Source organism: Sceloporus occidentalis, unplaced genomic scaffold, assembly GCF_023333645.1.
Source record: "Sceloporus occidentalis isolate IW3139 unplaced genomic scaffold, rSceOcc1.0.p SCAF_33, whole genome shotgun sequence".
NCBI lineage: Eukaryota > Metazoa > Chordata > Lepidosauria > Squamata > Phrynosomatidae > Sceloporus > Sceloporus occidentalis.
Genome location: NW_028317013.1, coordinates 7,383,256 through 7,455,344, shown reverse-complemented (window position 1 = coordinate 7,455,344; position 72,089 = coordinate 7,383,256). Strand labels below are relative to the sequence as shown.

General features: G+C 40.8%; 1 protein-coding gene across 1 annotated transcript; it reads left to right on the top strand.

Moving 5' to 3' along the window:
- Positions 1–17,591: 17,591 nt before the first annotated feature.
- LOC149298383 (complement component receptor 1-like protein) lies at positions 17,592–44,244 on the top strand. Its single transcript, XM_089487523.1, has 13 exons — positions 17,592–17,694; positions 23,096–23,188; positions 24,893–25,078; positions 27,616–27,687; positions 28,002–28,193; positions 28,417–28,513; positions 29,120–29,199; positions 32,415–32,594; positions 34,619–34,804; positions 35,082–35,261; positions 37,585–37,764; positions 39,873–39,942; positions 44,193–44,244. Exons 1-13 carry the CDS (start codon positions 17,592–17,594, stop codon positions 44,242–44,244), a joined length of 1,671 nt encoding a protein of 556 aa, XP_089343649.1.
- Positions 44,245–72,089: the final 27,845 nt, after the last annotated feature.

Sequence of the window (72,089 nt, the reverse complement as noted above, 5' to 3'; positions counted from 1 at the left end):
CTCAGCCATGGCATTCCAAGCAGACACGCCTCCTTCAAAGGTGTTCACGTACAGCTGAGCGCCTGTGGAGGAAGTCTCGTTCACTGAAGACTTCGTTCACTACAAATTCATGCTCCCCTCCTATACATCGGCCCTCCATCTCTCCAAACATATTTCATTTCATTAATCACCTCTCTTTCCCATAACCCTAAACGTCTATTCTCCACATTTAACACCCTTCTCAGACCCACAGCACCTCCTTTGCCCTCCAACTTCTCTGCCCAAGAGCTTGCCACCTACTTCAAAAACAAAACTGACATCAGGGATAACATCCCCCATAGTGTCAATCATATGGTACCTCAACCTCCCTCTTTACCTCAATCGATCCTCACCTGCTTCAGCCCAGTTACACCCCTCGACGTTTTTAAGGTCCTGTTGTCTTCCCACCTCACCACCTGTCCCCTCGACCCTGCACCTTAACATCTCTAGCGTCCTTACCCCAAGCCTAACCCACATCTTTAATCTCTCCTTGTCCTCTGGTGTATTCCCATCCTCATTCAAACATGCCATCATCTCCCCCATCCTAAAGAAACCTTCACTTGATCCCATCAAACTACCGTCCAGTTTCACTTCTCCCGCTAGCTTCCAAACTGCTGGAATGATTAACCTACAATCAACTGACAAACTTTCTCTCGTCAAACTCTCTACTTGACCCTCTGCAATCTGGTTTCCGTCCACAGCATTCAACAGAGACTGCGCTAAGATTACTAATGACCTCCTGACAGCTAAAACAAAAGGCCAATTCTCACTGGTTGTTCTCTTGGACCTCTGAGTCACCTTCGACACAGTCAACTACTCTCTTCTCCTACAAACCCTCCATGCTCATGGCATCCGTGACATGGCTCTTTCATGGCTTAAATCCTACCTTTCTAACCGTACTTTAAGTGTCTCATTTACTGGAACTTGCTCCTCTCCCTTACCACTATCTACTGGTGTTCCTCAAGGCTCAGTTCTTGGGCCTCTGCTATTCTCCATCTACACTTCTTCACTCGGAAAACTTATTTCTTCCTTTGGTTTCCAGTACCACCTATATGCAGATGACACCCTACTCTATATTTCTGCTCCTGACCTTTCCCCCTCTCTTCTAACTCACCTCACTGACTGTCTATCAGGAATTGCATCATGGATGGCGTCCCGTTACCTAAAGCTCAACATCTCTAAAACCGAACTCATTGTAATCCCGCCATCTGCTATGTCCACTTTTCCTGACATCTCTATTACTGTTGATAACTCCACTATCCATCCAACAGACCAGGTTCGCTGCCTTGGTGTCACCCTCGACTCTGCTCTCTCCTTCATCCCTCACATCCTGTCCCTCACCAAATCCTGCCGCCTCCACCTGAAAAACATCTCCCGAATCCGCCCTTTCCCCACACAAGATACCACCAAGTTACTAATCCACTTCCTTGTGATATCCTACCTGGATTATTGCAACTCCCTACTAACCGGTATCCCCCTCTCCCGCCTTTCACCGCTTCAATCTATCCTCAACACTGCAGCTAGATTAATCTTTCTCTGCCGCCACTCCTCATCTGCTGCTCCACTATGCCAATCACTTCACTGGCTCCCCATACCCTTCAGAATCAAAATCAAAGCACCCCCTTACATCTATACCCTCCTATCCAAATACATCCCTACCCGCCCTCTTCGCTCCTCTCACGGCCTGCGGCTTTCTTCTACTGTTGTTACCTCTTCCCACTCCCGTATTCAGGATTTCACCCGTGCTGCTCCCCTCCTGTGGAATCCCCTTCCCCGTTCAGTCAGACTTTCTGCCTCGTACGCGACTTTCAAAACCTCTCTGAAAACCCACTTGTTCAGGGAAGCGTACAACATTCCTTCCCAGTACTCCCAACCATCATCCTAATCACAGCCATCGGAACAAACGGCTTCAACACATCAGAAGCAGATCAACTCATCCTTATCCAAGCTGTCCTCTCCTATTGTCTCGCTCCCCTCAACCACCAACTAGATTGTAAGCTTGCAAGAGCAGGGCCCTCTTCTCCTTTGTACCAGTTTGTTATTGTATGTGTTATGTGTTTATAAAATGTTCTATGAATGTAACAGCGCTGCGGAATCGGCCAGCGCTTTATAAATAAATGTAATGTAATGTAATTTAATGTATGTTCTCGATATTTCATTGTATGTGGTTATGCTCTGACTTAGAGGTTATTCAGAGGACATGTCCCAATATACTTTACAACCCCCAACATTTGGCTCTGGTGATCCTTATCTTCTAAGTAAATTTTATGGCATAGGCCTGGTGTTACAAGCCACAGGTTTCCTGATCAAAGCCCACCATAATGACTATAACAACAAAACACATTATATTGCATACCAAATGCCAATTCATGAATTGACATTACAGGCTCTACAAGCCAGGAAACGCTCAATGCGTAAGTCTTGACTAGTGCTTGGAGAATATAAGTGTTAATCCCTTGAGCAATTAAGATTTCAGGGGGAAAGAAGGTCTCTACAGCTGAGCTACTCAGTCCGAGTATGGGTCTCCATCACAATGCCCAAGACCTACTTTGAGTCAGGAGGTTTGTCAGACCCCTGTTATTGATCCATCTGTGATATGTTATTTAACTTGGACCTTAAAAAGGATCTTAACTGCTCCCTTAGGAATTGCCAGGATAAACTTTCAGATTAGGACCACTGGCAAAGGTATTTGATTTAGTTGAACATGCTGAAATTACTAGTACCAGAGTTAATCTGGACACGTTAAATTGCCAGATTCAGAGGGCCATATGTATTTTGGGAAACGGAAATGTGTCCACCACAATGGAGAGACAAATATTCCATTTACATTTAACAGTAATTGCCCTTAATTGGCATAACTTTCTAAAAATGAACCTGGCCCTGATGCCTAAGGAAATCTTTTTGGGGATTCATTGGTGAATCAATAAGGCAAACACATTAATCAAAAATAGATTTTCTAGCAAGGTTTTCACCAAGGACAGAAAAGGAAGGAGATGCTTTTCTGTCCGCTCATACCCAACTAACCAACCTTTGGGAAGAGGTTCCATAAAACAGTACCATGGACAGCAGGCAGAATTACAGAACAACTGACCTTTCTTCCAATCAAGAGGAAGTTCCTGGAGAGACAGAGGAAACAGAAGATTTCCTAAGTCCAGATCAACATCAGTTAGAAAGATTGGGTGGGAGACTCACCCATTCTTTTCCATTAATGGATAAAAAAACCTCAGATTACTGGGTTGTTCTGACTGTTTAGGGATATATTCTGGAATTTTATGCCATTCCAATCCAGACTATGTTGCCCCAACGTCTACATTTTTATTCAACGGACATAAATCTCATAGAAATAGAAGTGACAGAATTATTAGTATAAGAGGACATAATTCCGGTTCCTCACGCTACTTCAGAATTTTTAAGCAATCTTTTCTTAGTAAAAAAGAAAAATAGACCTCAAAGTTCCCATATTTCAGCATCAACAATCATGTATATAGGAAAGATAGAAATACCAGTTGTTTACTTGTCTTCCTTAGGGGCTTAGGTCAGCCCTGTGGTGTTTCACAAAATTAATGAAACCAATAATTCCACTTCTAAGAAGCAGGGATATCAAATCAATAACATACTTAGATGACATCCTAATAATGTCCCAAAGCAAGAAGATAAACATATCACACACCAAATGGACGCTGGACCTTCTCAGAAGCCTACGTATCCTAATAAACTGGAAAAAGTCAGTGGTCACTCCCAGCAAGCTAATGGAATTTCTGGGTTTTACCATAAATTCTTTCGACGCCTCACACAGTTTTACCAGCTAATGCATGTTTTGTGTGTTTGTACGAATCAATTAAAATGAGGGTGATCTCTAACAAAACTAACGAAAACAATTGCAACAATGCCGAAAATTTCTTTGGGTTCTTTAGATTTGTTTTCATATGTAGCCACCATTACAAGCTGTTTTGGCGCTCCTTGATGAAGTCAACAATACATATCAATCACTGATAGACAGAAGTAGTAAAAAAAAATTCGGGATGATGTCATTGATTGTTTTGGCTGTGATTGGTGGGTCCAACAACCTGTGGGAGTTTTTCCTTACTTTTTTCCCTCTGGCCAATCAGCATTCTAAAGGGGGAGGTGCAAGCATTAGATATATAAGTGTGTTAATGCAATTTTAACTTGTCAGTAGCAGCAGTTACAGACTGATGGCAGTGTGAGACAGTGACATTTGGGTTAGCAGAGGCTGTGATTGATGATCATTGCTCACCTACCATACTGCAAGTTACTTAATAACTTATTTTAGAGCAGGAAATGTACTTTTGTGGGGTGGATTGGAGAAGCTATAGTGACTACTGTAGTGTATTATAGGAACTGCAGCAGACATTTGTTCCCTAGTTCTCGTAAGGACTTACCTGCCTCTCCGGTCCCGCGCCGCGGCCGGTCCCATGATGCTTCCTCCTCGGCCGGCTTCCCGGGCAGCGAGTACCACTGCTACCCGGTCAGCGTCTTCACCGCGTGGCCGACCACGCGGCAAACAGGTAGCACATCTGTAACGTGTTCTTATAACCTCGGGTGACCTCCTTAATGCAGGACACACCTCCACCTGTCCCTATTTAAACCTGGACTTCCTCTTCTGGGTCACCCTTGGTTGGTGTATTCTGTGGGTTTCCTGTGCGACTTGCTGTGACTATTTCTTCGTTTGACCCGGCTTGCTGACTTTGTTCCTGTTTTCTGATTTGGCTCCTGTTCTCTGATTGTTGGTATTTACTCGGCTTGTTTGACTACTCTTCTGGATTTGATTTGGCTTCCTGCTTTACCGGTTACCAGACCTGATTCTCGGTTCCAGCTGTCCTGGCTACTCCTGGTTCCTGTTTGCCTGGCTCACTCCGCCATCCGGGGTCCTCCTCATCCAATCATTACAGTTCTGAGCTACAAGCCAAACCTGTAATTTGTGGACAAGTTAATTTTTTTTATAACCTTTCTATTATATCCTCTATTATTATTCATTGATAAATTAATATTGGTGACAATATGTGTAATATATAATACTGGGTGTGGCGGGACGCCCTGTACCCCAACTGGGTACTTCCGCCAAACTACGCTTCCTCCGGCCGGTACACCAGCGGTTAACCCTTTGGGCAGACAGAACCAGCATTGTAGAGAGAAGGGGAATGCCGCTGCGTTGGTGCTGTGGCTAGCCATAGCTTAGCATATTCAGCGCGTGTACTATTACAGAAGCCCACCCCAAGCGTCAGACAGCACCAACCAGGGCTGGCCTTAGGGGCGTGCGACCTGTGCGGCCGCACAGGGCGCCATGGCAACAGGGGCGCCTGCCTGGGACTTTAATTAAAACATCGGTTTTTTGTTTTAACTTTAACATCCTCCAAGTTAAAGATTTTTTTCATTTAAGTCCCGGGCAGGGGTGCCGAGCGGTCTGAACTTTTCAGCGACCACTCGGCGCCCCTCACTCTCCGTGACAGACGCCTCCCGCTCCCACCGCAGGACTCCAGCAGCAAGGTAAGTAAGAATAGGGAGAGGGGGGAGGCAGTGAGAAGGGGCGGGGGGCAGTGAGAAGAGGCAGTGAGAAGGGGCAGGGGGAGGCAGTGAGAAGGGGATGTGGGGGCGCCAGAGGAGTAGTCCGCACAGGGCGCCAGAACACTTAAGGCCGGCTCTGGCACCAACGTTGAGGTGAAAACAAGACTTTGTATTCAAACAGTATTTAACCCCTTCAGTACCGGGACGTACCTGGTACTTCCTGGTTAACAGTCACCAGTAGACCGGGACGTACCAGGTACGTCTCCTCCAAAAAACGCCCCCACATCACCACAATCGCGGTGATCGTGGGGGCGCTGCTGCTGCTGTCTGCCCAGGAGTCCTGGGCAGACAGCACAGCCTGTCTAAGCCCGCCCCCAAGCCCACGATCACTTCCACGGAGTGATTCTCTAGGCAGAAATTGCGATTGCAGAAAAATCTGCAATCTCGGTTTCAGCTGCCACAGGCAGCTTCAGGGAAGGGTGGGGGGGTATTGAATGGGTCCCCACACAAGTGTGGGGACCTGATCCAACACCCCCCTGCTGCCTGATCGCTCCATGAGAGCGTCAGTGCAGCGTTAACCCCTTCAATGCGGCATTGAAGGGGTTAATTCCCGTTTTTTAGGGGGTTCTGCTGCTGGTGGTCTGCCTGGAAGCCCAGGCAGACCAGCAACAGCAAAAACGAGCCCCCAGAAGTCCTCTGATCAGTCCTGTAGGACTGATCAGAGAGACTCCTCCCCTACAATCTCCAGTCTATTGGAGATTGTGTCCCAGCTGCCAGAGGCAGCTTCAGGGACAGGGAGACAGGGTTCTTTGGTCTCCACATGAGTGTGGAGACCAGACCTCCCCCACCCCCACCCTTCCTCAGTTAACCCCTACCCCCCTCTTCCTCAATTAACCCCTTCAATGCTGCGATTGTGTATGACCCCCATCGCAGCATTGCAGGGGTTAATATTAGTCCCCACAAGCTTGTGGGGACTAAATATCAATCAATGCTGTGCTTCAATGGAGCATCAGCATTGAAAGAGTTAAAAAAAAATAATGTAAAAAATAATAATAATAATTAAAAAAAAAAATTAAAAAATAAATAAATTAAAAAAAAAATAAATAATAATAATAATAATAAAAAAAAAAAATAACAGCACTGACCTGAAAGTCCAGGGTGCTTCCAGGTCAAATGCTGGGCTGATCAGATCACTCCTGGCCAATAGGAGTGATCGGATCATTATGGCAGCCCTCGGATGACCCTGCTCTACAAAGAGAGAGGGGTCATCTAGGGTAATTATGAAAAAACACAAATTATTAATAAATGAAAAAATCATAATTATTACCTGATCACTTGTCGGTGACATTTTAAGTCGCTGATTATTGATCGGTCTCCCTGATTGATGTCAGCGGCCTAAACCTGTCACTTACAAGTAATCTGATGAAAAAAAATATTTAAAAAAATGTAAATGCACATGTTCCAGTTTTGCCCTCATAGCTTCCTCAAAAAATACATGAACCATGCATGTGAGGCCTTGTTGGAACCGGGGGGTGTTGGTGAACAAAATGTGGTGTTTTTTTTCCAGTGTTACACATATGCTGTGCAAGAAATAAATTGCAACATTGAAATGTATGCGTTAAAAACACAATAAAATAATTTCCCTGTGAAGTTTGGCAGACATCAGTGAAGAAATGGCTGGCTGAAAACTGTCAAAACTACCCTAGTTGAACACCTTGACTCGTCTACTGTTCATAAATATATACTTTTATGGGGTAATTTACAGTGGGGGCTTCCAAAATGTCCCAAATGGGATATGGGCCCAGGAAACCAATTTCTGAAAACTTGCGCATGTTCCAGTTATGGCCTCATGGCTTCCTCAAAAAATGCATGAACCATGCATGTGAGGCCGTGTTGGAACCGGGGGGTGTTGGTGAACAAAATGTGGTGCTTTCTTCCACTGTTGCACATATGCTGTGCAAGAAATAAATTTTAACATTGAAATGTATTTGTTAAAAACGCAATAAAATACATTTTCCGTGAACTTTGGCAGACATCAGTGAAGAAAAGGCTAGCTGAAAACTGTCAAAAGTACCCTAGTTGAACACCTTGACTTGTCTACTGTTCATAAATATATACTTTTATGGGGTAATTTACAGCAGGCGGCTTCCAAAATGTCCCATTGGGATATGGGCCCAGGAAACCAATTTCTGAAAATTCCAAATGTGAAAACGAAAATGCGCATGTTCCAGTTTTGCCCTCATAGCTTCCTCAAAAAATGCATGAACCATGCATGTGAGGCCTTGTTGGAACCGGGGGATGTTGGTGAACACAATTTGATGTTTTGTTCTGCAGCTGCACATATTCTATACAAAATATAATATAAAATCTAAAGCAACATTGCAACATATGCAAAAAAACCCCCAAAAATATAAAAATACCTCAAAATTTGGCAGCAATTGGCGATAAAATCCCTGTTTGAAAAGTGTCAAAATGACCCTAGTTGTACACCTTGACTTATCTACTTTTCATAAACATATAATTTTGGGGGGATAATCAGTATTTGTGACAACTATTGCAGTTATTAGACTACCATGCCAAATTTGAAAAAAATTTACATTTCAAAAACGTGATGCATGCCTTGCAATATTTGCCCTATACTGGTCAAAATAGATAAAAATCCTGGCCATGTTGGGTGGTTTCCAAATCAGGACAAGTTAATGAATATATTTGGGATAATTTTTTCCCATTGGTTTAATGTGTGTACAATTTGTATGTATACAAAACTGTAAAAAAATGCGTTTTTTTTTCATTTTTTCCCCACTTTTTCCAGTTTTTTTCAAACAAAACAATGTACTACCCAGCTTACTATGGTTTCAAATGAAAGCCCTACTTGTGCTGAAAAAAACAATATATGATTTGTGTGGGTGCACCAATTGATAAGAGAGAAATTACAGTTGAAGAAAGACATGGCAAAAACACAAAAACGGCTCCGGTCCTTTAGCGACACCCTATCTTAAAAATCCCGGTCCTGAAGGGGTTAAACAGTACAAGGGGGTAATTCACATACAATCATTTGCACAGGGTTCAGGATTTGCACTCAGCCCAGTAGGGGGTCACTATTGTTGTCTGTGGGGAAGATGGTAAACACAGGCAGTTCCTTGACTTCTGGCTGAACTGTTTAGATATCTTTCACTGTACTTATGGTAACTGGATTTTTATTAGAATAAAGTATCCTAGTTTTGCACTTGAGCGTCTGCCTTTCCCTTTATTTAAATAAAATAGCCCCATTATTTTATCTCCAGTTGCTCTGATAAAAAATGCAATTCAGAAGATATAGGTTGTTTGCATAATTATTTAATATATATATATATATATACTGTATATACCCACAAAAAAACCCAGTATATATAAATTAAATAATTCCTCTGGACTATCACACACACACACATATATATATATATATATATATATATATAATAGCTTTGCATAAGTCAAGTGCAATCTGAATTCTACTTGACATTTATACCTTTTGAAACATTCGTACAAAACCATTGGGCAGGGCCTTAACCTTCCCCATAACACTGGCATGTGTTTGTGTTGTCCCTTTATAACTGAGATAATACGAATCTCCACTTTACTCATATAAACCTGATATGATATTTCTTAGATTTAAATCTCCAAAGCTCCTTAAAAAAAAGAAATTTGACACCCAAGTTCCGAATTTAATTCTATGACGTTCGCATTGCACCACATAGTGAACAGAGGGGAGATATGCATGAAAAAGATAGCCACATTGGGTAATGTTATCTCTGCTTCCCTGGTTCTTCTCATAATCTTGCACGTGTGCCCAATCACTCTATCAGACAGTGTCATCTTGAAGACCACTTCACAATGATCAGCAATACCACACCACAGAGCTATGAATATATATATAATTTTACAAGAACTGATCAAATGTGGCACAGAACATATTAATGTTAAAAGTGGTTGACAGAGCATTGCGGGAGTTCTACAGCAATGACAGCGGAAGGAGCCCAGCCCTGTTTTTTTTTTAGTTACTCAGTAATTTTACGTCAAGCTATACCCACTTTAGTATGTATAGTGGCTTTCAGTGTTTACTGTAATGGTTCAGGGTGGAACACGTCCAGAAGAGTTATGTACTGCTGCCGCACTTCTAATTTCCTAACTCAGGAAAATAATATTTAACCCTTTTGTGACAATTATACTCCACTTGGTTAAATGATGGATTTACATTTTTTTTATTTATTGAGCTTGATGAAATATGAATCATCATTATCAAAATACAATATTAATTTACACTTTCTTGATGATATATTCATTTGACATTTAACATCTTAACCAATTATAAAAAAAAAAGGGAGAATTATCAAATTTTCTTTCCCAGCAGATTGATTCTATTTAGACTATTATTAGTATTCTAGTACTCTGCCCTGAACATGAGTTACTACGGTTGTCCTATGTTAATACTTAACTGAATCTCTTAGAATTGTAATAGATTTTTTTCTAGGTAGGCTTACCCCTCTGTTGTTTACCTCAATATTAGCGTAGGATTTAAGAATATCATACAAAAGCGCTCCAGGTGTGAATATTGAACTGCATATTTTGCTTTTATATATCCTAGCCTCAGTAAAATAAAAGTTTTGAGGACTTTGGGAATATTTATGATTAGGCACCATAACTGTCTATAGCTGTCACCATAGCCCTATGGTTTAGCAAATGAGTGACCCAAGCACAGTTACTCTGTGCCTTCATTTGGGAAGTCTTTGTGATGAGTTCTGTGCCTTTCTTTTCACGTCTTTTAGGTAATGCAATCGTACAGTAGGCTTTTCGATTTTCTCAGTTTTTATTTGGTATTATTTCCCCAGCCTTCTCTAGTTAGTTAACACTCATAAGCCCCCTTTTTCTTTTCACATTTTATTTTCCTTAAGACTAAATTATACTATATTTGGCTTTTTTCCATGTCTATTTCATACTTTCTTCTTTATCCCCTCAGCTTCCATTTCTTTCATGCCATTCTTTTTTCATTATCCTCTATTCTCCTTAACTACTTTACACCTTCTCCTCTCCATTTTTCTTCAACCATTGACTCTCATACTTTTCCAATAGTTAAATATATAAATAAAATGCTTAATATTATTGTATTTATACTGTTCCCTTTTCCCTGTCTTTATCTTTCTTCAATACGTTCTTTCTTCTATATCCCTTCCACTCGTACTAACCAATTAATTCAAGCTTTTTCCCTTTGTAAGCTCTCGTCTCGTGTTTAATCAAAGACGCGGATTTTTTTTAAAAACTTCAGATCCTGTCTGCCTACTTTATAGCTTCCTCTTTCCCGCGTCAGCCATTCTCAGGCATACTGTTACAGCTTTGAAACGCAGATAACAAAACGGTGACTCGCACACTGAGGAGACGTTGCGAGTACGACGTAAAGCCCCACCCACTCATGTGCGAAAAAAAAAAAACAGGAGGAGGCGGGGCGAAAAGGAAGACAGGCAGAGACAGGCGGAGGGGCCAGACATTAACAGTGGGAGGTCGGACGCTGTTGGGAAACGGAAGACTTCGGTATTAAACGCGGATAGCGGCAGGTGCACCTCAGGAAGGTAAATGGACTACTTTATTTTCTCCCGTTCTCTCTTATATCTCGCCCTCTCTTTCTCACTTCCTCATTATTTTTTCTGTTGTCTCTTCCGTTCTTACTGATTTTTCCCATTGCTTCTTTTCTTCCTTCTGTTATCACACAACACCCCCTAGTATTACACAATAACTCGCAGCGGTCACACCAAGCCGGCAGGGAAGACATAGAGCCTGATCTCGGGAGGTGCTCTCACCCTAACACACCCACCCACTAAGATTCACTAAGATGGCACTAAGATTCATTCACTCATAACAGCCACCCACCCAGACATTAATACTCGCCCTTCCATCCACCCACCTAGACACTGGCACTAGCACACTCATCAACTCATCTACTCAGACACTGGCACTGACCCAGATACTGGCACTAACACACCCACCCACTCAGACACTGGCACTAACACACACACTGACCCACCCAGACACTGGCACTAACCCACCCACTGACTAACCCACCCACTGGCACTAACATACACACACGCTGAAATCTGGCACTAACACACACACTGACCCACCCACCCAGGCACTGGCACTAACACAATCATTGACAAAGCCACCCACCCAGACACTGGCACTAACACAATCATCGGACCTAGACACTGGCACTGACACACTATTCAAACCCACCTAGACACTGGCACTGACACACTCATGGAACCCACCCATTTAGACGCTGGCACTGACACACTCATGGAACCCACCCATTTAGACACTGGCACTGACACACTAATGGAACCCACCCATTTAGACACTGGCACTGACACACTCATGTAACCCACCCACCTAGACACTGGCACTGACACACTCATGTAACCCACCCACCTAGACACTGGCACTGACACACTTATGGAATCCACCCACCTAGACACTGGCACTGGCACACTTATGGAATCCACCCACCTAGACACTGGCACTGGCACACTTATGGAATCCACCCACCTAGACACTGGCACTGACACACTTATGGAATCCACCCACCTAGACACTGTCACTGACACACTCATCGAACCCACCCACCTAGACACTGGCACACTCATCGAACCCATCCACCTAGGCACTGACGCACTCATCGACCCGTCCACCCACCCACCCAGACACTGGCACTAGCACACTCATCGAACCAGCCACCCGGACACTGGCACAAACACATTCATCGAACCACCCACCCAGACACTGGCACTAACACACACACACTGACCCAGACACTGGCATTAACACACATACACACTGACTAACCCACCCACTGGCACTAACATACACACACACTGAAATCTGGCACTAACACACACACTGACCCACCCACCCAGGCACTGGCACTAACACAATCATTGACAAAGCCACCCACCCAGACACTGGCACTAACACAATCATCGGACCTAGACACTGGCACTGACACACTATTCAAACCCACCTAGACACTGGCACTGACACACTCATGGAACCCACCCATTTAGACACGGACACACTCATGGAACCCACCCACCTAGACACTGGCACTGACACACTTATGGAATCCACCCACCTAGACACTGGCACTGACACACTTATGGAATCCACCCACCTAGACACTGTCACTGACACACTCGTCGAACCCACCCACCTAGACGCTGGCACACTCATGGAACCCATCCACCTAGACACTGGCACTGACGCACTCATCGACCCACCCAGACACTGGCACTAGTACACTCATCGAACCAGCCACCCGGACACTGGCACGAACACATTCATTGAACCACCCACCCAGACACTGGCACTAACACAGTCATCAAACCATCCATCCACCCACCCGGACACTGGCACTAACACACTTATCGAACAATCCTTCCATCCACCCACTCAGACACTGGCACTAACACCCTCATCGCACCAGTAAATAAATACTTTGAATAAACACAAGACTTGAGTGCATAAACACACCTGTCATGTCAAGTTACCCCATAAGAGGAATCCTAGCAGTGCTGCTCAGCTAAAATATTTATACTGTATTTTCTCGATTACAAGATGCCCCCAAAATCTGAATATTAATTTAGGAAAAAAAGGAAAAAGCCTGATTATAAGATGACCCAATAGGAAAAAAGTTTTACTAGTAAATATTCATGTAAACTATTTTTTTATATTTAAGAAAAGCTATGATTGAGAAAAATATTTTTTTTATTTCGTTTTTATTTGCCAACCTGCCCCCAGTTATGAACATCTGCCCCCAGGCTTGCCACTCTGGTCTCAGAAATGCCTTATACCCATACCTGGGAACTCTCCAGGTTTTACCAGGTGAGCGCCGCTTCTCCAGGTCAAGACCCGAATCCTCCATCTTCACACACCCCGCTCCCCGCCCATTCTTCCATTAAATGGGAGTGTTTCCCTCTGCCGTCAGCGGGAACGCCCGCCGCCGTCAGCAGGAACGCCCGCGACGTCGGCGTGCAGTTCTGGCCGTGTCCCGCAAGGGAAGGCTCTGGGTATGCTTATACACCCTATGTGCCACTGTGTCTCCCTGATATGCCTTTTACCCTCCTATATACCACTCTGCCCCATGATATGCCTTTTAACCCCCCATATGCCACTCTTCCTCCAGAAATGCCTTATATCCCCTATATGCCACTCTGGCATATAGGGGGTAAAAAGGCATATCATGGGACAGAGTGTAAAATAGGGTGTAGTGGACATGGATTGCGTTGTCCATTATTAGTGATTCACGTCACAGGCGCAGTATCTGTATCTCCCTTTGGATAAACCACTCCCCTAACTGTGACATACAATACCAATTAGTTATATTGTTTAAGAAGTGCATTACCTATACCACCAGGTAGCACTAGAGAGCGAGTGATGATGTGTACATCTCTTGTTTATTTAAGACCATTGATAATGGCTGCCTACATGAAAAGCTATGTGGGCTACACCAGGGAAATTAGAAAACAACTACTGAAAGAATCCTTTAACCCCTTAAGGACCGGGCTCGTTTTTTCTTTTTGTACCCTGTGGGACCGAGGCTGTTTTAATACTTTTGTGGTGCTTGTGTTCAGCTGTAATTTTCTCCTCACCCATTTAGTGTACCCACATAAGTTATATATTGTTTTTATATTATTTTGATCGTATCATCTTATTTACTATAAAAAAAACATGGTAAAAAATTGAAAAAAAAACATTTTATGACTTTTATTTGAAAAATCTTTTACTCACCTAAAAAAGCAAGTAAAAAAACTAGCTAAATAGATTCTACTACTTGTCCTGAGTTTAGAAATACCCAATGTTTTTATGTTTTTTTGCTGTTTTTTGTAAGTTATAGGGCAATAAGTACAAGCAGCGTTTTATGATTTCCAAATCTTTTTTAACAAATCTGGTCAGTCTGCCTCCATCTCCTCTTTGGAACATCTTTGAAGCCGGTTAACTCAATTTAACCCATTCAAACCATATATTTTTGAAAACTAGACACCCCAGGGTATTCCAAATGCTGTTATTTTAACCCTTTCCATGCACCAATTATACAACTACACTTTGTCAAACTTTGTAATAGTAATTTTTTTTTATTTTTTTTCGCACAAATTGTACTTTAGTTATAGATATACAGGTCCTGGTATATGCCACTGTCAAACAACACCCCAATGTGTGTTCAGGAACATCTCCTGAGTGCAGTGATACCCGACATGCATGGGTTTGTCGTGTTGTTTGAGATTTAAAATGCCACATTTGGGAAGTGCGCTTTTTTTCTCCATTTTGGTCAGTCTGTACCTATGCCCTATCTTTGAGCTCGGCCACTCCAATTTACCCCATCAGCCATTTTTTTTTTATATTAGACACCCCTTGGGTATTTGAAGTGCTTTTATTTTAACTCTTTGTTGATATTTTTGAGAAATCTTAGCACTTGCTCAAAATAATAAACTTTAAAAAATATTTTTTTACACATTTTGCTGGTACTGGATGGTTCATCTAGTGACATCACTGCATAATTATTTTTTAATGTTAGCACATTTTTTTTTTTATTTTTTTTTTTATTTTTTACTAATCACATTGTGATTAGAAAGCTGGGCTCCATTGACTTGCATGGTTGAGTGCAGTACCTGTATTCAACCTGCAAGTGGAGCCAGAGTTCTCTAGAGGGTCAGGAGACCGTCTAGCGAACTCTTTCATCTTTATTGTTTTTTTTTCCCGGGCCGCCGCCATCTTGCTGATGGCGAAGATCACCGCAGCTGCGGCTGTGACCGCTCTCCGGAGCGGTCACAGCCCCTCCAGAGGTAAGTGTTTGGTGTCGCTGGATGCCTCCTGATCGAGGCATTCCAGCGACACCATTTAAGTTTAGGAGGCGATCGTTGATCGCCTCCTAAACGCTTTTAAAACGGGCGTCCGCCGCCATACAATGTATGGCGGCTGTTGACGCCCCGGGGAGGGGCCAGACATGGCCCCCTATGCCGATCTCGGCCTTGCTGAATGCCTCGACATCGAGGCATTACAGTAACGCCGTTTAAGCGAAGAAAGTGATCAGGACCGTCAAAGGTCGTTAAGCGACCGTTTTTCCATGACGGTCCTGAACCGGCAAAGGTCGTTAAGGGGTTAAAGTCTTTTGTATAAACCTGGTATCTAGAGCCATTTTGGACATCAAAGTTCAAAGAGTCATTTGATATGCTGATACTCTCTGAAGTTAAGTACATATGTTATTACAACGTTATTAGAATATAATTGTTGACTGCCTGTAACTGTGTTATGGTAACCTTTTTCGATATATTGTTTTTACCGCTAGAGGTAATACCTCTAGCGGTAAAAGTTATCATAACATCTCTTGGTATTCGTCTTTACATAATTTAACTGTATTCTTGAATCAAATTTATTGTTGTATTGTTAGATGTGTTTTGTCTAAATTGTGTATTAAATATTGTATTAAATATTAGCATAATTTTTCATAAAACAGGCCATGACCACAACATAGGGGGACACTTACACACCCGGACACTAATATGGCCACATACCCACTCTGACACACTTCCAAACCAAGACACGCACTTAAGAAACTAAGGCACTTCACTCACTGCAGTGCCTCAGCAGTCACTTACTACAGCTCCCACGGCCAATGACGCAACGACGCTGTGTGACCCCGCTAGGCCCCGCCTCCTCCAGAAAATGAAAGCGCCAAGTCTACCGGATCTGCCAATGACTTTGGGACGGCACAGTGCCGCTGGGGTCCCATGGACGGGCCCGTCTTGCTTCACAGAGAGATCAATGATCTCCCCAACCGGCTCTGCTATCCCGGCGTGGAGGAGGCCCCCCCAAGTTTAGGGCACGCTAGGCCTGGAAAGGTACGCGCGTAGACAACTTCCGCTGCTGCCTGCACTTTCGCCGGTGCTCGGTGATAGATGCCCGGTGGAAGCGCCGGCAGCAGCTGAGGTTACCAGGCAGGTCCAGGATCCAGGTCCCCTGCAGCGCTGCGGGGATATGGATCTTAGTCTCATAGTCAGACCTCTATTTGAGGTCAGATTAGAAGACGACCTCGATTATAAGACGAGGGCTATTTTTCAGAGCATTTGCAAATACGGTATTTATATAGCGTCAGGGGATTCCGTAGTGCTGTTACGATAAGTGGAATTTTTTTTTTTTTTTAAAACACAGTAAAACAAACTGGTACAAAAGGAGAAGAGGGTCCTGCTGTTGCCACCTTACAATCTAGTCCGTGGTTGAGGGGGAAGGGAGACAATAGGAGAGGACTGCTTAGATGAGGATGAGTTAATAGGGTCTGGATGATCTGTGGAGGTTGCTGGTCACTCAGATGGCTTGATTAGGATAATGGCTGAGAGTGTTAGGAGGAAAGGTTGTATGATTTTTTGTATGGCGGGATGAGAAACTGAATTTCACAGAAGGGATGCAGCACGGGTAAAACCCTGAATACAGGATTTTAAAATCCTGAATACATTTGAACCACAATTATTTATTTTTTTATTATTATTATTTTTTTTATATATATAAATTGTGCAAAAATACTCAGGATTCCACCTTTTCAACCTTGATACTTTCCTGTTGTAAATTGCCTTTTAACCCTTTTATGAATGGGATTTTCACCATTTTAGAGGTGTATATGTATGTATATATATATGTATATTATACATACCGTATTTGCAAGATTATAAGACAAGGTTGTTTTCAGAGCAAATGCTTATAATCAAGGTCGTCTTCTAATCAGACCTCAAATGAGGTCTGACTATGAGACTAAGATCCAGATCCCCGCAGCACTGCAGGGGACCTGGATTCTCCTGTCTGGTAAGCTCAGATGCTGCCGGCACTTACACCAGGCCTCTTTTACCGAGCCCTGGTGAAAGTGCCGGTAGCAGCGGAGGTTGTCTACGTGCATACCTTCTGCGGCTGGCAGAGAGGAGAATTCTCCACAGCGTTGCGGGGAATTCTCTTCTCTGCCAGCCGCGAACGTCCGCTCGATGAACGCAGACAACCCCCATCATGTGATGCTGGTGCTGCGTCATAGAAGCTACGGCGGAAAACCCGCTGCCCCCATCAGACACCAGGGAGTCAGACGCACTGGTAAGTCGGGGTGGGGGGGTTGTTGTATTGGTGCCATAAGGCTTTTCTGGAGGCAGAGTGCCCCATTATATGCCTTTTAACCCCCTGTATGGGACTCTGCCTCCAGAAATGCCCTTTAACCCCCTATTATGCCACTCTGCCTCCAGAAATGCCATTTAAAATACATTTAAAATGTGGGTGTTGATATATGAATAGGAAGATGTGATCACCATTTAATATTAATAAGTATGCTACGTTTTATGTCTGTCAGAAGCAAAGTCCATTCCATTGTTTATATGTTCTTCCCTTTGCATTTCTCTATGATCTCACTTCGTCCCTCGTCACGTCTGTTCTCAGTGTATCTTACTATAATCCAAAAAAAAAAAAAAGGTGGTGACATCTCCTACAACACCGTTTTTTTCACGATTGGCCAAGTTAACCTAAGTGCAGTAGTGGCTGCGGACGGTACCAAGATCTACCTCTTTGGTTATTACATAGTTGCCAACTGTCCCAGGAAATCGTCAGTTGCTGTTGTCAGCGTAGTGAGGGGTCCGTTCTGGGCCAGATGTTGTTTCTAAAAACTTATAGAATAGCTAAATTAATGAATACGTATAGCCTGTGCTTTTCTTTTGCAGTCATTGCAGTTGGTTTGTAAATATTTAGCTTGAAAATCCACCAGGATGGAAGCAGAGATCTGCAGCAGCTTGATGGAAGCAGAGATCTGCAGCAGCTTGTGGCAGAGCTACCATTATCTAGTCAATTTTATGTATTTTAAGTTGGTTCTTTCACTTTTATACATTAAGGACAGGCTTTTTAACAGTCAACAATACGGTTGATTTATACAGGTATTGCACGTTTTGTATGTGAGTAAATCGAGCTTTTTTAACAAATCTGGTTTGGTTCTAGGAGCCGAATCTAGGTTTTTTCTTCACCATCCATGTTTTTATTTTCATATTTGTTCATTTCATATGTTTTGGTCATATACCCCCCTCTTTCTTCAAAGATTATGCTCCACCAAGGCCACAGACGGGGGTACAACTATTACTGTTGTAATGGGCCTGGCTGTCCTGGTAGGCAGATATGGTTTTTATGTGTTGTCTCACTCGCATAAAAACCACATCTGCCTACCAGGACAGCCAGGTCTTCTTTCTTATGTCTTCTTTCTTTGTCCACTTCTCCCAGCTATCTACTCTGTTAACCAGGCCTACCAGAGTACTTCCCCAAAGTGTGCCACTGATGCAACTTCACAATAGGGAAGAGATGACTTAATGGGAAGGAATGATGTTGTTGATCTGTAACATATTTAACATGTATATATTTTCATCTTTTTCACCAATATATCAATTTTAAAGTATAAATAACTAACATGTAGGATTTGGGAAACCTAAATTGTGCATTGGAGCTAAGCTACCAACCTATCCCATTGGGGTTTTTGAGTGGCATTTTGAAGTTGCCACTTTGTTGTAGAGATTGTATTATACAAGTTGCAACTTGTATAATATTAACCACCTATTCTAGTAAGTGTTCTTAGTACATATTTTATACAATAGCTTTTTGTTAGAACTCCAATAAGCATTAACAGGTAAGTATACAGGAAATCAAGCCCAAATGAATCCCCAAGAGATTGCTGGTATCTATTCAACTGGTTTATTTTTATTCTTGACGTTGCCAGTAAATGTGATGTCATTTTTCCTTTGTGACTAGCCACTTGACTGCTCCTTAATGCCTCGTTGCATCTTATAAATTAAAAAGCCAACCAAGCTTGGCAAGATAAGACACAAAGGCACAAAGAATAAGAGCATTCTGGGGTGTTTGATCCACATGTCGTGTTCACATTCTGTATAGCAAGTCACAGTGTACCTACATGGCGTGGGCTATGTGCCTTAAAAGAAAAATTGGAAGTAAAAGCCATTGACCCTAAATGTCAACATTGTGCGATGGGGATTGGGAAGAGCCAGTACATTGGACCTGTTGCCATGCAGTCTAGGAGTGATGTGTACCTTTGCCAACATATATTGTTTTACTCTCTTCTGTATCCATTTGTGTAAGTAAATCACAGGGATTATATGAGGAGAACGCAGAGGCAAGGATCAGGATATATGTGATGGGGACCAGAAACAAAAAGCAAGTTATATTCTGTGAGTGGCAAAGACATGGAGGAGAAAGTCATTGAGATGTGGGAGTTAAACGAAACAGACATAAGAATGCCTGCAATGGTTTATGGAACGTAAAATGGGCTCCAATGAAAAGAGTACAAATAATGTTGTAAGTGAAACAGCATTGTTAAGTGATCCAAACATTGCCAGGTCGATAAGCAAGTCATTTATAAATATTGTCTGATTTTTGTGGTAGATGAGAAATTTTAACATTATGGGATTTTTCCATCAGGTTTCACTCCTCATTACATATAATCCATACGCGAGTGTGAAATTGTGTAGTCCCCAAAACTGTATTTTGATTTTATTTATTTAAGTTTGTGTCTAGGTTGCACAATCCTTCAATCCAAATCGGTACATGTACTCTTTAGTTAGCAGTGAAATTTTTTTATCTATATAACTCCAACAATTTACGCAGCGCTTCTTACAATATACCGTGTTTGCCCAATTATAAGACAAGGTATAATCCCTTGTTTTATATTCAAGGTCGTCTTCTAATCCGACCTCAAATAGAGGTCTGACTACAAAGACTAAGATCCAGATCCGCCACAGCGCTGCAGGGGACCTGGATCTTTCTCTCTGGCAGCCGGTGGCCGTCTGTGCGGTGCGCGCAGACAACCTCTGCTGCTTACGGCACTTCTTCTGGGCCTTCTATGACGGAGCACCGGGATCACATGACCTTCCACATCATATATGCTCCACCATAGAAGCCCCAGCGGAAGTGCTGGCATTGGCAGAGGTTGTCTGTGCGCATTACGCAGCCGGTGAACGTTTGTGGGATGCGCACAGACAACCTCCGCTGCTGCCAACACTTCCGCCGGGGGTTCTATGATGGAGCACCGGAAGATCATGTGGTGCCGGTGCTCAGTCATAGAAGCCCCGGCGTAAGTACAGACCAGCAGCAGCGGAGGTCTGCATCACACAGACACCAGGGAGTCTGAAGCATGGGTCACAAGTAAAGGGATGCGCTGGTAATTCGGGGGGGGGGGGGGTTAAATGGTTTTCTGGAGTCAGTGGCATATAGGGGGTTAAAAGGCATATCAGGGAGGCAAAGTGGCATATATGGGCGTATAAGGCATATCTAGGGGGGCAGAGTGGCAAATAGGCGGTTAAAAGGCATATAGGGGGCAGGTTGGCAAATAAAAGGAAATAAAAACAAAAAAATCTAGTTTTTATTAAATATGAAAAAAATTGTTTATATGTGAATTAATATTTACTAGTAAAACTTTTTTCGTATACGATATTCTTGTGTTCAGGCTTTTTCTATTTTTCCTAAATTAATATTCAGATTTGGGAGGGTCGTCTTATAATTGAGCAAATAAGGTATATTCAAGAGATATGACAAGACTAGAATTTACAGACTAAAACACACCGATGCATTAGGTGGAGAGAGCCCTGCCCGCAAGCTTACAGACATGACTCATATTTTCCTCACAAATATGGATTCAAAATGAAAATAGGACTGAATTGGTATTCTTAATATGCTGCAGCTCACTGTTTGTATTATGCAAGGGGATAAACACTAAAAACAATTACATTTTTGAACGTAATATAAGTGTGTATCTTATAGCAAATTGTGTTTTATTCACTCTGCAGTATGTCATTAGATTCGTCAAGCTCTTTGCTAGGATCTAAACTTTGTGATGCACTTTCAGAACCAATAAGTGATCCTGCTTTTTATTGTTTATGAATGTACACTCCTGTATTGATCCTGCTCCTTAGGGTTATGGTCCTCTAATTTAGCCTAAAGGCGCCCACGCTTATCATACCCAATAAAAAAAAAAAAATATGACAACAGTGAAAGGTGTTTTCATTTATTGCACAGCATGTTCTTTGTAACTGTGGCTTTCTTTAGATTTCCTCGTTATGGGAGAAGTGATTAGTCTGTTATTAGGTAAGGTAATATCTTAGCCAATCTACTAGACAAACACTCTTGACTCTTTTATCCCACTACCTTGCTGTAAAGAACAAAATGGTTCAGGCAATCAAGCACCCAGGCACTACAACTAATGAAAGTCTATACAGGAACCGCCTTCCTTAGCATTGCCATAAAGTGTGATTGCCTATAGGATGTTGTCACGGTCAGGACTACTTGCCAAGCCGTGACTGTGTGGAGGGCGTGGGCATGAAGGGGTTAATAGCACCAGGCCTCTGGATTTACTAACTTGACCCCTTAACATGGCATAAGCTATACCAAATTAACCCCCAAATCCTGCCTGTATCCCCCCCAGGTAGTCTGCCACCACTCACGATTTTGATACCGGATTCGTGAGAAATCCGAATTAGAACCTTTATCTCTATATATATATCAACCCACCCCGGGCAACTAACATATATATATATATCCTGTAAAACTTAATAACAATATGGTAACGTGTTATCCTCTCTTAGGGTTTGTGGATATCGATACTAGAGCCCAAAGACAGACTTGGATTATGAATATTTTAATAACAAAAAGACAAAGATTACACAGTGCCAGAATTACAAAAAACAAGACATACAAAATAAAAATAAAACAGCAAACAGTTCTTAAAAACAATGGGACTTAAACACAGGACCCTCACTCACGAGTTTCTCCAATAAGTAGGCCTGTGGGAACTCCTTAAGTCCAGATGGTTTCTTACGATGTTGTTCCGATCAGAGTATATCATGGAGTTCTGCTTTGAGGTTGCTGCATTGTCCCTAAATCAGACTTTTGCAAGCAAACGCCCCTCTGACCACATGACTGATTATATGACACCAACCCCAAGAATCGGGTCCCATCTTTGATGTGCCAATAAGTTATGGTGGGGTAAAGGTGATGGAAACCCCTCCACTTAAGATAGGAATGGAATTCCTATAACTCAGGGTCCTTATCTGTAAGGCCATGAATCACCACAGGGGTCCTTTGGGAAGATGACACCTCTAGCCAGAACAGATACAGAGGGCATGCACAAAAACACATTTAAATCAACCTCAGATTAACTCATTGAATGCTTAAACAAAGAAACAAACCACCTCTCCTGGGTTACCCTTCCATGCATCCACTACGTTATATGAGTTAATCATGACAGATGTAACCCACATTATCACACGATTGACAATAATGGCTGCACATAAAGGAAATTTTTATTTTTAGTCAATGCTGGCCTACACTACTGTACACAGCATTGGATTTTACACTTAATGTGAAGGATTATTTTTTTTCCATTTGAAACACAATTCAGATTTTGAATGCAGATTTTATTGTTTTAAAGCTAACAATATACATTTTCCTTATTCTCTAGGCTCCATAATGGTTCCTCCTTTCTCGTATAGTATTGGTAGTCACAGTTTACTTCTTTTCTTGGTCTTCTGTATGCCCATCACTGGTACCCAAGGTAAGAGCTCCTTCTTAATACCTAAAAACACAGTATTGATTGTTGTAAGGCAAACATTAACATGCATTGACGTACTTTAATGTATACATTTTAAGGAACATTATAGCCAATATGAACCTATTCAGTAAGTAAAACTGGTGCAGTGAACACATTTGAACTGTAAACATCTATAAATTACATTACCGTCTACTGTAAGCATCAGCCAGGTGAGAACAAAAGGGGCAGCCGGCCAGTAGCTATATGATGTTTCTTTTAGAAATGCTATATATATATGTACTTTATAAATCATATATAGTATTCTGGAAATGATGAAAATGAGATTAAAGAGACGCTTCATCATATGTAATTTGATGCATATGATTGTTTTAGGGGCCCTTAAAATCCAACAGAATCCCCCGTTAAATATGCCACCTCCCAGGTTCCTTGGATTGCACGAGACATGTTTGGCCAAATAAATATATTGCTTGCCACTCCTCTGGCTTCCACAAGAGTCCGAGGGTGCCTAATGACACTCTCCATGCACGTGTTCTTAATTTAAAGTGAAGGATATCAATATTAAAACAATACCCCTTTATTCAATTGATAAAATCCTTCCCTTCCAGCAGGAAAGACACAAGTTTTATTTATTGAAACGGCACATCTTCGGTGCAGGATTGTTGAAAATCGTTTGCTGAGACAACTTGCTCCACCCATTTGTTTTTTTGTAAATGTTCATTAGTGTGCACAGCAATATCGAGCAAGTTGAAGAGAAAAATAAATAAAAAGACGGCAGCTTCGTCTACAAGGTCAGTTAGGGAAGAGAAGGTGGCTTATATTAAATGTTGAGCATATGGAGTGAAGATACACTATCCAAGTTCAGGAATATACGCGGTACCTGTAATTCCGCATGAAATGGTATATCATGTGACTAAAGAGACACTCTAGCCATCGTATGCATATGATGTTTAAAAGTGCATGGGGAGGATCTGCAGAATCTTCCTATAAACATTTACCTCTTTCCACACCCCAGCTAAATGTCTTGTAGGAGATGTGTTCAGCCGGACACACCTCCCTGGACATGATATATTTACCTCCATTGAGCTCCACCGAAGGTGGGGGTCTATTCAGAATACCTTCTATACATGTGTGGAATATTGTTATTGGTTTCATCCAACCAATTAGTGACAAGAATAATCTGGCCATAGAGGAGGTCTGTGTCAGGTAATTTTATTTTCATTTTGGAAGAATGCGTGTTAGAATGGTTACAGAGTAAGTTTCTATGGAGTGTTAGAGACATTTATACTGTCCCTTTTAAGTTTGTGAGTGCTCAAAACACGGAACACAGCTACAATGTGGTGAACTCAATCAATAGACACTTCCGACACATGTGCATTGATGTAACACTGTTTTATGTTATTATTTATTAGCTCCGTCATATGCTTCCTTACTATATAGTGAACAAAGTATTGCATTACATCCAACGGTGAAGAAGACCCTGCTAAACTAGTTACCAAATATATCTGCTTCTCTGCTTTTAATAAGGAGCATCAGGTGCAGGACTTTCTCCATTTTGCTTATGTCTTATCATTTGTGGTATTTGTAGTATGTGTGGAATGTGTAAAAGGAAAGGATTTAGGAGATAAAGAAATTTGGGAAGTACATTTCTTTTTTTTATTCTTTTTTACAGATGTAACTGAATGTCTGTTTCTTGTAATGTTTCTGTAGGTGAATGTGGCCCTCCTCCAGAGATGAATCACACGGAACCGATTACAGGCGATTCCTTTGCTATAGGACACACTGTGGTATATTCCTGCGATAGGACTAGTGGTTACTATGAGATCCCTGAAAACAGCAAAACTATAACCTGTCTGGATGATTCCACATGGTCACAAATTTCTGAACTCTGCATACGTAAGAATTAATTACAGTATGACGCAATCCTTCATATTTAAACAAGAATGCAGTACCAAATATACTTTTGACTTTCAAATTTATGTTAAAATAGTAAAAAAACAAAAAATAGTAGATCATGTGCCCAGTTGAAAGGTCTTGTTAGACCCGCTTTTGACTTTAGGTAGATGGTGATACACAAGTGCAACAGCTCCCCAAAAGCAGTGTTCGAGGCAAAAACTTTGGACTTTAAACATACACAGGATCAGTGGCAACTCTAGGAACAATATATAGGGGGGGGGGCACATAAAAAACCTGGTGGGCACTAATAAGTTCCACCAATAAATCATGCCACTGCCCCCCTCCCTATTATTATTATTTTTTTTTTTTTACAGAGGTTATTTTAGTGACACTGCCTTTACACATACCTGCCCACAAACACACATATACACATACACTGCCCTTACACACACCTGCCCATAAACACACACGTATAGACATACACTGCCCTCACACCCCTTCCTTTACACACACCAGCTTACAAACACACGCTTACCTACACTGCTCTTACACACACCTGCCCATACACACACACACACCTCTCGGCTGATTTTATCTTCATCCATTCGTATCATCACTTACCAGAGAATTCCTCGTGGACTGCCTTTGTTTTTATGCTGTTGTAGCTCACTTTGTGAGCGATCACCTCTTGTAAGTTGCTCCAATAAATAGGGGCTACACTTTTTTACTTGCTATACTGTGCCATGGTATCATTTCTTTTATACAGATCATTGGAGAGGACTGCATTTTAGATTGTCCTGGATAAGATTTTTTCACATCGTTTAACCCTGCGCTTCCCTACCTGTATACATTACTATCCTACGCCTGTCCATACATACACATTTATACACTGCCCTCACACACCCCTGCCTTACACACTTACACACACCAGCTTACAAACACACAAATACCTACACTGCCCATACACATACACCTGCCCATACACGCCAGCTTACAAACACATGCATATATACATACATACATACATACACAGCCCTTACACCCCTTTCTCCTCTTCTCTTACTTTTCTCATCTTCTATTTTTTTTATTCAGTTGTGGGAGCTCGAGGTCTGTCACTTCAGACCTCTTCTTTAGTTCTCCATGATCACTATGCGCCGGCTATTGATACAGAGCATGGAGATGATGTCATATCCCGGCGCTTGGCATCAGTTGCTGCCGCGTAGTGATTAGGGAGCACAGAAGCCCAGGTCAGAAGTGACAGACCCTGCACTCCCTAATGTGCAGGGGCAGGGAGGCAGGCTGCCCTAAATCTAATTAAAATGGCCGGCCACATTACCGCCAGGGTCATCTTAAATGCGGGAAAAGAGCCTGCAGCAACCGTGACCGCAGGGGTCACAGCAACCGCGATCACTTCTTCAGGGGCCTGCAACTTACCTATGCGTAGTAGCACACGTTGCGTGAGCAACATCTCTTGTTCTGCCCAGGACAAGCAGAAACCCAGTGGAGTCACGTGACTTTACGTCACATCACATGACTCCACTCCTTTCCTGTTTCCCTGGGCTGTACAAGAGAAGAGGGAAGCGGCACCGAGATCTGCAGTTCAGGTAAGGGGGAGGGTGAATGAATGAGTATGCAAGATTGATGGAATGAATGCTTATCTGTGAATGAGTAACTGAAGGAATGAATATTTTTGTGATTGCATGGATGTGTAAGTGGGTGGAGGCTTTTTGAGGCTAGGATGCCACAGGCATGTTGTTTGGGAGCAAAGGTGGCAAGTCCTATGCTTCCAATCTGGGTGTTGGGCAGATCCTGTAAATGTAATCAGGGTGCCAGGGCTGACATGATACTAAAGGGGTTGTACTAATTCACAAGGGGGTGCTGGCTGGGGGCACTAATTCACCAGGGGGTGCTGGTTGGGGGCATTACATAAATCAATACTAAAGGGGTTAGGGTGGTGGGATAAATATACAATGTGGGGCTAGCTGGGGGCAATACACAAGGGTGTGGGGGCATTCGGGTGACCACATCGACCATGTTTTCCAGGACACGCATAACTTTTACATATTGCTGACTAGCCCAGATAAAATGCTGCCCTGCAGTATGGGGGATATATAGACTCATGGAAGGAACAAACTAGTCGGATATACATTCCTCATACAGCAAGGCAGCATTTTATCTATGCTGGGGGCATAAATACACATAGTGCTGGCTTAGTACGGTCTGTGTGGCAGAGCTTGTCCTGGTGTGTATCGGTGTGGCAGAGCCTGTCCTGGTGTGTGTACTCGGTTATCTGATTCCTGGCACTTTACTTACTGTAGGAATAAATAGAACAGTTTAAAATGCCCTCCTGAATTTGTAGTTGCTTAGAAGGACAAAACTTTCTAGGCCCAGAAATCAGTGAGAGGAAAAGTAAAGGTTTTGTGTTATTTACTCTTTCAATCTGCATATTTTTATTGGAAAGGATTAGTGGCACTAAATTGTGGCTTCAGTCGTCTCTTGTGTGATGGGTTTTTTTTTTTTGTTTTTTTTCACCACAGGGTCCCCAGAACACAGGGCGTTTGGGCAACTGCCTAGTGTTCCCATACGTTTAGATGAGGGTTCCAAATTTGGTGGGGCAAAAGGAGGGGCAAGGAATGATCTAGTGGGGGATAAATTCTATATTTCTGTTAATGCTGTTAATTTGTATATTATTAAATGATATGCATACCTGATTTAAACTGAATGTCATAGGAGAACATCAGGGTACCTGTCATGGTTTTTGGAATTGTAACCCACATCTTCAAAGAACCCTTCTCCTTTGCTAAAATGTATTGCTGCACCCTTTAAACAGTGTATGTTTCCTGTTTTCATAATTAGGAGATTATTTAACTAATCGCTTCAAACTAACAAGCCTTTCAATGAATGTTGTCTTTTTTTTCTATAGGTGCTTGTGAGCCCCCACCTAGACTTCAATATGGGGAGCTACAACAGAAATATGTCCTTATGAACATCTTTCGTAGTGGTCTTAAAGTGTCTTATAATTGTAGACCTGGTTACACTCGTGTTCCTGGCACCTCAAGTTCTGTTACTTGCATGGACGACTTTACATGGTCTACTCCTGCAGAGTTCTGCAAGCGTAAGAACTTTATTATTTTGTTGTTGTATTAATAAAATACCTACTTGGGAAGGTGTCTCTTCCATTTTTTTTCATGTGTTGATCAATGTGGGCAGATATCAATGCTAAGAATCTTGGCATCCCTTTGGATGACTATTGTCTTTTATGATTCCTTATACAAGAATCACTCACACCAACTCTCTACAAATGGTGATGTATAACAGACTTCTTTTTTCTTTTGCAGTAAGGAGTTGTGGTAATCCTGGAGACATTGATAATGGAGAACTGGAGGCCACAGATTTTTTGTTTGGCTCTAGAGTAACTTATAGATGTAATGAAGGGTGAGTTTTACACACGTGCTTACTTGTGGTAAATGGTCATTATAAAACATCAATATCATCTCTTTTTTTATATATATTTTCCTCTCAAAATTAGGTAAAGTGATGGAAAATCCCCTACAAGTTTATCCATTCAGGTGTCCTGATTTCAGAAATACCTAATTTATATAGAATTTCCCAGCACTTATAGGGAACATACTACAAGGTGTACATTATTCTTTACAAAGCCGTAACATTTTTACATTAGGTGTGAAGGGATTGCAACACGGTTTCTCACTCTCCTCCCTGGGATCCGCCTGCACCGATCACACTGTGATCTACATGCAAGTGCCCATAGATCTCACTATGTTCCTCATCTTCATTGGCGTCTACTTTTTCTTCATATATCGCATCATCCTCTGTTCCATCCATCGCATTGGTGATGCCACACTCTAAAAACAAAGGACATACCCAGCCACACTTGCATACTTACTCGCTTTGGAACCTAAAGTACTTGGATATGGACTAGCCACTTGGTGTATATAGAGTGTATGATTTTTTAACATGCCAGGTAGTAAGTACGGTTAGGCCATTTGCTAAGCCAATGTTTGCTGTTCCTTATGTCATTAGGTATAGGATGATCTCAAGAAAGAACTATAGAGATTGTGAAGCAGATGGATCATGGAGTAATATTGCTCCCCAATGTGAAGGTAAGACATTTATTTGTAGACCACCAGCAGATTCTGAAGTGTTATTATAGTAGGGGGCAGTAAAAAAAAACCAAAACATTTAATATTGACAATATAAAATTACTACTCTCAAACTTATTGGCCTTGCAAATTTACAACCTATTAGAAAGATCACTTTTCCAGTGAGCATTAATTTTGCAGAATACAACACCAACTCAATGTGGTTGTCATTGCTTTTTTGCTTTCCCTTCTACACAGATCAGCCATAACATTATGTCCACTAGCAGGTGAAGGGAATAGCACTGATAATCCTGTTTATGTTGGCCTCTGTCAGTGGGTGGGATATATTAAGCAGCAAGTGAACATCAAAGTTGATGTGTGACTTTGACAAGGGCCAAATTGTGATGGCTCGATGACTAGGTCAAAGCATCTCCAAAACTGCAGCTCTTGTGTCTCCACTGGTCAGTATCAAAAGTGGTCCAAGGAAGGAATAGCAGTGAACCAGCGAGAGGGTTATGGGCAGCCAAGGCTTATTGATGCATGTAGGGGGTGAAGGGTGGCCTGTGTGGTCAAATCTAACAGACGAGCTAGTGTAGCTCAAATTACTGAATCCGTTAATACTGGTTCTGACAGAAAAGTTTCAAAACTCACAATGCATCACATGTTGCATATGGGGCCGCGTAGCCGCAGACCAGTTAAGGTGCCCATGCTGACCCCTGTCCACTGCCGAAAGTGCCTACAATGGGCATGTGAGCATAAGAACTGGTTCACAAGCAGTGGAAGAAGGTGGCCTGGTCTGATGAATCGGATTTTCTTTTACATGACGTGGATGGCCGGGTGTGTATGCATTGCTTACCTGGAGAACATGTGGCACCAGGATGCATCCTTGGTGGCCCCACCTCGCAACTTACAGGGCATAAAGCAGGGCTCGACAAATCCCAGGTCGCCATGGCGCCTAGGTGTTTGTCAGCCTGTTAAATCCCCCCAAAATGCCCCCACGTCGCCACAATCGTGGTAATCGCGGGGGCGCTGCTGCTGTGTGCCCAGGTGTCTGGGCAGACCAGCACAGCCGCCCCCAAGCCAGTGATCACTCCCACGGAGTGATTCTGTAGGCTGAAATGCGATTGCCGGCAAACCAGCAATTGCGTTTTCAGCTGCCACAGACAGCTTCAGGGAAGGGGGTTGTGTGTTGATTGGGTCCCCACACTTGTGACACAACACCCCCCTGCTGCCTGATCGCTCCATGAGAGCAAAAGTGCAGCGTTAACCCCTTCAATGCCACATTTTAGGGGTTCATTCCTGTTTTGTACGGGGCTCTGCTGCTGGTGGTCTGCAGACCAGCAACAGCAAAAACGAGCCTCCATAAGCCCTTTGATGACTCCTGTAGGCATGGAAGCCTACAGCAGTCATGAGAGACTTCTCCCTGCAATGGCTGCTCTATAGACCAGCAATTGCGTCCCAGCTGCCAGAGGCAGCTTCAGGGACAGGGGAGAGGGTTCTTCTGGAGACCAGCCCCAACCCTCCCCTGCTGCCTGATCGCTCCATGAGAGCGACAGTGCAGCGTTAACCCCTTCAATGCCACAATTGTGTATGACACATTCGTGGCATTGCAGGGGTTAACTTTTGTCCCTGCAAGCTTGTGGGGACTAAATATCAGTCAATGATGTGCTCCAATGGAACACCAGAATTGAAAGAGTTAAAAAAAAAACAAAAAAAAAAACAGCACTGACCTGAAAGTCCAGGGTGCTTCCAGGTCAAATGCTGTTAGTTTAGTAAGTGAGCTGATGATGATCCGATCACTCCTGACCAACTGTTAGTTTAAAAGAAATCCTGGCTCCTAACTTTTTTGGCTGGCGCCTAGATTCACAACAAATTTGTCAAGCCCTGACTTAAAGGATCTGCTGCTAAAGTCTTGGTGCCAGATACCACAGCACTCCTTCAGAGGTCTTGTGGTGTCCATGCCTTGACGGGTCAGGGCTGTTTTGGTGGCAAAAGGGGGACCTACACAGTATTAGGCAGGTGGTCATGTTATGGCTTATCCCTTACGAAAAATTACTGCAGTTTTTTGGACATGAAAAAACTGCAATACAGCACTTTTACTGCAATATTACTGCACATTTACTGCAGTTATTTCTGTAAGGAAGTACAAATGCAATAGAGCTGGAGTACATTGAAGTACAACTGTAGGTTTGCAATATAATGACGTAAATGTGCAGTATTGCAGTGTTTTCATGTCCAAAAAACTGCAGTATTACTTCAGAAAAAACTGCAGTAATTTTTTGTAAGGGATCTGTGTATATAAACACTGATAAATCCATATCCCAGCCCTCCCAAGTCTCACAGACCTCCAGGGACTCAGAGGAAGAAGCAGATCTGTGCAGACAGAAGCAGCACTGGTGGCAGGCAATGTCATGGGGTATTGGTAAGTTTAAAAAAGCAGTTGATAGATTTCTGTAGTACGTATGACTTTAAAATGGCTTGTGTTTTGATACCATGTACACACCTGACAGCACCGATTTAAAAAATAAATAAATAAAAAATTAATAATAATAATAATAATAAAAAAATATATATTACTCTTAAGTGTGTGTGTGTATATGCGTGTATGTATATATGTATAAATATGTCTGTTATATTTGACCATTTTCTGTGCCAATCACATACATGGCACTTCGCTGGCAAAAAAGGCCTAGGATGATAACCACATGCCATTGCTCTTTAGGTCTCCTGCAAAAACCTCTGTGTGTGTGTATACTTGTATGGATACATACAAGGGACATTTGAAAACTTTCCTCGTGTGTGTGTGTGTGTGTATGTATGTATATGTATGTGTGTGTGTATATATATATAATATAATATAGATTCGTATGTGTGTTAAATAAATATTGTGTTGTGTATGACTATGGATAGTAGAAACTAATAATAGTAGGAAAAATATATCCTTACTTTGGGTGCACTCAGAGGCAATTTAGCGTTGAAGAAAAACACAGCACAAATACAAAACCTTCTTTGGCCATAAAGTGTAAATAGCAATGGTCCAGAAGAAGTTAAGGCACTCGCTTTCGTAGTATGATTAAATAATGTTACAAGAAGTGTGACCAGTGGTGCTGATCAGACACGCATCATATATTTGTTCTATAACCCCAGAATAGTATGGATTTTTTTTAAAAATTAGTTACACATTTATTTGGCTTGATTTACAAATTTTTATATATCTTCTTTTTTTATCCCACTAGCACAAATTTGTACGCCCCCTGAACAACTTATCAATGGAAGCTTTAATCCATACAAAGATGAGTACAGGTACCAGGAAGCTGTGACATTTTCATGCAACAAAGGTTTAACTCTTTTTGGTGAATCTTCTATATTCTGTAGTGCTAACGGGACCTGGAGTTCTCCTACGCCTACCTGCAAAGGTTAGAGCAACAATATTTTGTTTGTTTGGTTTCTGGTTATGAAAATTATGTTTTTGTTCAGTTTATTATTTTATTGGGTTTGATTTATAAAGGCCGGTGATTTTGTTGGCCAATCTTTGCTGTGCAGTCTGAATCAGGGGTATAGACCCCTAAGAATGAAACCCTAAGCATGGCTACATTGGCAAAATTTTTGGGCTGTGCTTATTGCAATGGATTCTTGTGTTGTAAGTGATTGTACTATGAATACATATTAGGAAGCAGATTTGTACTGTTGATGACCGCAATTAAAAAGAGAGACCTGCATATACTACAGTTTAAATCTTTGGGGTCACTTAGACATGTTCTTGTTTTTGAAAGGACAGTACTTTTTGTCCATTAAAATAACATCAAATGGTTGAGAAATACAGTGTAGACATTGTTAATGTTGTAAATGACTATTGTAGCTGAAAACTGCCATGGCTTTTCATGGAATATTTTTATGGTGTACAGAGGCCTTTTATCAGCAACCATGACTCCTGTGTTCCAATGGCACGTTGTGTTTGCTAATCTAAGTTTACATTTAAAAGGCTAGTTGAGCTAAGTGACCCATATAGCCCTGGCCTTGGTTTGTTTCTTATAGCTTTCCAGCTGTAGGTCTTCATTTGTGTTTAAACAGGGCAAAGAATCTCACAGGTTTTAGTTGAGCAATCATTTGTGATCGATACATATAATAGCTTAGCGGTTACCTAATTGAGAAGTCGGCACACACGTTCTTCAGTCAGGGTCCACGGTCTAAAACATGGGACAGCGAGTTGCGAAAGTGCCATAGCATACTAACATATAAATTATGATATAGGAGTTCTACAGTAGTGAACTGCACACTTGAGTATAAGGGAGAAGCAACAGTTCCACTCCGACTACTTCTGTATTTTCTCTCCTACGGTATACATGTTGCAGTTGTAAATGGTATTTGACATTTTAGAGGGTTTTCATCTTTCTTTTTAAGAATGTATTTTTTTGTGAGCAGTTTTGTATATTCTGTTTTTCCCGTAGTGGTAAGTTGCCAGGATCCTTTGGTCCCTAGCTCGATAAGGTTGTCCGGATTCGTAGGACCATACACACTGAATTCTGCTGTGAGATTTCAGTGTGTTGAGAAGTTGCTTATGAATGGATCTGACTCTGTCGTATGCAATATTCACAGTCAATGGGAGCCTCCATTACCCGAGTGTCTGAGTAAGTATTTATATGCTCAAATGTACGATCTTTCATTTTTCTTGCTTTGTTTTATGGGGCCTTGCAAAACCGTGACCTGTAAAGCCAGCCACCAGATAAACTGTTACCAATAAGCTAGCATTGAGATACGTTTGTTTAAAATACAGGAATCCTATATTATCATTTGTATTAACTGAATCTTGTCTGCGTCTTACCTTCAATGGTTCGGGTTATTTAATGTATGCCTCCACAGACGGGGCATAACATAAAATGATCTAAAAAAATGTATTGGTGATAAAAAAAAAAATGGTCAGCGTATGTTGGTCATTCAAAGAAGTTGGCAGATTACTTCCATCTGGCCTATACGTGTCAATAATGAAACCGCACAGCTTTATTCTTCCAACTGTTGGTATCCAATGTGTTCCAAATTACCTAACAAAGTGGCCCCTTACATATCTGGAGGGCTATTTCCTAGAGCCAACACCATTTCAGTGAAAGTCATTCATTCACACACACACACCTATAATTCACAGGATCTCATCGAAAATGTTTGTGTAAAGTGCCCTTTACTCTCTTCCCTGGCATACCTTTTCAAAGAGAGGAGAAAAGGGCTTGGTGTTCTGTAGGGCTGTCCTCGGAACTCATCACCCGTGCATACGATTCCAAGGTAGAAAGACAGTGCAGGTTTTGTATTGTATTGTTTACAGCCTCATGTAATTTTGAATATTGGGAATATTTCCTAACGTTGCATATACTGGCACAGACACTTCCGGCTTCTTGATTATCACCTTTTATACAGCAGTAAGCAAGTACTCCATGCTATTCTTCCTCAGATGGCTGCAGTTCACCTCCTGATGTTAAGAGTGCGTCGCTTAAACCAGATTATGCGGCTCAGAACATCTTCCGTAAAGATGCAACAATAGAATACTCATGCCTGCCTGGATTTACTGCTCAGTCTGGAATTACTAGGATCTGTTTGGGTCAACGCTCTTGGTCTGAACCTAGCTCATCATGTTCAGGTAAGCCTGAATTATTTTTACATGCCCCCCCAAAAAACAATCGTTGGGACTATATCACCCTATAGAAGTGTTTGTATGTACATACTGTATGTGCGTGTATGTATGTATACATCTACCTGGTTGTGTATATATTTATTTATTTTTTATTCAAATATCATCCGTTCATCAAGCAATGTTAGCACAGGTAGCTTGGGTTTTGCTTGAAATCATCGTATCTTGTCTTTTTTTTTTTTCTTCTTCATGTACTGCATCTATAAATATACATATCTTTATCTAGCAATTACCTGCCCAAACATTGGTGTAATTGCTGGTGGATCATACATGCCACAAAAGGACAAATACGAGTATCAGGACACTGTGACGTTCAGGTGCAACCATGGCTTCAAACGTTATGGAGTGGAGTCTGCCCAGTGCACAATTAATGGAGTGTGGACATCTAGCTTTCCTGAGTGCAGAGGTTTGTACCAAAATCAATTATTAAATATGTAATTTATGAATAATTGAAATGAGAGAGATACATACATATATATATATATATACACAATCCGTAATAGATCAGCGCACTCATATCAAATAGGTTATAAACTCTCAGAACTATAGTTTTATAAGGCTACTTAAAACACCTTTCTAAGATAACAAAATTGGAGGAGATTTAGTCACATCATGCCCACCACTCTGCTTTTCTCTGATTGTTTTCTTGGCTTGTTTAACCCCATGTCATGTCAGGCATGTCAATTGTCGTTAAACGGATGGATTTTCATGACGTTGTTGTCAAAGGGGTTAAACATTTTATGAAAACATTCTACCGGTATTTTTCCTATATATTTTTCACATATATTTTTCACATAACCTTGTTGTTTCAGATTTGCACTGGGTATGGTCGTCAATGACTTTGAAACCGTGTTCTGCTAAATTCCGTAAATTACATTCTGCTGTGCATGTATTCGGAAAATATAGAAACACAGATAGGAATATTTCAGCCCATCTACTCTCGCTTTCTTTCCTGATGTAAAGAGTAAGACCTTAATCAGTCCTTGGTCTCTTCTGAGAGCCAGGCTTTTTCCAAGCTTGAGATATTTTAATCTTTTCTTATAATTTTTAACCCTGCAAATCATTCACCATTTTAGAATGTGACAAGTTATAGAAAGATAATTGCCTATGTGAGGAACAGAGATACCCTTTCATAGGACCATGGTGGGATATACTTTTTTTTTTAATCCCTAAATCCCCCAGATAATCTTTTCCTTGAAACAAGCAAAACAAAAAAACATTTACAACACTAAATCTAGTAGTTGAGCAAAATCAAACTGTATTGGGACAGGCCCTCACAAGTAGCACAAGAGAATAATCCTAATAATCTCAACGTTTTTGTGTAAAACACCAGTTAGCCAATAAATCTTGGCGAAATGATTGTTTTCTTTCAACAGCTAACACCGATGAGTTGCTAGTAACATTTTCTGTAAATTGTTGTCACAAGGTCCGTATTTTTTTTTCCCCTCCAGCAATAACTTGTACATCACCTCCTAATATCACCAATGGATCGTATGTACCACAAAAACATACATATGAATACCATAACACAGTGGAGTACGCATGCAACCCCGGATACATACTGTTTGGAGAAAAGACTGTGCAGTGCGTAAATGATGGAACCTGGAGTCGTAATCCCCCAAAGTGTAAAGGTTTGTATCATAATTATTTATTGTTCGTATAAGAAAGGGCAATACATACAGCATAATTAATTTTAAAAAATGCTTATTAAATAACTTTGTTAAGTACATTATATGTATTCTTTACCTTTTTAATACATTTGTTAGATAAAAAGTGAGGTCAGTGGGAGCACTTTCTGAACATACATACGGGGATGGAACTGGTTGGGTGGGTTGGGGGTGACTTCTTAGACCCCCCCTTGAACTCATGCATCTCTTAGTGCACCTCCCGCAATGCAAATGGCTGGAAGGAGAGGAAATAGGGCAAGTCTGTAAAATAAATTTTTGATCAATGCAGGTAAAACAAAAACAGTAATTGGATATTTTGATGTTGACTAAAATATTAATTTACAATGCTGTGTTGCACAAGAAACAGATTTGTATCAGAATATCAGAAGATGGGAACATATAATGTGACTAAGAAAAACAGCTATTGAAAGCCATATTTCCTATCCAAAGGAATCTTTTTAAGATGTGGTTGCATTTCCCTAGTTATATCTGTACTACTTTAAAAATTGAAGAAAAAAAAAAATGCAGCACCCGTCTTTCCTTGTGCCGATTTATCAGAATTGATTGGTTGCTCGAGGCAGCCAACCAGTCGCAGGAAATAGCAATACTCCTATTGATATTAAGGAGGGGCACAAGTGGGTCCTTTTTAGACCCCATTCTGCAATTCTTACTGAGCCAGTATTAGAGCTGGTTGGTGGCAAGTATATGACGGCAGGGATCTGTTCAGCCAACTGCTGTGAAAAAATCTGGGGTGTGGGGCAAGAGTCAAATGTGTTTGGGGGGGGTTCTGAAGAATCCCCGATGCAATACATAACCTGGGGCTTTATATATTATTGTTTTATGCATAGTGTGGTTTTTCTTTGTTTTGTTTTTTTGAAGATTGAGAAACTTTCCCCTGTTCTCACCATTCCCTCCTTGCCAGTTTATCACACAGTAGTTAATCTGGGATGTAAAAATGTATGCACGCTCCTGCAGCAAAGTGTTAAATATGGCAGTCACTGTTTTTCAGACTGTGGTTATATTTAATATTAACTGTTTATTTTTTGTTTTTTTTCCCTGCAGCTTTTACATGCCCCCTCCCAGATGATCCAAATTTATTAATGCCCCCTGTAGTTCTTGGTGATCCATCATACAAGTTTCACGTGATGTTTCAGTGTGCCGACAACTATGTCTTGAATTTACCAAATCTTTTTAAATGTAGTATTGATGGCCAGTGGGAATCTCAGCTCCCCACTTGTGAGAGTAAGTATTCCTGACCTGTGAAAGAAAACACCTGTGAAAAAGTATTTGCCCCTTCCCATTTCTATTTTTGTTTATCACAATTATATGTTTCAGATCATCCAATTAATTTTAGTATAAGACAATGTGAGTAGACAGAAAATGCAAATCCTGCATCACCCATTTGAAAAAGTAACCTTTATTGTGGAATGCTATGTTACTTTTACACCACATGTAATGGGACCCATGTCTTCCAAACGTTCCACTTATGTTTCACCAGTCCACAGAACCTTATCCCAAAAGTCTCGGAGGTCATCAAGATGCTTTTTTGACAAATGTAAGAGGGGCCTTTGTGTTCTTTTTGGTCAGAGGTTTTCATCTTGCAACTCGCCCAATTGTGAACACTGACCTTAACTGAAGCAAGCGTGAAGCCTGCAGTTCTTAACATGTTAGCCTGGGTTCTTTTGTTAACTCCCGGATAAGTCGTCTACAGGCTCTTAGAGGAATTCTGGTGGGAAGGTTCACACTGTTCCAGGTTTTCTCTGGTATTAGATAATTGCTCTCTCCGTGGTTCATTGGAGTGACAGAGCCTTAGAAATGGCTTTGTACCACTTTCCAGACTGATAGATGTCAATGACTTTGTTTCTCATATATTCTTGAGTTCCTTTAGATTGCAGTTTTTTGCTTTTTGAGATTTATTTTACTACTTCACTTTGTAAGACAGGTTCTGTTTAACTAATGCTTTGATTCAAGAGGACTGGCAGTAATCTAACTGCTGCCTCTTGTAAAATTGGGCCAAATTAGTTAAATCCGGTTAATTAGTTGATTTAGTAAGGAGACAATGTTTCCCTTAGGGTCAGGTAGGGTTGGATAGCTTTTTTCCCCCCTTCTATACATGAACCTCATTTTGTGTTTACTCTGGTTAATTTTGTCTAATATTCAAATTAGTTTGATCTGAAACATATATATGATAAATAAACAAAAAAAGAAATCGGAGAGGGGCAAACATTATTTTACAGCACTAAATGTATTGATATTATTATTGGTTTCCACTACATTAGACATTGTAAAGCTGGGGGAGTAAGCTTTTTACCATAATTTTTTTTGGCTTGTATAAAATATATACACACACATTCAAAAAGCTAGTGCAAAGGTTGCTTTGGCTTTTTTATTTTTATATACTTGCAGACACAAACTGTCACATTTCCACTACTTTTGACTGATACTTAATAGTAATCCCTATTGTCACCTTTCTAAGTGCAGAAATAGTATTGAGGTGCCAGGAAAAAAAAAATCTTTTGGCTTTTATTTGAGAAGATACAAGCTACTTTCTCAGTTGCAGGCAATGATTTGGTTGCCGACAATTTTTTACCTAGGTCGGTAGAAGGTATCTTAACTATATGTCTTCTACTTTATCACCTGGTATCAGCTAATTGGTTGACATATACCCTGACATCATCAGCACGCATCTGCAGTGCATCTCAGTAGATTTTTTTTAAAAAAAAAATTCAACAGCAGATGGAAAACTACATTTTTTACAAAATATACTGCCCATAAAAAACCAAACACATTAAACTGATTAATAAAAAGGATGGGTAATTCTGATGAATGCAATGTTAAAAATTATGAAAGCAACCTCCCTTTTAAATGCTGCTTTTTTATTTTTAGAAATATCGTCTAACAATGTCTGGATCATTATATGTAAGTAAACATTATGTAAATTGTATTGACCACCTGACCAGAAGAATTCAATCAAATCTTGTGGGGTTGATCTTATTCTAGTCTGATATGCACCAATTAACCACTTTTGTCGTCATTGTTAGTAATATCTGTGCTTGCAGTGGGTGAATAGCAGACATAAACATGTCTGGTGGGATTGGCATTTGGAGCTAATGGAGTTAATCAGAGGTTTTTCGTTTTTTTTGAGACTTTTGTATGTTACTGCCCCATAAGCCCATCACTATTTTTCAAAACGGCTGTGGAAAAAGGCTTCTCCATAATAAGACTTTTTGACTATGAATATATTCTAAGTCAAATGAAATAAGCAAGTCATCAATTTTGATATTTTGTCTACATGAAGCAAAATAATTTCTGAAACTAAAAATACTTGTGATTCTCGTTTCTCTTTTAAGTAACAACAGTTTCTGTGATTATTGTGGTTGTTGGCATCGGAGTATTTGTGTGGTATAAGAAACGCAGCGGGTGAGTCTACTTTACATTCAGAATTTATACTTTTCTACCTATTTATTGTTTTTAGAGTCCTCACAGTGCATTCTGTTTAACCTTTTCCTGCGCTGCTATGCTATATTAATTATTAAAATAATTTTGTTTATGCCTAATTTCTACAAGATCTCTCCAGGGCCTGACAAATTGCCTGCATATGAAGGAGCCAGTCACAAAACGCAGGAGGTGCTTCTCTACGTCTGTGGAGTCACTTGATATTGAATCATGTGACCTTGCTGGGCGCCTATCTCCTGTCAGCACGTAGAATGGAAAAGTAGCTCTGTACTAAGTTTCCAGGAGGTGGCACCCAGGGGCCAATCCTAGTCACCATGGTGACCTGACTTGCGCACTGCCCTATAGAGGCCCTGTGTTTTGTTTTTGAACGTTATATGTTCATGAAACGGACACATGTAAAGGTTAGCTCTATATATCTTCCATTATTGTTCTGTTCAACATTTTCAATGAAATGAAAAGTTTATATAATATTCCTAAATCGCCATTTGTTGGCAGAACAATTTGGCTTGGGCTCTGGCAGTAAATTTGAGTTAGTTTTTGGAGAAAAATGATCATGCCTTCTAACATATGTCACAGCTTACTGCCACAGGCATCTTATTGCATTGTGATCCGCTGCATGGCTTAATTCTATTTCACATTGAACTGACTTTATCAATGGTTTAGTTTTGCCAACAGTGCAGGCTTTCAGTTTTCTCTCGCAGAAACACAAGTCCCAGTGAGCGCTCCATGTGTGCTCTCACAGGGGCTTTGCTTGACCTATATATGTACCAGAATACAGCAACATTCAGACCAGATGCAAGGAGTGGGGGTGTAAATTGCCCCTTGGGCTTTTAGGCCAGTGGAAGATAAATGAAGCCTATGTGGCTGCCTGCTGCCCTCTTACACTTTTGCAGCATACTAAATGACAGGATCTGTAGCACAAGCAGCGACGAAGGTACGTGGAAGGCGACCATCGTGCAGCGGCCCATCTGACTGCCAGTGATGGGCAATGCAAACCGTTCTACCGTCTGTACATTCACATTGCTCTCCCCATATACCCTTTAAACCTATGCCATTTCTTGGTGTGGTATTCCATATTGCTGATTCTTGACTCGGAGGGGCCTCAGCAGATCTGAAGAACTTAACTCCACAATGCACATTTGAAGATATCCTGAAAGCATGCACTGTTGGCCAATTCTTAATGACCTTTTTTAATTTGTCTGGAGACAATGCCATATTCCCTGCCTTAGAAACATAAATAAAACAGTTTCTCACTTTTTTACATAATAAACCGTTTCTGAAACGTATATTCTGTGTAAAGCAGTCACACAAAGTCTGTGGGACACTGTGGTCCCTAAGAAAACAATGTTAATTTACTATTCAGATCATGAATAGTGCTTTCCCATTGGACCTTATTTTGAAATTGATTGATTGCAAATGGTCCATTCCCAGAATCTTTAGCTTTAGTCTTTTCCCAGTCTGTGATATTAAGTATTCTAGGATGAACAAATGCTTTTAGCATGAAGTATGGCCTGGTTTCCATAATCTACTAAACTACAACTAATTCTTTTTTTCTTGCGCATCCACTATGGTGTTTCTTAATTATGCAGGTTGCTCACCTTTTTTAAACTATATTGATTGCCTTTTATATTTAAGGAGATAATTAAGTTTAATAATTTGACACCATGTACTATTTTTATATGTTATAAATATATATATGTATATATATATATATAATATAATTATAATTTATATAGGCCAACGTACAAGCATATCATATATATTAAACTGTCCAGCCATTGAAATTATGTCCCTAAAATACTTCCTTACATCCATCTGGCTGATGAAACAAATAGTAATTTCATTATTAGGACTCCTGGCTTGATATTTGAATATTCAATCACCACATTGTGATATAAATATTAGAATTAAACCTATAAAAAAATAAGTTGTAGATGGCATCTCCTTAAACATAAATGTGAATTAAGTCTGTGTATATTGTATTCCCAGCCATTATACACACACACGCACAAATCTAATTTTTTATAGTGGTGGTGTTTTCTTCTGCAATGGTAGTTCTGTTTCCTCTTTTATCTAGTGTATATTATGCTCATCACCAAGATTGCAAATCACCAGAGTATGAGAATACTCTAGAACAAACACTATGAATGAAGGTATATCCATTCCGGTTACTGTGCCAGTTAATCCTTTTCTCAGCGTTGTGTCCCTCTTAGGTCCCTCTAAGTCATCTGTTTGTTTCTGACAGTAACACTGTGCGTGTTTTTTTGTTTTTTTTTCTGTGTTGCATACTAACTTCCGTGTGCAAAAGGGTTTTGTATTTAAATATTAGTTGTTTATAGTTTTATAGTCATATTTAAAAATTGGTTCTAATTCTAAATTCAATTTACAGTTTTTTGCCTTTGGGAAACATTTACCAGTAAAATGGTAAATCAGATACGTAAAGTTATGTAGCGTTTTTAATAATTACTAAACCAAGTTTAAAAATATTATCAGGGAAATAATCTAGAACGGAAACCGAAAGTAAAAATATACGTAGAAAGCCTACTAAAGCAACATTCAGGAAGGGAAATTACTTTTTTTTTCAACTGTTCTCTAAACATACGGTATATATAGTGATATAAGCTATAACATACAAGCATTTATCCTCCTAAACATTAAATAATCGTATTTAAGATCCCAAAATAAAATTTCTTTAAATGGTGTAAAGCATATGACACTGTTAACAGAAGAATACTTGCTTTTAGATATTCTGATGCTTTTTATTTTGTTTCCATGAGTCTGAAAATGCACTATTTCTCCAATCTCACTTGGTGCTTGTTTATATAATTATATATGTAAAGAAGATCATAGGACAGCAAGTTATCGCCATAATGGACTTACAGAAAGATCCATGCTTGTATCTGTGCAAGTAAGTGGTTGCTATATAGTTAAGCACATGTTGTTGAGTGTTTCTAGTCGGCTGGTTTGGCAACGATGAGACACAAATCGCAGCTTCCTTCAGGTAAACCAAATATCTAGAGGTCGTTGATGCTGAAACAGATGTTCAAGCTTTAGAAAGTTTCAATAAATTAGTTATTATTAGCTGTACCTGACATGCATGGACCGTGGATTACCAATGTTGTGCTATATCTCTGCCTCTCAGAGCCCGAACTCTTTGCGGCCAAGTGGCATGAATAATTCAGCGCAGCATTTATTCTTTTGGCTCTCTAAGGTTTTATGATGGACAGCGTAACATCAGACTAAGGATACACTTGCCCTTTATCAATGTAAAATAATGCTGCTTTTTTATGTTCTTTTTTGCTTTAACAAAGTTTTGTACAATACTGTGAAACTAAGGCATGTTACCAGCGTCTAATATGTGCTCGGCTTTATGTATGTGTATTTGTGTGAAACGATTCCTGTCTCAAAATATTTCTGTATCCTTCTGTGTATTGTAATTTGAAACTTATATGATTGTTGCATGCTTATCTATCATAGGAGAAAAAGTAATAGACATTAACTTGTTTTCAATTATATTTTTATATGATTTTAATATGTAAATAATATTTCCAGAGTAAAGGGCATTATGTCCAAAATACAGATGACCAACCTAATTACATTTATTTTAGCAGATAAAAACTATTCAGTGATGGTAGTCCCTGTCTGGCCCAATCCTGGCATTAATTATGAAAGTGCATATGATGGCTGGAGTAGTGCTACTGTGAAACGCTATGATAGCTGCGGGGCCTTTTTAAATTTTGGCAAATGCATGGGGGAATTCTGCATTCTTCCTCCAGCCCCCAGCTATTTGCAGTGCAGGAGATGTGTTTGGTCAAACACACCTCCCTGCGTGTGATGTAGTTTACTGCCAATCAGCTTTAGCAGTGGCTCGGCAAACTCGTAAATAAAAAATAAACATTGATTTTAATTGCAGTGATTCCCCCCCCCCCCCATGCTAATCGGTGGTGGCAGCTGCTGTTGCTGCAACTTGTAGGTCAGTTATATGCATATTTAAGTACTTAGAGCACTTTAATATGCATTCTTTTTTAGAATTTTTTTTCAAGCAAAAGTGATGTGGATGCGTGGAGTCCACTTTGCATTTCTACTACTAAAGATTATGTTCAGGACTAATTTTTTGACATGTTACACTTTTTTCTAGCTTTTAGTACCTTAGGTCGATAACCTCATATGTGTTTATTAATATGCTCTACTTTGATCTTCTACCTTTCTTTTAGGAAAACAAGGCCTGACCCCTTCAATGCTCATTATAAGTCATGCGAAGCTTAGTTGCAACAGAACTGAAGATATTTATTCATTTGATTTATATATATTTTTTTGTCCCTCTCTACACTTAAAAGCTTTCTAAAATCTACCAAGATACTGCAAGCTTTCAACATTCCTTTAGTACTTTGGGAAAAGCCAGAGAGACCCAGTAGGAGGTTATAGGGTCTTGTGTGGCTCTCATGTGCATTTTGGTACCTCTCCTCACCTGTGAATCTCAACTTTATCACATGACAATATTGACATAAAAAAAAAAATCCTTCCGCGCACGAATCTCCAAGGTCTGCCTTCTAATGGAGCAGCGTACTAAATGAAGATAAGTGTCCAGCTAACTGCTTAAGACAAGTCTTCATAAAGTCTTCACAACAAGCTTGGTTGTGAATACTGGCTGACTGGATTGACATTAAACCACAAAAACACCGCTCTGGAGCTTGCTTTAGTTATTGCTTGTTACTGAAGTTAATCACAATTATTTTAAACATTTTATTTAAAAAAAAAAAAAAAAATTACTGTAAGCCATCTTGAAACCGGCATTTTTTGATCATCTCGGAAGGATTCCTCTGAAATTGCGTTCACGCAGTTGCTGCTCTAGTTACTTGCATTTTGTGTACTCGGACATTACGTGTTAAAGGCTTCAGGACAAAATGAACAAGGTGCTTGACATTACCCTCTCCTTGTCTATGTAAAGGATGGACGTGGTCAGTACACATGTATATTTCCCCTTGTGGCTGGCTTGTGGAAGTCTCTATCAAACAATATTATGCGTGCTGTAGGGAAGGAAAACTCATGACACCACCTACAGTGATATTAGCGAAAGGAAGGCCTTAGCACCTACAGGTCAGGGATTCCCTTTTTTCAGGTAGAGATGTAAATAGCATCCACTCAGAAGACCACTAGGCACTGCTGCCGGAGCAGTGGCACGTAGCACTATCGTATGAACTGAGCATGCACAGACATTGGGAATGATGGCTAACCTTAAAGGGCCATGCAGAGTGCAAGGAGGCTGGGATTGGCTTAATTTGATTGTATTAAAACATATTGGAAATAATTGTTCTTTTAAATAATTGTAGGATTAGCTTGTCTTTTTATTACATCACCTGTAGGTTCAAAGTGCCTTGTTTTAGTGTTTTGAAGTACTTACAAGAAGCTCTAACAATGTTTGGAATAGTGTCCAGCTACTGATTATCTCTCCTCACCAAGCTATTTATATTGTGGTATTATAGTCATGCCAATCTTATTTTTTACATTTGTTGCACAACCAACAGTCTAGATTAAGTGCCGCAGGTTAGGAGAAAAATCCTTTCCTCTTGCTGCTAAAGCCTAGAATCCTTTATTATTATCACTAGCAAATTTAGCTTGAATAGTTTTATATTTTTTTTGTGTGGAATTAACTACCCAACAGTTACCTTTTTGCCTTGTTAACAAGTATAGAGAGGTGTACACACCATAATGTGTTAGGGTACAGTGCCCCTTGATTGGTGTACATACCCCTGAAACATTTACTCTTTAAGGAACTTGGACCCAGAGTAGTAATTGTTTAATCATCCTACTAGGTTTGCACCTTAAGGGCCCTTCAGAATATTTAAATTTAAGAAATCAGAAGTGTAGACTCTGGTGGTGAAAATGAAGGAACTAGGACATTTTCCTGAAAATGATTGTATCCATAACTTAAGAGAGAAAAACCGAATTGTCTCCTGAACGTAGATTGTCCTGCTATTACATACACATTTGGTATATATTCTCTTGTGTAGTGTACTTCAATTGGAGATGTTTGCTTTATGGTTTTGTCTTATGTTCAGTGATGTAACTACAGGGGTTGCAGCAGTCGCAACTGCGAAGGGGCCCAGGTGACCACTTGTTTTTTAAAAACTTTTTTTTTTTTTTGAAAAGCCCCTTTCTAAACAGAAATGCAGCGGGGTCATGTTCCATTTTGACACCTAGGCTGCTTGTACAGTGTGCGAGCAAAAGACTGAAAGTTGCAGCTCTCACATTGCCACTTAGCAATGTATTTAAGCAGAGAGATGCAATATGGTGTCATATCCCGGTATTGTGCTACAATATGCCTTAAGATGGCTTGATATGTAAGGTAGGTAGATGGTCCAGCACTGCTTTCACCGCAGTCCCTGCGTCTAATTTCTCACAAGAAAAGTGTCCTGCTTTGGGCACCTGAAACACTGGAAGGCATGGATGTGTGCCAAAAGTAAATGTATGTTTGACAAAAAATATTTGTTTTCCATCTTCTGCATAAGGTTATCTTGTAAATGCCCACGATTCCCAAGAACAGGAGTTCACAATTGTAAATTGGTATCTCCCTACCATGAAGGAGGGGTTTAAAACCCACCACAAATATTGGGCACTCTGTTTTAGTTTGTGATATGATGTATTATTTAACAAAATCAACTATACCCAAAAATGCACATTAATGTTTTTAAGCTTACTTGTTGAACATGATGTGACGCAACCTTTTTAAATGTTAATGCCATACTGACACACTAAATAAAAAATGTTTAAAATGCATTATACTTTCTACTGCTTGTCAAAGGGGATGACATCTATGGGCAACGGTACATTTGAAAGATGTTTGACAGAGAAACAACCTCTGTGTTGCCGACATTGGACAAATCTGGAACTTTAGTTTTCTGTTTTGCTTATTCAAAACATTAACTTACTACTTCTTGATAATAGAACAAGATGTCATAATCTAAAACTAGAGGGTCAGAGGTTTAGATGTGAGGACAAATTTACGTCATCCTAAGAGAATGGTGGTAGCCGAGACCAGCCTCCAAGTGAAGTAAATGAGTTCCAACAAATTCAACTAAGCTATTCATATGTCCAAGTGCTATGGCATTGTGTGTTCTGGGAGCTGATGGGTTTTTGGTTATGTGGTCACAAGCAGGTGTGAGCTGGTGGGTAGCAGTGGTATGAGAAGGTTCAGCTGTTAGTTTAATGTGGGAGAGGACAGTATAGGTTGCAGCAGGGCTGGTGCAAGGATTTTTGCCACCCCATGCTCCACCCCCACAAGCACCTCCCCTTTTTGTCACACCCAGTTATACTCCACCTCTTTTAATGCTTGTTAAGTCGCTCCCACTCCTCCCCACAGTAACCGCGCTTACTAAATGACCACAGCCAGCGGCTGCCTCCCTCCCATCAACTGACCGCGGCCGGCGGTTCGTGGCTGCCAGGGCCGGACTGGGACTAAAAAGCAGCCCTGGAAACATTTGGAGACCAGTCCCATATAGTTTATCTTGCGGTCGAGCTCTTATACCCACACGCACCCCTTATGCATACCCGAGTCACACTATTTGCCATACAAATAACTATAAAACATTATTTTTATCACATTATTTGTATTAACATGCCAGAAAGCAAAAGTGTTAAAATGCCCTAATAAATGAAATACATTAGACATAATGGAATCAAAACATTTGCTACTGCAAACATTTTTAGATGAAAAGGTGCCATTTTATTCAGTGGGACAAAATAGTGATCGCATTATTCTTCACGATATGCTTGTAAGAAACATGTTTATTTTTTAATTCATGTAAACTATTTTTTCATATTTAAGAAAAGCTATGACTGAGAAAAATATTTTTTTGTTTTTATTTGCCAACCTCCCCCCCCCCCCTGTTATGAACATCTGCCCCCAGGCTTGCCACTCTTCCCCATGATATGCCTTATACCCTCCTATATGCCACTCTGCCCCATGATATGCATTATACCCCTATATGTCAGGGGCATATCATGGGACATAGTGGCATATAGGGGGGTAAAAGGCATATCATGGGGCACCGTGGCATATAGAGGCGCCTACTTTGCCTATAGGTGGCGCCGGCCCTGGGTTGCAGACACTAGAGAAGAAGGATGTACTGGGGAGCAGCTGCAGTTCTGAACAACATGGAGAAGTGCCTGTGTGTTTCTGGAATTGCTGGGGAATGGCCTTACAATCACGCAGGTGTGGAGAGTATTTTGTACCAGATTATGTCTCCAAATGAGAAAAACCCACAGAGAGAGACACAAAAAAAAACTAAACAAAACTTGTGCCTATAGTCTGATAATGTACCATTGTGAGCAAGCTGTCAGATCTATGCTAAACATTAACCACCATGTCAAATGCAAGCTAATGTAGCAATGGACCACTTGGTGGCAACATTTCAAACTACTGCATATACACAGTATATACCGTATTTGCTCGATTATATTATCTACACGCTGCCCGGACTACGCACCAGAGACTCAGAAGCTCCGGTAAATTTGGAGGCGGGAGGGAGTGTTAAATGGGGGGCATAAGGCATTTCTGGAGGCAGAGTGTTCTGTGAAATGCCTTTTAACCCCCTTAATGCCACTCTGCCTCCAGAAATGCCTTTTAACCCTCTATATGCCACTCTGCCTCCTGAAATGCCTTACACCTCCCTATATGCCACTCTGCCCCATAGTATGCCTTTTAACCCCCTAAATGCCAGAGTGGCATATAGGGGTATAAGGCAATTCTGGAGGCAGAGTGGCACATAGGGGTCAAAAGGCATATCATGGGGCACAGTGGCATTTAGAGGGTTAAAAGGCATATCATGGGGCACCGTGGCATATAGGGGGTAGGGGGTATAAGGCATTTCTGGGGCAGAGTCGCAAGCCAGGGGGCAGATGTGCATAACTCGGGGGAGGGGGGGCAGGCAGGTTGAAAAAAAGGAAATAAAAACAAAATATTTTTCTCAATCATAGCTTTTATTAAAAAAAAAATTGATCACATAGTTTACATGAATTAACATTTACTGGTAAAACTTTTCCTATAGGGTCGTCTTTTTCAGGCTTTTTCATTTTTTTCATAAATTAATCAGATTTTGGGGGGTCGTCTTATAATCGAGCAAATATGGTAATATGTACATTTATTGTGTTACACAGTGCTGTACAATGGCTTTGTGCAGTATCTTATCCTGCAATAACTGGGAGAATAGCCATTGGATGTTTTAAATGGAGTGATTTGGGAAAAACTCACGTATTATTATAAGTTCTTAGGAGCTGTGCATATTTATTAACAAATGGTGTATGTAATTTAAATGTATTGTAAATATCGTTACTTGATTTGTTAAGCCAAAGTCTCTAAAACAGAAAACTAGAGGTAGCCCTGCATCATAAGCTTACAGGATCTCAGATTTCTTCTTTAGATGAAATGATTTGTAGTCCAAGTCCAATTATTTGGAATTCGGAGATCTTGATTTGGATCAATGCTTCAAACTCTCTGAAGTTGTCTTTCAACCTAGGCACCTTACTATCACTCTTGGTCAACATCAAGGTAACTAGAAACTACAGGGCTCTGGTCTTTACAAAGCCAGGGCCCATAGTTGGTAGGGAGGAGGCACACCATGTAATAAAGATTGTAAACCTCCAGGTAACGTTTGACAAAATAATTATTAAACTTTAAATTATCTATTTAAGTAAAGAAAAATAGAGCCTCTACCTGAACATACAGTAATCCATTATGTGCTTCGTGAAAATGAGTGTTGTAACAAAGAGCACATAATCTGCTTTATTGTCGTACACAAGAGGTTGTGAGTAATACTTTTTGTAATTTGTGACAATTTGCTAAAGCACCTTGCAAAATATTGAGTATTTATTAAATAAGAGAAATATTTTGGTATGTATTGTTATAAATCGATTCAGAATACATTGAAAATTCGCTAGGAGTTGTAAACATTGTTCACTTTAATTACCACTGTCTGTCAATTTTACACAAACAGGTGAGTGGAACATAAAAAATGTTTTTGAACAAAATGTTCTAAAGAAATGTTTTATTACATTTGACTGTGGGGATTGTGTGTAAAAATGTATGCTCAATAATAATCTGTTTCTCATTACCAGGGATGGAATGACACCATCCAGGGCCCTGGGCAACGAAAAGGCATGGATCCCCTGCATGATGGCCCTGCATGATGGCCCTCCCTTAGCCACACCATATCATGACCACATCTCTTGATGGTTAAACCCCTCCCTTATAGGGGGCGTGGCCTGGCTGGCAATGGAGTAGGACGCATGGTGGTGGAGCTCCTCCAATAATTTCATACAACGGCCCTTTTTATTTCTTTTTTTCGTTGTGACTTATGATTTCTCGACAATAATTGCTTCCAAGATGTCTGCGGGCAAGGCTGAATCGTCTGCTCATAATATACCTACCTTTTTCGAGTCCAAATCGAGGAGGAAGACATCTTTCCGCGCTTTGCCGGTTATCCAAGATGGAGAGGAGGACTCAGACGCCTCACAAGGCCTTGATGTTGTTCCTGCTCAGCGATCTCCTTCACCCTTAGCGGAAGATTCGGAACATCAAGCTCTAACCATCTCCGCTATGAAATTGCTACTCGACGAGATGCGCCTAAAATTCAAGCGTGATATGACAGACGCTCTCTCTGAGATTCAGAAAGTGATCCGAGAGCTTGGAGGCCGCACTGCGCATCTTGAAGACAAGATGGAGGAGTTCACGTCGGCACACAACTCTGTGGTCAACACGTGTAGTTCTCTACAAGATGGAGTGGATTCTCTGCGTCTAAAGCTTAGCGATTTGGGGGATTGCTCTCGTCGGAATAATTTGCGAATCCGCGGTATACCCGAGCATGTTGTCTCGGAAGATTTACTTACCTATGCCACCACGTTGTTCCGCTCGGTGTTAAAGCTTCCCGCGTCTGAGGAAGTCAAAATTGACCGTATCCATAGATTGCCTCATCCTAAAACGCTGCAAGGATCACCCCCACGAGATGTCATCCTTCGGATTCCTTTCTACGAGCTCAAAGACAAGTTTATGCAGAAGGCAAGACACAAGAATGCTCTCCCGGAGCATTATCGGGATCTTCAGTTTTTTCAAGACCTCTCCCAGTACACTCTGCAACAACGTAAGGCTTTTCTGGCCGTTACTGCTGCGCTCAGGGCTCACAAAATTCCCTACCGATGGGGGTATCCAAGTCGTCTACTCATCAACCGAGATGGCACCTGGTTAAAACACCGGCCACAGGCTCTCAATTGATTTCTGATTGGGGCCTGCTTGAAGCACCTACGAAATTCTCCTCTACATGGGACCCGCTTCCACCCACCAGGTCCCCCCCCCCCAAAAGGCTCGCCCGAGAATGGGATGTAGTGCATTCCAAACGCTCTCCTACACACACACGTGAACTGCTCGGATACATCTCATGCCTATACGCAGGCTATGGTCTAGAGTCGCCCGGGACGTTATGTTCACCATGGAACACTTTTTATTTTTATTCTATTATATATAGTTTTTTTATTATTATTATTTATTTTCAGCTTCTCCTGGCTCCGATATGCTGTCATCGTGATTTTGTTGTCGACGCCTCACCCCATCTGGAGCGTTCTTTCCGATGTCTCATCCCTTCTGCTCTACACCGCACCTTGGCGCCTTCGTCACCCTTCTGAACGGGACTATTCTTTCTTTTCTGCACCACACAATTCTTACACCAGAATAGACTGCATTTTAGTTGATAAAATTACACTTCAGGCAATCCGGGACTGCTCTATTGGCGTCATTAACTGGTCTGCTCATGCTCCCTTACACTTAAAGTTATGGGTCACGCATCCTTTCCAAGGCAAAGTCTCCTGGCGCCTTAATGATTCTCTTCTTTCTGACGATTCCTTCACATCACAAATTCACTCGCACTTAGATATGTTTTTTCAGGAGAACATAGATTCTGTGAACTCGGTTGAAACCTTGTGGAATGCCCATAAGGCTGTGATTCGGGGTCGATTTATTAGTATGGCTTCACATCTCAAAAAGCAAAGGGAGAAGGAGGATGATAAAGACTCTTTACTTCTCCAACTATATGACCTAGAGGCCCTGAATAAATGTTCTCCGTCTTCCCAGCATGCTGCATTAGACTCAAATTAGCTGAAATTCAATCTCGCCACACAGCTTTAATGATGTTGAAAATCCGACAACGTTTTTATTCCAAAGGGAATAAGGCAGATACGATGCTAGCTCACAAACTTCGACATTTTTCAGCCCTGGCGCGTCCCTTCTCTCTTCGCTCCTCACAGGGAATGGTTTTACAAGATCCGTCCCATATTGCTAGCGAGTTTGCTAATTACTATTGCTCTCTATAATCTTTCTACTGATACCTCTACTCCTCAGCCTGCGGCCGACTCTATTAATGCTTATCTTAACTCTATTTCCTTACCCTCTCTCACAGATGATATGAGGCTTAGTCTCGATGCTCCCATAGATTTAGATGAAATACAAATCATCACACACCAACTTAAAAACAATTCTGCCCCTGGCCCGGATGGACTGACAGGTCTATACTACAAAACTTTCTTCCCAATTCTTGGTCCTCACCTTCTTTCTCTCTTCCAATCTTTCATGTCCAAGGGGTGCATCCCGACTGAAAACCTTCGTGCACATATACCCTCCCTAAGCCAGGCAAAACCTTTCCTGGGAGGCCTCGCGACACAAAACCCCATGTCTCTTCATCTCGTTCGATGCGGAAAAGGCCTTTGACAGGCTGCATTGGCATTTTCTTTCATCTGTCCTCAAGAAATTTGCTTTTTCACCTTCCACGATTCGCTCCATTATGGCCCTCTACTCTTCTCCTTCTGCATCTGTCCTTTTTTCGGGTTTTCTCTCGCCTCCGTTTTCGATTTCTAATGGGACGCGTCAGGGTTGCCCGCTATCCCCTCTGTTGTACACATTGGCTCTAGAACCACTGGCCCAGTCTATCCGTTCTGACCCGTTGATACATGGTTTTCAGCATGCTGGTGGACACAAATCTATTCTTGGTCTCTTTGCCGACGACATCTTAGCAGCTATCACGAACCCCTCTGTTTCATTACCTGCATTATTGGCCCAATTCACAAAATACTCAGCGGTGTCTTACCATAAACTTAACATACACAAAACACAGGCTATGCACATACACCTCCCGGCTCACTTATCCACCTCGCTTCGGGCCACATATAATTTTGAGTGGCGACGTGATTACCTCTCTTATTTGGGAATTAAGCTCCCTCAGTCCCTATCCAAATTGAATGATTTTAATATCATTCCTCTATGGAAGCATATACTCAACACAATGCAAGGGTGGCGGTCATTCGACTTTTCCTGGCTCGGACGCATTGCGTCAGTCCAAATGATGGTCCTTCCAAAACTGTTGTACGTTTTCAGAGCACTCCCGGTTGCTATCCCTTCTAGGTTCCTATCGCGCATACAAACCTCGCTTACTGACTTTATTAATCTGAGTGGTCGTTCAAGGATTTTTCTCTCCTAGGTTCAAGGGGGGTATGGGTGCACCAGACATTGTGGCATACTACAAGGCCGCGATCCTCTCACAAGCGGCTGCTTTTCATTACCGCAATTACATCCCCCGTTGGGTATTGTTGGAAAATTCCTATTTGCGCCCTTATTCAGTATCGCAGCTCCTGTGGCTTCCACCTCACTGCATTCCTCCTCTCCCTCCTCTCCCACCCACTACACTTTGTACATTTCAGACATGGTCTCAGGTCGCTAAACGACTTCCTCCACCACGACACCTCACTAGGGCTACGCCGCTAAGCTCCCTGGAATTGTTAATCCCGCACTTACAATTACATGCTTGGGAGTCTACCTCCCCCCTCCGTTTAGGTGACCTTTTCCATCACTGTTCTTTACGCCCGTTCTGATTTGTGCGCCACATTTTTGGTTCCACGAGACTTTTACAAATTAGACATTTACTTCAGTCTAGCAACCCTTCTCTGCCGATTAATATTTCTTCCTTGCACCCAATCGTTCTTTTGTGCTTAGCTTCTGCTCCCCGTAAAGGTGCAATTTCAGTGTGTTATGCCTCTCTCCTCTCTGATCTCTGGGAGAATAAACTCCCTCATATGTTGGCGTGGGAAAAGGAGTTGGACACTACATTTCCGCTTGAGATGTGGCTCGAGTCTGAGGAGGCGATGAGGGGTGTGACGCACTGTACCATGTTGAATTACAAAAAAAGCTAGCATGTAGATGGTATTTGACACCAAAACGTCTCTCACACGTTTCCCTCGTTCCTCCCTATGTTGGAAGGGGTGCCACGCTGAGGGTACGATGTTGCAAGTCTGGTGGTCGTGCCCACCTATATTAGCAGTATGGAAGAAGGTGTTTCATTTTCTTGAGTCCTCCCTAGAGGTTCGCCTCCCTTTTTCGCCACAACTCGTGCTTCTACACATGTTCCCCGACCATCTCCCCCCCCCCCCCAATAGGGAATTGATTATACATTTTTTTCTGGCTGTTAAATTACTCATCACGCACCACTGGAAGTCAATAGAGGTACCCCGTATATCGTCTATACGACAACATTTAGATCGTATCCATGTATTGGAAAAAACTTTCTTTCAGAAATGACCATCAAATGATTCAATACGAAAAAGTTTGGGCTCCTTGGCTAGTCATGCGTGATGCCACGTTTTGGGAGGGCGACTAATCCCAGGTATTGAGGGGCCGCGTCCAGGTGTTATTAGCGTTTTTTTATCAGTTTTCTTTTTGTTAATGTTATTTCCTGCCTAGGGCTGTGGTTTATAGGTTGTATCACACCCCATCCCGGAGGACCTACCTATGTCATGTTATTTTTTGTACATGATAATGATCATTATTCCCTATCACCTATACAGATCTACATTACACTCAGGTCACTACGTCCAAGGTACTTCGTTCCCAGAGTCAAGTGTTGGTTTCTATTTTTGTTTATAAGTTCTTCCAGGCACCCCGTTGTCCTGGTTTGCTTCTTAATGGCACTTTTTCTGTGGCTTTCAGGCTGTTAACGAAACGATCTTCATTCATAACTACTGTCATCGCTTTTATGTTATCATGATACTATGTGCTATTTAACAACTCTTATTGATATGCACTTTATATAATTTCTATCCTCATCTCGGTGACTATGTATCATGATGGGGCTATTGTTTGATGCTCTTTCTCATGTTTATTTCCTCATGCTGAGGTGTGATACTATGTATTAGCCAATGTACATCCTGAAAGTCTGTTCATGTATAATTTGACTATTGTGCCTTTTGAAAAGAAAACGAAATAATAAAAAACTTTAAATTTAAAAAAAAACCCCTCCCTTATATCTACTTTTCAGTATTTGTAGTAATTAAAAAGATTTTTTTAAACAGCATAAACAAATTTTAAATGTAATTATTAAATATATATTAAATATCTGCAGCAATTGAAAAATACAAGTAATTATAATTGTAAATATATTTATACAGAAAATCAATGAGAAAAATATAAAAGTAAATATATTTACTATTACATACCTGCCACCACTATATACTGTGTCAGACATTGACGGTGGCACAGCATAACTTCCATTACATTAGGCTAAGCCAGACACTGACGGTTGTACTGCATAACTACAATCACCAGAAAAGGATAACTCCTATCAATATATTATTGTGCCAGACATTAACAGTCGACCAGCATAACTGCCGAAAATAACTGAAAATAACTTTTTTTTTAAAAATACAAAAAATAAAATTTCAAAAATAGTAAAGTGGTGCATGTGTATGTATTCACCCCCTTTGCTATGAAGCCTCTAAATAAGATCTGGTGCAACCAACTGCAAGAGTCAGAAAATTCATTGAGCAAGGGGCACCATGTAAACCAAGGAGTTCTCCAAACAGGTCAGAGAGAAAGTTGTGGAGAAGTACAGAGCATGGTTGGGTTATTAAAAAACAAAAAATCCCTCTAATCTATTTTTAAGAAATGGAAAGAATATGGCACCACAATAAACCCGCCAAAAGAGGCTCATCCACCAAAATTCAGAGACCAGGCAAGGAGGGCTTTAATCATAGACAAAGAGACCAAAGATACAGCATGGATTGGAGTGTATGTCCTACACTCCATAGAGCTGGGCTTTACAGAAGAGTGTGCAGAAAAAAAAAACATTGCTTAAAGAAAAAATTAGCGAACATGTTTGCTGTTCGCCAAATGACATGCGGGAGACTCCCCAAACTTATAGAAGAAGGTACTCTGGACAGATGAGACTAGAATTGAGCTGTTTTGTCATTAAGGAAAACAGTATGTCTGGCGCAAACCCAACACCTCTCATCACCCTAAGAATATCTGCAGGGACTGGTCAGGATTGAAGGAATGATGGATGGAGCTAAATACATGGGGAAATGTTTGAGGGAAGACTGAAGTTTATAAAGGGCCCTTCCCAGGTTGGACCAAGCACAGGGAGACAGGAACAATTGGTTGCAGTGGTCGTCCAGATCCCCTGTAGTTATGCCACTATTTGGGAAGGGTTAGCTCCTACAGACCCCACCCTGAATCTTGCGGGATGCCCTATGGGTCGGTCCGCCCTTACTTTTTATTATCTTACCAAGGGCAAAATACAATCCCTTGGTTATCCCATTACATTACTGTCTTACCAACACTCCCCAAACAAGGACATACAAAAGTATTTTATGAATACTTTATTGTTTTTATATCGTAATGCAGATGATCATACAACAACTATTACTAAAGCAATGTAGAATGTATGAGCACTGTCCTAGTAATCACAGCATTGTCCATCAAAATATGTGAAGAAGATGATCTGTGATGTCCTGGTCATGGAGACTTTTGCCTTACGTCATAACCGATTTCAAATGGTGCTAGAAAAATCCTGAGCCTCTGAACACCAAGAGAGATCGGTCATTCTGTGTAAGGAAGATTTCTGCTACATCATGTGGAGAAAGAAGATACAATGGATTGTACAAGTAGGTTCCTACTGGGTTATTAGATCCTGATTCTGCAGATGTTCATGACAGCAAGAGTATATGGCTTCATTTTGATGTTTGGTCACCTGCGATAAACAGTCATTTGGAAATCAGACAATATGCTGTAAACTTTATTTTTTTTATTTCTTTCTTTGGTTTATTTTCTCTCAAAAGAAACAGAGGTGCACACAGAAAGGAAGAGTTTATACAAAGGCCCAAATTACAGAGAAAAACACCACAAAGACGGGTCAAAAAACTTAAGGTGTGCACTGGAATACCACAGTATGGGCCAAAGTTACAAACTACTAAACAGATATCATGCAACTTTATAAATTATTACTCAAAGCAAAAAGAACAAAATGCATTTTATTTGTCAGAATGGTGTCTTAGTGTGGGGACTTTCAATCTCTATTATTTGAACTTTACGATTGGCTCTTCAATTTAAAATGTGATGTGGACATCTTTTATACAGATAATTACTATCATGCAAATTAAAAATTATCAGGTCACTTTAATGTGTTCTGCATTGTGTGAGCACTCCCTGCTTCATAAGTTACGTAATAAGGACGGGCAGCGTGCTCAAGGAGACAGAGTGGTACCATTTAGTTTCTATAGCAGACATGTTCCATAAAAGAATTGAGTCATTAACCTAACATGATCCTACTAGAAACGGGCACTGTTTGGGGAGAATCATGAATCAATAAGAAGGTAGAATTATTTTTGATAACTCCTAGAGCATTTATGGAGACTGGTGATTGGGTAACCTGTTTGAAATTGCAGCAAGTTCTCAACTTGTGTCTGCACAAGGCTTGACTTCAAGTCCAGCTCCACAAGCTGGCCCTGTGTTTGGGTCAGTTCCTCCCATCCTACAGCAAGCTCATCCACCACAAATGCAACCTGATGTTGTGTAACTCTCCGACAATACAGATTTCGTGGAAACTGTTTAAATTCATTAAAAAAGTACACTTGACCCAACATATATAATGATACTTTTGGATATGGTAAGGGATACCACCATGAAAAATGTATAGCATTATTTAAAGAATGAGCTATATTGGTGTAAATAAATGAAATGTTTTTTGAAATCTGCATGGAAACAGATGGTAGCATTTGATTCCGATATGTGTTTGCCTTTTACTGACAAATCTGATAGTAATAGTCTCCAAAAACACAAAGGGATGTTGAGAATTACAAAGAAATGGAACATAACATAAAAGGCAGGAGATTGGGGGCCATCTGTATAGTAACCAACCAGTGCAGCCTAAGTCATGGAATTCTTGCTATAATGATCTTATAATGTTGTGTTATGGATGGTGGGCACAGAGGAAATAAATGATTCATCAAAGAGTGCCTATGCCTAAACAGTGTATTTGGAAGAAATACATTTCCAGTGGCTTCTTACAACAAGCCACATGTCCTAAATGCTAGAGAATAATTTCACATTTCCTCTGTTTGGATACAAGGCTGCATAATGTCACTTATCACGCTTGTTCATTGGTGTAAAACCCTTATATTTATTTTGGTTTTGCTAGCTAATTATGCTACAACATAGTCTGAAATGTTGTCCTATCATTGTTCTTGCTGATTGGAGCGTCCCACTGGTTGCTATGGTGATAAGATCACTTTTCAAACTTTGAACTACAGTCACTTTTTTCACATAATAGATAATACCCCTTGTTTTGATATGGGGAGTATACAGTATTGATCAGTAAATAAATAAAAAAATCATTGTTACTTTAACTTCATTCACATCGAGACTTACCTTAAACCATCCTGGTTTCCTTTTTTCATCTTTGGGCTGCCGCAATTCTTACTCCTAAAACACTGATTTCAAATGGTGCTAGATACTGCATTGGTTAAATCTAAGTCACCACATGAAACCAGCTTCCGGGAGTAGACAATGTCCCTTCCACCAGGTCACAGTATCCAGTGCAGCTACAAACAAATGAAAGAAAACATGAGACAACATTTCTAGGTCACTGAAATGTCTTGCTTAGCTTAAGTTGTCCTTGATAATTATATTAATTTGACATGGGATATATGCCTTTAAGGAAAATTTTGTAGTGAAACCTAGGCACACGATACCAGAGAATATCTGGCAGTGACACAACAGAAAGGAAACCTGGAGCAAAGATAAGAGAGGGGAGGGGAAATGGACCGATGGAAAACAAAGATGGGAGTATGGTTAAGATTAGACTTGTGCATTCGTATTCGGGCGAACGGGCGAGTTAAAGGGCCATGCGAACGACTCTATTGGTTGATGCCAGAGGAGGCCCCCTCAGGAGACCAAAAGACTCACTTGCACGGCGCAACTTGGACTGGGGCCATGGTCTCCCGGCTCCAAGAGCTAAAGATCCATACGAGGTACTCGTTCGTACAGACCTTTAACTCCTGGAGCCAAGTTGCAGCACCAGGATTTTAAAAGTCTGTACGAGCAACTCTATTGGTCGCCGGCAGGGGGCTCGTCTACCATCAACCAATGAAGTACAGGAGGCCCTTGCCGGCGACCAATAGAGTTGCTCATATGGACATTTAAAATCCTGGCGCCAAAGCTGCTGCGTGTTAACCCCGTATTAACCCCTTCTACAAAAACGACAAAAAAACGAAGAAAAAAAACGAACACGAAGAATGTACACAAATATTCACCCGAACCCAACACAGGAACGGGTGAAGACGAACACGAAGAGTTGGCTGGCGCCCATGTCTAGTTAAAATGCAGAAAGAGGGGGCTAATGGTCAAGGTAGATTAAGGTAGAAAAGAGAGGCAGGGTTAACTGGGGTTGGAAAGTAAGTAGAGAGGATGGGGGGTGGATCCAGACAATCATTGCACTGGTTATTTTGATTTTTCAAAATCCTCCTGGACAAGTTTCTAGCATAATTTGCTCCTGTTCATATTTCACTAATTTTTGGGGTTACTGGCTGGGAAACATGAACTTCCGTACATGTATGGCAGAACTGGAGCATGCATTCTTCTGCTGTTGGAGTTAGAAAATAAAGCTTCTGTCCCAATATCCCCCTTGTCCCATTGCCTTTCTACGGAAAGCTGGAAGCGTAAGGAGATACAACATAGCCTAGAGCACGGGCTAACTCCTCAGCGTAAGTGGCTTCACAGAAAAGTTGGGCTATCCTTGTGTAAGAGTGGGGCTAGCCCCAGACAGCCTTTAGTTGGAGGATAGAAGAAACATGCCTAGAGACCTAGGGAAGCAGGGCTTCACCCAGAGACTCCGGGTCAAATCTGAAGAGTTGCCATGTGTGACGTAGGGTTATGTACAAAACAGGATGTTGGTGCTACCAATGTTCCTTCTGGTTGAATCATTTCACTGGTTGCAAAAGTGATTACATTTTAATTTTCACCATAACTTTTACAGTATGCTTGGGGTATGAGTTTCCAGTTGTTAACATAAGAGATGTCTAAAAGTCTTCACTAAGATAACACAACAGGTTTTGATTACTAAAATGCAACAAAATGGTGGAGGGCAAAGCATTAAAAAATCTAAAAATCCATTACTGTTTTTAGTTATTTTAAATGCAAAAATGGTTGGCTCTCTGACATATTACATAAAGTTCCCACTTACTGCCCACAGATAATTTTACTAAATGTCCTATTTACTCTCATGGACAACATCCATTCAGATTCCAGTATGGTGAGACTGCTATTTTTGGATCCCAATAGTCAACAGTAAACAGCGCAGCTTGTAGACAGAAAGGGCATTCCACGTGCAGATTATTGTCTGTATAACCTCGTGCTCTGGTTGTGCTTCTCTCATTCTGTCAACAGCACAGCTGCAAAACTCAGCCCAGGCATCTGACTGACTGTTCCAGCGCTGCATATTGAAACAAAAAGTTCATAGTTATTATAAACAAAAAAAATATATAGTTTATTTTAAAAATATTAAGCTAAAGGAGACCCACTTGAATTAGCTTATTTAAAGGAAAAACTATTTCTCTCTTTGAGCATTAAATACCATGCTGCATACAATAGTGTAGGTTACCATTGACAAAAAACAGGTTTTATGCCATTTTTCCCAATACAGACCTTAACAGGGATGGCCTGTTATGAGCTTCAGTTATATCTGGCATTTGAACTGGAGATGATAAACTGCAGAGTCAGAGGCTTAGATATAATGTAAGGAACTTTTTGTTTATTCAGAGGGTGGTAGATAAATGCACAGGTGTTGCTACAGGGGGCAATTTGGACCCCCAGCTGCAGGATCAAGATGCACAGTGCCTTCTAAATGTATGGGCCTGTGTTCTAGGGGCCCCGTGGAGAGGCAATGTGATTCCCCATGAAGCCGCTAACACAGCAGCGTATCTCTATGGGAGGGGGCGAGTAGAGAGGCCAGCTCCCCTAGCCCGGTCTTCAGGGCCACGCCGAGGCAGGAGCAAGATTGTGATCTCGCCTGCTGATCGAGCGGCCGCTAAGCAGGGCTGGTTGTGGAGATCACAAACCCCCTCTAACTGGCCCAACATTATGGGGCGCGGAGTCTGTCACTTCCTTGCTCCCTAATCAGTGTACGCGTATACAAATGTGTGTATGGACAGGCTTGTGTAAGGGCAGTATGTGCATGTGTATGTGTTAATGGGCAGGTATGTGTAAAGGCATAGTGTATGTGCAGTCGTGTGAAAGGGCTGTGTATGTGTATATGTGTGTTTATGGACAGGTGTGTGTGTAAAGGCAGTGTGCAAGGGCAGGTGTGTGTAAAGAGCAGTGTGTGTGGGCAGTCATGTGTAATGGCAGTGTATGTGTGTTTATGGGCAGGTGTGTATAAGGGCAGTGTGTAAGGGCAGTGTTATGTGTATTTGTGTGTTTATGGGCAGGCGTGTGTAAGGCAGTGTCAATAAAATAACCTCTGTAAAAAAAAAAAAAATAGCGGAGGAGGCTCAGGATTTAGTGGTGGAACTTATTAGTGCCCCAATTTTAACTGTGGAATCTTGTGTGTCCCCCTATTTTTTGTTCCTATAGTCGCCACTGGATAAATAAAACGGCTTCCCATCAAAAGTGGTAGAAGCTAATGCAGTAAGGGAATTTAAACACCAATGTTTTTTTTGTATTATGGTGTTATCCTATAATGGACAACTGAGAAGAGTTTAGCACATGTTCATAGTTTATAAGTTACATAGTTCATAAGGTTGAAAAAAGACCTAAGTCCATCAAGTTCAACCCTTCTACCTAACCTTCCTATTATTGATCCAAAAGAAGGCAAAAAAACCCCTAATTAAGCTACTTCGAATTCTGCCATCAGGGGGAAAAAATTCCTTCTTGACTCCAAGAGGCAATCGGATTTCTCCTTGGATCAAGAAGCTCTAAAATATTAATGTTATTCTATTTATATCCCTGTATATCATGCCTTTCTAAGAAAATATCGAGGACCCTTTTGAAGGTATCTAATGTATTGGATGACACTACCTCCCATGGAAGTGAATTCCATACCTTAATTGTCCTCACTGTGAAGAATCCCTTCCTTTGTCGTCTATGAAACCTGCGCTCTTCCAGTCTCAGAGGGTGACCTCTTGTTCTTTATATTGGCCCTGCATATATTTGTATAAAGTTATCATATCCCCTCTGAGACGCCGTTTTTCCAGTGTATATAATTTTAACTTTTTTAGTCTCTCTTCATAACTAGTATCTCCCAATCCCCCTATTAATTTCGTAGCCCTCCTTTGCACTTTTTCTAATTCCATAATGTCCTTTTTAAGGACCGGTGCCCAGAATTGTACCGCATATTCAAGGTGAGGTCTTACCAATGACCTGTAAAGAGGCAAGATGATATCCTCCTCCCTTGAATCAATACCTCTTTTTATGCATGCCAAAACCTGATTGGCCCTCGCAGCTACTTGCTGGCATTGCGTACTGTTGTCAAGTCTGTTGTCAACCGTTATTCCTAAATCCTTCTCATTGGAAGTTTCCCCCAAGGATATTCCATTTAAAGAATAGGTTGCATTTTGTTTTATTTTTACCATAATGCATAACTTTGCATTTCTCTATATTGAACCTCATCTGCCACTTGCACGCCCAGTCCCCAACTCTGTCTAAATCTTCCTGCAATGAAGAAACATCAAGATTAGTCTGAATTGCCCGGCCTAATTTTGTGTCATCAGCAAAAACTGTGACATGGCTCTCAATGAAGCTTGGGAGATAATTTATAAATACATTAAAAAGAAGAGGACCGAGGACAGACCCCTGAGGCACTACACTTAATACCTGCGTACAGGCTGAGAAACATCCATTCACAACAACCCTCTGCATTCTATCTTTTAGCCAATTTCTGATCCACATACAGACATCTGCCCCTAAGCCTATTTGTGTTAATTTATAGAGTAGCCTTTTATGCGGAACCGTATCAAACGCCTTGGCAAAGTCCAGATAAATCACATCTACAGCCAACCCCAGGTCTATATTTTTTTCTAACTTCTTCATAGAATGCTAATAGGTTGGTTTGACAAGACCAGTCTTTCACAAATCCATGCGGACTACTACTAATTGGATTATGGATCAAGATATGATCTTGAATGTATACCTTTAGCAACCCTTCAAATAATTTCCCCACTACCGATGTTGAGCTTACTGGCCTGTAATTGCCCGGTTGAGATTTTGATCCCTTTTTAAAAATGGGCACAACATCTGCCTTGCGCCAATCTAATGGAAATATGCCCGAGCTGAAAGAATCCCTAAAGATTAGTAATATTGGTTGGGCCAGAATTAGTTCCTTCAGTATCCTTGGGTGTATACCATCCGGTCCAGGGGCCTTGTCTACATTAACAGTATTTAATTGCTTGAGCACTTTTTCTTGTGTCAGCCAATCCCATGTTTGCTGCAACGGTTCCTTAAAATTAGCCAGCAGGGGCTCCGTCACTGGTTCTTCCTTGGTATAAACAGAAGAAAAAAAAGCATTTAAGATGCCGGCTTTCTCTCTGTCCTCACTAACCAAATTTCCAGTTTCAGATAATAATGTACCAACATTCTCTACCTTTAACTTTTTTCCATTCACATACATACCAATCCCAAGAAAAATTTCTTGGGATTGGTTTTACTTTCCTTGGCAATAAATTTCTCATTTTCTAGTTTAGCCATTTTAATCTCCTTTTTGCAGGCTTTGTTGGCATCTTTGTATGCCATAAATGATACTAACGACCCCTCGCTTTTATAATGCTTAAATGCCAATTGTTTATTCCATATTTCCTGTTTTACTTTCCAGGTAAGCCACATTGGTTTTGATTTGTTTATTTTGTATTTGTTTCCCATAGGTATATATTGGGATGTGTAACTTTGCAATATGTGCTTAAAGGTATTCCATTTGTCCTCTGTGTTTAACCCAGAGAACAATCCATCCCAGTCTATACATTCTATGGTGGACCTTAGCCTGTCAAAGTTTGCCCTGAAATTAAGTGTTTTGGTAGAGCAGTTACCCATTTGCTTTTTGGAATTAATCTCAAATGAAACCATGTTATGGTCACTATTTCCCAAGTGTTCTCTTACTTTAATGTTTGAGATAAGTTCTTCATTGTTAGTTATTACCAAATCTAGACAGGCATCCATTCTGGTTGGGGTCTCTACTAATTGCGACATAAATTGGTCATTAAGCAGGTTCAGAAACTTGCTGCCCTTAGTGGAACAAGTTCCACTATTCCAATCGATATCTGGGTAATTAAAATCTCCCATGATCAAAACTTCATTTCTATTTGCAGCCTTTTCAATTTCAAATAGCAGCTGATCTTCCCCCTCATTGCTAATGTTGGGTGGTTTGTAGCATACACCCACAAGTAATGTGCGACTCTTCTTACTATCTAGGTTAATCTCTACCCACAGCGTCTCCACATTACTACTGTCATCATGCACATCTTCCTTAATACTGGGCTTAAGTTTAGGGTTTGCATATAAACAAATCCCTCCCCCTTTTCTATTTACTCTGTCCTTTCTAAAAAGTGAATATCCTTGTAAGTTTACTGACCAGTCATGTGTATCATCCCACCACGTTTCTGTGATACCGATCAAGTCATATTGTTCATTACTTACCAATATTTCCAGCTCACCCATTTTGTTTGCCAAGCTTCTCGCATTTGCTAAAAGACATTTAAGGTTACTACCCATTTCTGGTGTAACAGTTGACAAATAATTATTGACAGCAGGTTTTGTACTATGCAACACCATATTGTCTGTGCTAACCCCACCAGTGCTCTCACCCCCTTTTCCCATAGCTAGACCCCCTTCCGAGTCTACTCTAGCTAGCACTTCATTTCTATCTTTATCCTCCCCCCAGAACCTAGTTTAAAAGATCCTCAATTCCCCTAGCCATCCTCTCCCCTAGCACTGCAGCCCCCTCCTCATTGAGGTGCAGTCCATCCCTGCTGTAGAGTCTGTAGCCGACTGCAGTGGACAATACTGTAATTGTGCTTATTATCAGGATTTAGTACTAGTGATAAAGTCAAAACAATTCATATTTAATTTTACTTTACAAATTGAGGGAATCTTGTTTATGCTATTGGAACAGTCTATATAACACTAATAATATATTTTCCTTACAGCCCAAATAAATAAAGCTAGCCAGCCTATAAACCTATTAATAATAGAATCTGACTGTTAACCAAACTTTAAGTTAGTGTTGCTGCTTTGATTTGTTAGTTTAGTATACTTTCCAATATTTTTGTAGGGTTTTAACATCTGCATATAATTAATGATGGGAAATGTAAATTGAAACTTACTGCAGGACTTGCTTTGTGTAATATGATTAGACATGCTCAGTGATTGTTCTCAGGATTGCCCTTTGTAAATTTGAACACCCAACCATAGGAAATTATTCTCTCTTGTACCTGAGTGCGTCAGAGCTCACCCTCCTTTTCCTGTTTCTTTTAAGGAGCCGTGGCACACATAGGTAAAGGTAGGCATGTTCTTTTTGGCTGTGCCAGTCAGGTGGGTTTGGTCATACGGGGCATGCCATTTCCTACTCAGTTCAGTGTTTCTTCTTCTGCTTGGGTGTCTGTTTGTTTCCTATAAAATATTTGAAATAATACCAATTGCCCTATTTTAATCAATATCAGAAATGTGCAACAGAGTACATTATTATTATTATAATCTATTTATATAGCGCCAACAATTTACCAGCGCTTAATACAATACATATATATTCAAGGGGTATGACAAAAAGTCTGAAATGAAAGGATACTCTTAACATGTTTCTAACTAAATGCAGCATTTAAAGCAACATTTCTAGTACAGTCAAATGCCCAAACTCAAAATAATACTATATTATTACTATAATAATAAAATAATTTTGTCTCAATTATACGTTTTGCTAGTGAGGAATGAACAGACAAGGTTAAGTCACAGAGACAAAAAAAAAGTACAAGAACAATAATGTGTTAGGACTTAATTGTTTAACTTTCCAGGGAGGGACAACGTATTACCCAAGTTGAATGGAACCTTTAACATGACCAGCTGTTGTAACATAGATGTGGACTAGTACTAGTGACAATGAGACTATTGGCTTATATGATTGGTAGGGGCCTAACTGGGTTACGTGTTGAATCTGGTGACGAGAGAGAGGTATATAAAATATATTGTGTCGTTAGGAAACTAACCATAGAGGAATGGGTTCTACATGTTTGAACTAGGCTTCCAGCAGAGGTCTCCTTGTGTGATCAGGCATATTTTACACATGCTACTGCCTGATGCATGTATAGGAATTCACCTGGATCTATAGCTGGATTGCGGGCAATATTCTTTGATTGCAACCTATTCCAGGTTGTCCCTAACATGGTTCTGCCAGCTTGTCATGACCATGCTTACATTTATTAACAGGTCTAATGATATACTGAAAACAGATCAATAAGCAATCATAAACAAACATGATACATTTTCCACTGTTTGGGTATTGGGTATCCACATGGCTGATAATGACATCATGGCTAATACTTTTCAAAGAAAGGCAGCTAAATCCTGTGTAAGTGTGTGTGTGGGGGGGGGTAGCATGGCATAGGGAGGCTGTAATCACACTCCTATCATACCCAGGTTCTAGCATGTTCTTTTTGCCTGGGCATGATAGGAGTGTGATTGCTGTTAGCAATTATATATATATATATTGTTGTTTAATTTTTCTGTCCAATTTTGGTGTGTTACTTACGTTTAATAAAAGTGTGGTTAACACACCAAAACTGGACAAAAAAAATAAATCAACAATAATATTATATATTGCTAACAGCAATCACACTCCTATCATGCCCAGGCAGCTAGTACATGCTAGAACCTGAGTATGATAGGAGTGTGATTGCTGTTAAAAATCATATTTTTTTGGTCTAATTTTGGTGCGTTACTTTTAATAAAAGTGTGGGTTTTTTTGTTGTTTTTCTTTTAAAGGTTGGGGGTTCATTTTCGGTTTCGGCTTGGTCCGAAATTTTCATTTCGGTGCATCCCTATATACTAAGCCAGACACTGAAGTGGTAGGCCTACACCACATCAATGTTTGGCTTAGTATATAGTGATAGGGATTATGCTGTACCACCGTCAATGTGTGCCTTAGTATATAGTAATAGATGTTATGCTATACCCCAGTCAATGTTTGCCTCAGTATATAGTGATAACAGTTATCCTGTACCACTGTCAATGTCTGCCTCAGTATATGCTGTGCGGTGTTAGAAGCTATGCAGTTTTAAAGTGTGTGTATGTGGGGGGGTGCCACATACAGGATCTGCCCCAGGTGCCAAATACTCTAGGTACGCCCCTGAGCTGTGGTTTGTAACCACACAATTAAATAATGTGGTCTGTGTGGTTCCTACATGATTGTGTCCATCTAACCATCCAATTTGACAGTTTCTTTTGTTTGTGGGGTGTCTTGTCTGTGAGATGTACCTGTTCACAATAAAAGTAAACAGGATGTTTTACTGTTCAAATTTTCTCTCTTCATGTCCCTTTTCTATGAGCATGGGATATTTGATGGGTATGGGCATATGACTCAACCTCAATAAAATGTATATTTAAAGGATATGTGCTTACATCCTCCTAAAAAATAACAATCTTTAATGCCAGACCCAGCAAGCCAACCCCCTTAAAACCAATTTGCTTCTCTTTAGACCACTTGAAATGTTGAGACGCAGGAAGCATTAGTATCAAATGGCAACTTACAGAACACAGTAGTCATGAGTACTGGGCTAATCAACTAATTCTAGATTGATAAGCCATTGAACATTTTTAGTACCTTCCTGGGTTAAACAAACCAACACATCACCCTGCATGGGGAACACTGCAGAATTCCCTATACGCACCTTGGCTCACTCCTTGATTTTTTTCTGTGCATAAGATGTGTTTCACCGAACACAGCTCTTTGTGCATGATATGCACCCCGCTGGTTTTACTGGCAGCCAATCAGTGGTGAGAATTGTTAGACCAAATGAGGGGCATCAGAGAGTGTTTTGAACAGTAGCTTTAGGTTTGATCACCCTGTTGGAATTAAACATGCTACAGATCCTAGCAACACATGCCTGCTGCATAGGAAATCTCCTCTCATATAAAAAGTTTCCTAACAGTGCAGGGATGTCTGCTGTTTAAACAAAAGAATAAGAACATAAATAACTACAGAACTAATGACTTACTTAAAGTGAAGACAATTTCGCTCCTGTGCAGGTGTACCATGCAAAATTCTGTCCTGCTATGACCAGTTAGTTCCGTCAATGCTAGACTATGACTGCACTGAGAAAGGAGTATGTAACTTCTAAAGTGCAAGCTGATTTCTGTGTACTTTTGGAAAAATAATGCTGTCTTCAAAAGAAGGCTAAAACTTCTGTTTCGGTTTATCGGCACTCTATTGCCTTTGACAGCTATTAAAAGTGGTGATGCAACAATGACAAGGGTAGAAAAATTAATTGGCAATTAACAAAAGACTTACCAAAATCTATACATTTATATGATGTTATTTGCCATCTACTGCAACACATAGAAAGTCTGTCCCGCAGTCACAGGGTTAAGTAAATCCCTGATTCCAGCTGACTCAAGGTCACAGCAAATAGAATAAACTTGTTGAAGCCTGTGACGCAGCAGAAATCCAAGCCTCACGGAAAACTGTAACACTAGACAGACTCTGCCAGCTGAAAGATGGAGCACATCTGTTCAGGACAACCAGCCTCTTGAGTCTATACAAAACAGTGCAGCCTTGTTGTATGGGACAAACATGCTTATTTAACACTGAATTAATTAGGTATCGAAACCGCTCCTGTGATAGGAAAGTGAATCTTCCCAACCATTATATCTATGAAAATGTATTTTTAACAAGACAGAGGTTTCCAACCTCTTGTGCGAGGTGGGAATTTGTGGATATATGCTTGTTTCAGTGGATGTCCCCACAGAGTTGGTGCAATGTAATGCAAAGTGAAATGTTCAACTCCCAACTGTTTGCGTGGACAGATCCCATTTTGCCACTCTATTCTTTCTCAGCAAGCTCTACCTTTGTCTCGCTTTTCAGGAAAGAGGTAGAGCTCAGCAGAACAGCGTTATTCAGGACCGCAATCCCACTTTCGTCCTGTGGTGACTGGGACACCAGAGAATTCATACTGCACATGCACAGAATTGTGCACATGCACAGTAGCACTGCCAGTTTGAATGCCAGTCTAACTCCCAAGCTTGGCCCTGGGCATCCTAAGTCACCAAGGATTGAAGTTTGGAAATATGTGTTGTGGACAGATGTGGACCACAGCCGATGTGACGTTGGTGGGCGGTGCTAACAGCTTTGGTTGGTGGGCTGATGATGTCAGTGTACGGGTGGGAGGGGGAAATGGCCATGGGCCGGGAGTGGGGCACGTCTCTTCACCTGGAGAGTTCCCAGATATGCTAATCAGCAGCCAGTGCAACATCAGGCACTATCCGAAAGTCAATACAATATCATATCATAGGTTTTTTTTTAATAATAGTTTATGAAACCACTGGAGTTTATTCAGAACACAGTAAGCTGTGAGTGATCTGCAGGTAAACGAAAACCCCAGACATATGCGGGGGAGGGCTAGCACCTTGTGGATGCCGGGTGATGTAAAGCTATGTGGTTGGCTGGCCCCTACCTCTGTAACACAAACACTAACACACGAGCACACTTATTCACAAACTACAACATCACTTACTCTAACACACATACTTGCTTACCTTATGCTGAATCTGCATTCAAAGCTGCCAAACTACTACTACTGAGACTGCCCCAGACACATTTCGTGGGCCCTGTCAGCGAGGTGTAGTTGGTATCTAGCTAGACGCAAGTGGGAACTCTTAACTTTTAGACCTAGAGTCCTCCAAAAAATACAAATGATCGTGAGACCACATTAGCCAAGAATGATCAATGCTAAATAGAGTGTATTGATATAGAGAGAATAGAATTATCCCGCACCACAGACTTTGTGAAAATGTCTTCATAAACCAGGGTAATACTACTTCCTGTAAATAGCAAATTACTTTTGACTCAGAAGAAATGGCTTTATGGATGGGTGAGGCTAGAGTAAACTATTATTATTATATAAACTGAACTGCCAGAAACATGTGGATAAATGGAAAGACGGTTACTTACCCTAAAGTATGTGAGACATATAAGATTTCATATTCACCTTTTCCATGGTTGGGCACGGATATTATAGGTTCAGGTCCTTAGATGTACACGTATCTTTAGTGATGATGAACTGGGTAGGGACCACAATGCAAGCCCACCAACGAACCTTCAAATCTTCAGTCGTGCAATTCTGCTGCAGAAAATTGTTTAGGGCATAGATTTAATAGGTTCTTAATTATTATAATTATTAACTCAGGTATCATACGCAAGGAAATCAAATCAGCCATAACCGTGTTCCCTAATAATAGCCTTTCTATAAGACCCTGACATTTTTTCTTGCCTCATAACTATCAGAAGCCTCTGCCAAAGTTAGTGAAGGGCACTTTGATCACTGCTGTGTCCAAAAAAGACATGCATCTCTCCCTGCATAAGTCCCACAGACCATGACAAAATTATAACATCGGTCTACTGGATGCAATTAGTTTTGTTTTATAACTTTGAAAGGTTATGTTTCATATTGAGATGATGTTGCTCTGTAGTTCTAAATCACACCAAAATATAAGTGAAACCTAAGTAGAATTTCAGTACATATTAGTAAAGCTTGGGCAAAGATCCTCAGATTTGTCCAGACCTAAATTTGGCTATGGTGCTTTATTATGATTGGGATTAAGTTATGTATCTTCATGTGACAGAATGTCTAATCGAGCTTCAGCCAGAGCAGAGGCCTTTTATAGTGCAACCAATACAACCGACAATTATTTATGTTTTGCTGTCTCGTATATATAGCTTTTTCCTCAGGTGACAGGTCAGCCTTTAAACTAAGTTTGCAGAAGCAGCAGAACGTTGGAGAACTGTACAACTCAGCTGGAAAATTATGGTCCAAGAAGCAATTTAATGTAGACCCTGTATTATACCACCCATAGGAACTTAATATGTATGTATGTTTAAATACCTAGACATATGCTAAAAAGCAAGTACTAAAAAGAATAATTGTCCCCATCTTTATACGTACTGGTAGTAGACACCTTATTTTAGTTCCTCTTCTTCCCTTCTGGAATCTGCATAACAAAAAAAGACTTAACCAAATCATACATTGATTGTATAAGGGAACTGAGCATATAAGACTGTTATTCTAAGTACACCATCATTTGTAGTGATACAAATTAATATGTCACTCAAATAGAAAAATGCTTTAAAATCCATAGTGTATAAATATCTAGTTGGGGTAACCAGGCTTTAGATGCCACAAATAAGCACCTTAATAACTGTGTCCTGCATCCGTTGTTTCCAAAGCACCAAGTATTTATTTTCCACAAGGGCAAACAGCTTACTGTACATTCACCCCAGTGATGTGTTCGCATCCTGCTGTCTACTCAAAAGGATCCTGTTAGTCTCACCGTGACACGGTGACCTTAAATTGTACTAACACATGGTCAATAAACATCTTACAACAGTATTAAAATGTATCGAGTAATTTTATAGGAACAGTCCAAAAAGTGACATGCATGTTTATTTAGCTGATTTTTTTTTTATTTTGATTGAGCTACCAATACTCATGCTGGGATATCCAGAAAATATGGCCTGGTTCTGGCCCTCGAGGCCTGGAGTTTGACACCCCTGATCTAG

Excerpts from the sequence above, each read along its gene's own strand:
- LOC149298383 (XM_089487523.1), top strand. The coding sequence starts at position 17,592 with ATGAACGCAGACAACCCCCATCATGTGATGCTGGTGCTGCGTCATAGA. Across the intron at positions 34,805-35,081 it reads ACCTAGCTCATCATGTTCAG|CAATTACCTGCCCAAACATT; the intron begins GTAAGCCTGAAT and ends ATCTTTATCTAG. Across the intron at positions 39,943-44,192 it reads TGGTATAAGAAACGCAGCGG|GAAAACAAGGCCTGACCCCT; the intron begins GTGAGTCTACTT and ends CCTTTCTTTTAG.